Genomic DNA, 72,089 nt, shown 5'->3' on the forward strand with positions numbered 1-72,089 from the left:
GCGGGGACGGCACACCAGGTAAAATAGTGGCAGCTGGGGACTGAGTAACGAGGGGCCTCAGTGTCCACAAGCCTAAATGGCAACATTTCCAGTGCCAGCAATTTGGAAAGGTGCGCATTTAGTGCTATGGCCTGTGGGTGGGTGGCTGGGTATTTGCGCTTTCGTTCAAATGCCTGGGGTATGGACATCTGTACGCTGCGCTGGGACACAGTGGATGTGCTAGCTGATGGTGCTTGCAAAAGTCCAGGAGCAGAGCGGGAGGCATCCGGGCCTGCGTCTTTGACAGGGGATTGGCCAGCATGTAACACAGGGGAAGAGAAGGCAGTGGTGTGACCCTCAGACACAGATTGTGGACCCAGGCGTTCGGCCCACCTATTTGGGTACTTTGATGCCATGTGATGGATCATGCTGGTGGTGGTAAGGTTTCTAATGTTCACGCCCCTGCTCATTTTGGTACGGCACAGTTTGCAAATGGCAATTCTTTTATCGTCCGCACTTTCATCAAAAAAGCGACAGACTGCGGAACACCTACCATTTGGCAAGGGAGAATTCCGCAAGGGGGTGCTCCGGGGAACAGTTGGGGGCTTGTTCGGTGTAGCCTGCCTTTTCCCTTTTGCCACCCCTCTGCCTCTTCTAGCCTGTTGCGGTGCTGCGGATCCCTCCACCTCTGTATTGCTGTCCTCGCTCGGCTTGCCACCTTCCCAGGTTGGGTCAGTGATTTCATCATCCACCACCTCCTCTTCCACTTCCTCACTCTCGTCATCCTCCTGACTTGTTGATCTAACAACAACCTCACTTATTGACAATTGTGTCTCATCCTCATCATTAACCTCTTGAAACACTAATTGCGGTTGACTTATTGTCAACTGTGTCTCATCATCATCATCCACCTCGTGAAACATTAATTGCCGTTTACCACCGCCATCTTCTTCTGACTGTGGATGCTTAAGGCTGCGTTCACACGGGCGAGATTTCCGTGCGGGTGCAATGCGGTAGGTGAACGCATTGCACCCGCACTGAATCTGGACCCATTCATTTCAATGGGGCTGTTCAGATGAGCGATGATTTTCACGCATCACTTATGCGTTGCGTGAAAATCGCAGCATGCTCTATATTCTGCGTTTTTCACGCAACGCAGGCCCCATAGAAGTGAATGGGGTTGCGTGAAAATCGCATGCATCCGCAAGCAAGTGCGGATGCGGTGCGATTTTCACGCACGGTTGCTAGGTGACTGTCTATACACTGTATTATTTTCCCTTATAACATGGTTATGAGGGAAAATAATAGCATTCTGAATACAGAATGCTTAGTAGGTGATCAGTTGAGGGTTAAAAAAAATAATAAAAATTAACTCACCTTCTCCGTTTGTTCGCGTAAGTCCCGGTCTCTTCTTTACTTCTCAAAAGATGAACTATGGGCTAAAGGACCTTTGATGACGTAAGATCACATGCTCCAATCACATGGTCCATCACCGCGGTGATGGACCCTGTGATTGGAGCATGTGATCTGACGTCATCAAAGGTCCTTTAGCCCATAGTTCATCTTTTGAGAAGTAAAGAAGAGACCGGGACCTACGCGAACAAACGGAGAAGGTGAGTTAATTTTTTTTATTTTTTTTAACCCTCAACTGATCACCTACTAAGCATTCTGTATTCAGAATGCTATTATTTTCCCTCATAACCATGTTATAAGGGAAAATAATAACATCTACACAACACCGAACCCAAACCTGAACTTCTGTGAAGAAGTTCGGGTCTGGGTACCACAGTCGGTTTTTTATCACGCGCGTGCAAAACACATTGCACACGCACGATAAAAACTGAACATCGGAACGCAATCGCAGTCAAAACTGACTGCAATTGCATTCCTACTCGCGCGGGTTTGCCGCAACACACCGGGACGCATCCGGAACTAATCCGGACACGCTCGTGTGAACCCAGCCTAAGAGTTTGGGAATCAGGGCACAAGATCTCCTCATGTCCCTCTTCAAGCGGGCTTGGCGAGAGGCCCAAATTAAGGAATGGCGATGAAAAGAGCTCCTCGGAATATCTCACTGTGGGAATACTTGTTTGCAAAGACTCTCCATGGTGGGAGGAAGGGGGATCAGGGCGAGGATTCTGTTGACCAGACTCTTGGCTACTGAGACTGGACTTTGTTGAAGACAGGGTGGTGCTTAACCGACTGGAAGCATTATCTGCAATCCAACCGACCACCTGGTCGCAATGGTGTGACTTCAAGTGTGGTGTTCTGTGCCGCCCTGCAAACTGGAAAATTTTTAAATGGTCTCTTGGACCTGGAGCGTGTGTCTGCAACCTCTCTGATGATATAACTTATACTATAAATTAAACCTTTATTGAAATCCTTAGATTAAACATTTATATATTATATAATACTCTTAGGGACGAACATATAAAACTATCAGGTGTGGGTAGATTGCAGGGTAATCGTATCTACTGCTGATGTGTGTTATACATGTGCATTCATATATTCCCCCGGGGGGGGGGGGGGGGGCTGCACTCTAATGCTTTAATACTTTAATGTATGCCTCAATCTACCCTTCCTGCCTAAAAGCTATAGACCTGCCTCCCTACATGTTTCGCCGAGCGAGTCGGCTTCTTCAGGGGAAAACAGCACAGGTACTGAAAATTGGGGGCGGGGCTAGGGCATTTAAACCCTCGGATTGCTCAGCGATCATTTTGAACCAATCCCAACCCTTTTCTTATTCTTGTGTGCCCTGCAAACTGGGACATGAAGCTAGGTATCGTGGATGAGTGTGTTTCTTGTGCTCTGGCAGCAGGCACAGTTTCACCGCGGCCAGGGCCACGGCTTCTGCGTGCACAATCAGCAGCACAGCCACTTCCCCGTCCCTTACTGCTCGCCTTCTGCATATTAAATGGTATATATGCTTGCAAGTATGTCACACGTACAGTAGTGCAGGTTTTGAAAGTGTATGCGCAAATAAATTTGACTGAATGTCACAGAAATTTAGGATGCGTAAACATTATCCAGGAGATGTAGCACAGGTAATGTCGCTGCCACCAGCGGCGAAAAAATTACACTGAATGTCAGATATTTCGGATGCGCTAATGTTATACAGGAGATGTAGCGCAGGTAATGTCGCTGTCACCAGCGGCGAAAAAAATGACACTGAATGTCACTGATATTTCGGATGTGCTAACATACTAGAGATGTAGCGCAGGTAATGTCGCTGCAACCAGCAACGAAAAAATTTGACTGAATGTCACTTATATTTAGGATCGGCAAACATTATACAGGAGATGTGGCATAGGTAATGTCGCTGTCACCAGCAGCAAAAAAATTACACTGAATGTCACTGATATTTTTAGACTGCGCACACCTTACACAGGAGATGTAGTGCAGATAATGTCGCTGTCCCCAGCGGCGAAAAAAATGACACTAAATATCACTGATATTTCGGATGCACTAACGTTATACTGGAGATGTAGCCCAGGTAATGTCACTACAACCAGCAACGAAAAAATTTGACTGAATGTCACTGATATTTCGGATGCGCTAATGTTATACAGGAGATTTAGTGCAGGTAATGTCACTGCCACCAGCAGCTAAAAAATTACACTGAATGTCACTGATATTTCGGATGTGCTAACGTTATACTGGAGTTGTAGCGCAGGTAATGTTGCGGCGGTAATGCAGAGGCCAAACAATTTTGCGCAGGTTGCGCTAAAAATATATATTGCTGCCAGATACAACAATATTCCTTATGCCTCATGCACATGGCCGTTGTTTTGGTCCGCATCCGAGTCACAGTTTTGGCGGCTTGGATGCAGACCCATTCACTATAATGGAGCCGTGCTGTCCGCATCCGTTGTTCCGTTCCGTGGCCCTGCAAAAAAAAAATATGACATGTCCTATTCTTGTCCGCACTTTGCGGACAAGAATAGACAGTTATATTAAAGGCAGTCCGTGCCGTTCCGCAATTTGCGAAACGCGCACGGACGACCTCCGTGCTTTGCGGATCCGCGATTTGCGGACCGCAAAACACACCACTGTCGTGTGCATGTAGCTGTAGAAGGACTTTTGGGTCTCTACAATAGCACGCAATTTTGCGCAGGTTGCGCTAAAAATATATATTGCTGCCAGACACAACAATAGTCCTTAAAAGGACTTTTGGGTCTCTAACACCAACCCTGCCTAACAAAAAAATAAAATCAATAGAATCAATTCCCTACACTATCTGTCCCCTCTACAGCACAGCTCTCCCTGACTAACACTGAGCCGACCCACGTGTCATCTGGTGCTTTATAGCACCCGATGACACATTCCGGCCAGCCAATCACTGTAATGCCAGTAACCAACATGGCTACGGCATTACAGTGAGTGGCAGTACCTACCTGCACAAACGTGCAGGGAGGAGACTCGAGCATCGCGCTCAAGCACACAGGGTATTCGGACGAATAGTTAGTTTATAAAATGAGGATGCTTGGAGGAAATGTGTGTATGTGGGTAAGTAACTGGCTCAGTGATAGAAAACAGAGGATGGTTATTAATGATATATACTCAGATTGGGTCACTGTCACTAGTGGGGTACCTCAGGGGTCAGTATTGGGCCCTATTCTCTTGTATATAAAAGATCAATATACACACATGGACAAAATTGTTGTCCACGTGTGTATATTGATAGCATTCCTTAGATTTTTTTTGTGTCAGGACTCAGGAGCAATGATATTTTCTATATAGCAGAGGTCTTGCTAGATGCCCAGCACTAGGCTCACAAGTCCCACCAACCCCTCAGTCACTTACCTGTCAGAAGTGTATCAAAAATTGACAACTCATTACAGGTGAGTGCAAAGGCTAGGTTCTAACATTAGTTGACTTTCATTCTATTACTAAAACATAGAATAAATTTGTGCAAAAATTTTCACTTGCATAAAATAATATCAAGTAATTTAATTATTGTTTAAAAATACATATTGTGTGTATTACAGAAAATTGCAATGACAATAAACCTTAATTTATAGAAAAGGAGCCTGTTCAGAACAATTAGGTTGTGTGATTTTTATCACTTTTTTTCAGACTCTCAAGAGGAAATGTAAGAAATTTTCCAACTCAAAAGCTCATAGCAGAAACTAAAAAAACAACAAAACCAAATGTACACAATAAAAAAAAATTCCAGCCTTAGATTACACAATCCCTTCTTCTTTAAATATACAGCAACACAAATATATGTCAGATATAGTCCAGTAGCAGGCACAGGACACTTCTGCTTATTGTGGAGGAATTTATGTGACTAGTTCTTTATAAAAGGCATAGTTTCTGGCCCCAAAATGTGTGCGGTCCATTTATGTATTTCCTTAGAAACTCATTTGTATGGGTCACACATAGAGTTGGGCATTTTCTGTAGTCCTGGTGCCTGAAGGTCTGAATACTTCATGAGAGATATTCTTCTTTGATAGTCAGTGCTGTTGGTGATACCATGTTACTGTTGCTACTACTGCTACTGCAAATGCCTCCCATTCCTGCAGTGGTGCCAACAATAGGGGGAGTAGGTGTGGTGGTGGTGGCCTGTTGACTCTGCTGCTGCATCTTCTTCTTGTTTACTTTTCTTTCTTTTGCCCTTCGATTTTGGAACCAGATTTTTACCTGTAGAATAAGAAACATTCTTAATGTCAGTACAATTCTTATAAAACTATTGGCCCCAAATATGCTTCTTTCCATTTTCTTGAAACCACCCCACCACCACTCTGGATGTTGTTTCAAGTGAATGAGAACATTCTCATTTACATAAAGAGATCAAAAAGTTTTTGGGCTCATATCCAGCTAAAGCTGGCCAAACATATTCGGTTAATGTTGACCAAACCTCTAATATGTATGGGAGCTTTCTGACTTTTGTCCGACAGCAGGTGTTTGGGGGAGGTAAAGATTGGGCAGTTGTATTTCAACTGCTCAATCATTTTCTTCTTGGCGGGATAAGCCACCCCAAGAGGTATCTGGCAGTGGCTCTCTCCCTGTCTCCTTTCAGGACATACAGTATAAATGCTTGGCCGAAGAGGAAAGTGATCAGAAGAGATAGCTGTTGGTCAAAGGAGTGTTTTCATTTGACATGAACCTGTAGAAAGTAGCATAGGTTTTCATTTTACAATTACAATAAATGTACACAGGCCCTTAAGTAGCTTCAAAAATTAAACTGGAAAACACTATTTTTCACACATTTATCACGCCTCCACAGAATAGGTAATAAATGTATGATCACTGGGGATCTGATCGTTGAAATCCACAATGATCACAATAACAGGGGGCGCTCTGTGAACATAGAAGTGCTGCGCATGCATGACCACCACTCCATACACTTCTATATGACTGATGGAGATAGTCAAGCACTGAATTTGACAGCCCCATAAATGTGAATGGGCTGATGGTTGTACATGCACATCACTGCTCCACTCACCTCCTTACTTGTGATCTCAAAGGGTTCCCACAGTCATTTATTTATTACCTATCCTGTGTATAGGTAATAAATGTTGCTGATGGAAAAAACCCTCTTAAAATCTACATAATGGATCATATCCAGTTGCAAAAAAAACGAAGTGAACCCTTTAGAATTACCTGGATTTCGGCAGATTACTAATAAAATCTGGTTTGTTATATGTCACAATTATAGACTAGTACACTCTAGCTGAGCTAGTAACACACAAGCAGTTGTCGCATTCATGTTTTTTATTGAGCACATTGATTAAGCTTCCTTAGTGCATAGAGGTTCTGTCCATAAAATGGCCACTGATGGAGGATCATGTGACCAGACACATCACTCAGCCTTCTCTATTCACACACACTGAGCCTGCACTAAACGCCCAACAGTGCTGGTATAGATGGCAGGTGCAGTGTATTAGAATGGAGGAAACTGAGTGATTTGCTTGATCACATGGCATTCCTCAGCAGCCATTTTATGGACAGGACCTCTGTGTGGACAGCACTAAAGACTTTGCAAACAAGGAGGCATACCTTATGAAATATAGAAAGTGGTGCAGAATTTCAACCAAGGCTATAATACTAAGTTCCATATAATCATCTTACAAACACATTGGTCAACACAACAGTAACCAGAAAGTGGCCAACCCTATTAAGTAGATGAGCTCAGAAGTGTTGTCATCACAGGTGCTTCTAACCATTAAAAAAAAAGGCAAACAAAATCTCTTGGTTAGTGTGAACCATGCCTTGATGCAAATAGAAGACCTCTCAAGACAGGTTATAGAGACACATGAAGCTAACAAAGGCTACTAAGCATTGGCTGCCTCAGAGCTTCAAAACCTTGCTTTCATTGAGGGAACACTGAATACTAAGGGGTATCAAAACATTGTATAGGAAAATGTAAGGGCAGCAGACCATGATCTCAAGATTAAGAGACATTGGGTGATGCAATGAGAATAATCCAAAGCACACCAGAAAATCAACTAAAGAGTGTTTAAAAAAGTATATTTGTGTTTGGAATGGTCACATCCTGACCTTAACCCTATGGAGATCCTGTAGCATGACCTAAGAAATGTCACAAGGCATCCAAGAACTATTTATGACTGAAACACATTTGCTAGGAGGAATGGACCAAAATTACGCCTCCAGGTTGTACAAACCTTATCTGCAGCTATAGGAATATTTGGTGGAAGTGATTGGTGCTAAAGAAGACCTACAGGTCATTAAATCCAAGGGTTCACTTATATTTTCTGCTTGCACTGTGGCTGGTTACTATATGTGCTCAATGAAAGACATGAACAGTAAGGGCTGTTCCGCATACGGGCTGTATTTTTATTCTGTATACGGTCCGTAAACTGAATTATTCATTACAATGGGTCCGCAAAAGATCCGGACAGCACTCTGTGTGCTGTCCGCATCCATTGCTCCGTTCCATGGCCCCACAAAAATTATGAGGCGTGTCCTATTATTGTCCGTATTGCGGACAAGAATAGGCATTTCTATAATAGGCCTCCTGTTCCGTTCCGCAAATTGCGGAAGGCACAAGGGGCTGCATCCGTTTTTTGCGGATCCGCAATTTGTGGACCGCAAAAAAACGGCACGGTCGTGTGCATGAGCCCTAAAGCTGTTTGTGTATTTAGGTTAGTTAGATTGTGTTTGTCTATAATAGTGACTTAGATAACAATCAGACCACATTAAACTAGTGACCAATGCAGAAATCTGGGTAATTCCAAGGGGTTCACACACTATTTCTTGCTACTGTACACAGCCACATTAAAATCTGGACAGCCCACTTGAGAAGTTGCAAAATGTTTTTCATAAAGGCTATGGAGCAAATGGTTTACCTGTCGCTCTGTTAGTGACAGTGTGGCTGCCAACTCTGCCTTTCTGCGTATTGTAATGTAGCGACTGTAGTGAAATTCTTTCTCCAATTCAAGACGCTGATGATCTGTGTATACAACACGGTATTTGTCTTTTGTTCTTGTCTTACCTAAAAGAGAACAAGAGACATGTTACACAACAGTTCACCTAAAATTAAGTGATTGCCTACTTTTCACATCCCTTTTTGTTTGAATTGTTCCCTAAATATAAACTGGTTCAATTCCATTGCAGCACCACCATAATAACATTAGTGTTACATGGTGTTGGGTCCTGTAGGGCGAGAAATACTCTTTGTAGCCACCTTTGGAAGAGTTTTGCTCTGTTAGCTACAATGACACAAAAATATTGGCCTAGATTTACTAATCCTAACAATGGCTTAAGATTTATCACAGTGGCTTAGGCTGGATGATAAATGTGGTGCAGAGATAGACACTTTTGTCTGACTCTGTACCAACTATTGTTTGGACTACTTTCAGATTTCAGATTTTTACACCCGAATTGCACCAAAACTTTTGGTGCAAAATGGTGCATATTAGGCCCCTCCCCTTTCCACAGTGCTCTGCCCATTTGTACTAAGCTCTGCCCCTTCTCTGAACATGTTGGAAAAAAGTGTAGAATCTCTAGATGCGACAAATGGTGCCAATTTGTGCCATTTGGCACCACTTTTCTATACAGCTTTTTGGCGCAGATACATTAGTAAATCTGGGCCTTTGTGCCCTTTGTCTAATAGGAGTGATAAAAGAGTAGCCACCTCTCCTGACTCCCCCCATCCTCCTCACTGTTGTGTATGGAGAAACACAGCAGCCAGCCTTCAATCACTGTGAGGAGGATGAGGGTAGTCAGGGAGCACTGTTCCTCATCAGTGATGGCCAGTTTGCAGTGTTCGCCCGTGAACACATACGGGCTGCCATCTTGACTCACAAGTCCAGCGATGCACAGGTAAGCCCTTACCTGTGCCTGTGCTGGGAGCCGGTCTGAAACAAATGCGGTCACTGGGAGCAGGCAGTTCCGAGAACAGCCCGATGAAGGCCCCCGGCGGCTGTTCTCAGAACTGCCTGCTCCCGGTGACTGCATTTGTTTCAGACCAGCTCCCAGCACAGGCACAGGTAAGGGCTTACCTGTGCATCGCCGGACTAGTGAGTCAAGATGGTAGCCTGCATGTGTTCGCGGGCAAACACTGCGAACTGGCCATCACTGTTCCTCATGGCTACACTGGACTCATAAATTAAGGCTCTGATTTATCATGTCTTCCCTCCAGAATTATGGCTTCAATAAGTAGCAAAATGGGGCTTACAAATTTTGCGACTTTTCAAATTTTTAGGTATGGTAAGCTATGCTAATGAATTTCACTCCAGATTTATCATTCAGACTTTTTTTAAAAGTTGCAAAAAAAAGTCCCACTCTCACTCGAGCAGGAGGGTGGCGTAGGGACACAGGAGCAGCTTTTCTGGGCAGAAGTGTTAGGTTTACGGATAAGACAAATGTATCAAATAACATATGACATTTGATAAATCTGTCATAAAATACGCCAACACAGGTTCAACACAGTCTCTGTGTCTGGTATATTCTCTCATCAAACAGTATTTTTAGTGCCATTTTGGCTAAAACCTGTATCTGTACTTTGCAGCTTTTACAAAGGCACATACCTAAAGGACACACACCATATAATAATATATTAAAATATAACACATTATTAATAAATAGCTAAAACTGTAAGGATTATATAAAAGGTGACAGTCCTTTACACAGAGGGAGCCGCAAACAGTGGTAATAAAATTGTGAAAAATACACAAAGGGTGTACAATTCATAAAAAGAAACTACAACTAACAAGTGCAATGCTATGGTAGACATTATAATTAGGGATCAGCGAATACCATATTTTGAAATTCGTTTTCGGTTCTTGTTGTGGTATTTACTGAATTGCGTTATAGATTCCGTTACCATGGACCATAACGCAATGAATGCCTTCCGTTATTCATTCCGTCATAAGAGAAGTCTATGGCCTGCATAACGGATCCGTCTGGTTTCCTTTGTGCAGGCCATAGACTTCTATCATGACGGAATGCCACTAAGGCTGGGTTCAGACCTGAGCGTCTTTGATATGCGCGTTTAACGCGCGTTTTTGACGAGCGTTTTTTGCAATAGTAAACGCGCGTTTGACGCGCGTTTGTGTGATTGACTGCAATGTCCTATGGCCACAAACGCGCGTCAAAACGCCCCAAAGAAGCTCAAGTACTTGTTTGAGCGTAGGGCGTTTTACAGCGCGTTTTTCAGCGCTGTAAAACGCTCAAGTGAGAACCAGGGCCATAGGGAAGCATTGGTTTTCATGTGTTGAGCGTTTTACAGCGCGTTTGAACGCGCTGTAAAACGCTCAAGTGTAAACCCAGCCTAAAGGCATTCCGTTATGCATTCCATCATGGAATTGCGTTATGGTCCGTGTAATGGAATCTATAACTCAATTCAGTAAATACCACAACGCAAACTGAAAACGAATTTCAAAATATAAAAATTCACTCATCCCTAATTATAATGCTAATGATTATGAATCGCAGAAAATCCAACAGTGTTTGATTTTTGGTTGCAGGGCACAAGTTGCACGATAAAGTCGTGTCCCAGTGCGACTTGCCTGCTACTTTATTGTGATTTGGTTGTGTTTTTACAGCTCTAAAATAGGTATGGTGAGTTGCAGACAAGTGGCCAAATGTTTTTCTGAGACTTGCTGTCAAGCGACTGTAGCCCCAGCCTAAATTTGGAATCATCTGTCTGCCTCAAGCAAAGCAGGAACATTAGCATCTATTTTTTTGTCTTTTTTGACCTTTTAAGCGTTTATATGTGGGTTTTCATTTTTCCATAATGGGCCAATGTACAGGAAAAATTGTATTTGTCTTTCTGCCAAAGAAATGGCTGTTGTGTTATAACTATGTGGACAAGTATTAGGCCCCTTTCACACGGGTGAGAATTCTGTGAGGTGAACGCATTGCACCCGCACTGAATCCGGACCCATTCACTTCAATGGGCTGTTCAGATGAGCGGTGCTTTTCACACATCACTTGTGCGTTGCGTGAAAATCGCAGCATGTTCTATATTCAGCGTTTTTCACGCAACGCAGGCCCCATAGAAATGAATGGATCTGCGTGAAAATCGCAAGCAAGTGCGGATGCGGTGCGATTTTCACGCATGGTTGCTAGGGATTATAGGGATGAAAGCAACCCCGGACCCCATTAAAGTGTATTCGCTGTATTATTTTCCCTTATAACATGGTTATAAGGGAAAATAATAGCATTCTTAATACACAATTCTTACTAAAATGTGCATTGAGGGGTTAAAAAATAAAAATAAATTAACTCACCTCATCCACTTGATCGCACAGCTGGCATCGTCATCTTTCTTCTTCTTTCAGAACCTGCAAAAGGACCTTTGATGACGTAATCGCGCTCACCGCGTGGTGACGTCAGTGCAGGTCCTGCTGAATGAAGATGATGCCAGCTGCGCAATCAATTGGATAAGGTGCGTTAATTATTTAATTTTTTTAACCCCTCAATCCACATTTTAGTAAGCATTCTGTATTAGGAATGCTATTATTTTCCCTTATAACCATGTTATAAGGGAAAATATTAAAATGAATATAACACCTAACCTAAACCCGAACTACAGTGAAGAAATCCGGGTTCGGGTCTGGGTACCACATTCAGTTTTTTCTCACGCATGTGCAAAACACATTGCACTCAGGCAGAAAAAACTGAACATCGAAACGCAATTGCAGTCAAAACTGACTGCAATTGCTTGCCTATTCGCGCGGTTTTCCCGCAATGCACACGTGACGCATCCAGAGCAAATCCGGGACGCCCGTGTGAAAGAGGCCCAATTGCACCATGGTCAATATAACGTTTACATGTATAGTATAGTATTTTTTGCCTGACAGTCAAGGACATAGCTTGACTAGCTCCACCTTGTACTATATGTTATTGTGGCTGCATGGTTTATATTTGTTTACAAGGTTTTGATAAATGTTTTGCTTTCGTTTCCCACACACAAGAAGATTATAAGGCTGGTTTCACAGGGGCGTTGCGGGAAAAGGTGCGGTTGCGTTGCGGGAACATGCGCACATTGTAATGCGTTTTGCACTCGCGTGAGAAAAATCGCGCATGTTTGGTACCCGAACTTCTTCACAGAAGTTCGGGCTTGGGATCGGTGTTCTGTAGATTATATTATTTTCCCTTATAACATGGTTATAAGGGAAAATAATAGCATTCTGAATACAGAATGCATAGTACAATAGGGCTGGGGGGGTTAAAAAAATATATATATATAACTCACCTTAATCCACTTGTTTTCTGCAGCCCGGCATCTCCTTCTGTCTTTAACTGTGAGCAATAGGACCTTTTATGATGTCACTGCGTGCATCACATGATCCATCACCATGGTGATGGATCATGTGATGAGCGTAGTGACGTCGGTTGTCGGATATTTCATGTAAAATTATCTTCTGTGGCACGAACATCTGCAACCGACTGACTAACGGGAAAGAGTTAATAGGAGCCCTTGTTCCTGATAATTGATCAGTATAATCGAGCAGCAGATCAGCCCAGTGGTCTAAGACCAATTCTAAATAAGGCTACTTTCACACCTGCGTTCAGGTGTCCGCTCGTGAGCTCCGTTTGAAGGGGCTCACGAGCGGCCCCGAACGCATCCGTCTGGCCCTAATGCATTCTCAGTAGAGGCGGATCCGCTGAGAATGCATCCGCCTGCCAGCGCTCAGCCTCCGCTCCGCTCAGTGAGCGGACACCTGAACGCTGCTTGCAGCGTTCGGGTGTCCGCCTGGCCGTGCGGAGGCGAGCGGATCCGTCCAGACTTATAATGGAAGTCAATGGGGACGGATCCGCTTGAAGATGACACCATATGGCTCAATCTTCAAGCGGATCCGTCCCCCATTGACTTTCAATGTAAAGTCTGAACGGATCCGCTCAGGCTACTTTCAGACTTAGAAATTTTTCTAAGTTATAATGCAGACGGATCCGTTCTGAACGGATGCAAACGTCTACATTATAGGAGCGGATCCGTCTGATGAAACATGTGTGAAAGCAGCCTAAGTTGTGATAAACACGTTAAAAACATTTAGGGCTCATGCACACGACCGTATATATTTTGCGGTCCGCAAAAAACACGGATGCCGTCCTTGTGCATTCCGTATTTTGTTGAACGGAATATCTGGCCCCTAATAGAACAGTCCTATCCTTGTCCGTAATGCGGATAATAATAGGACATGTTCTATATTTTTGCAGAACGGACATACAGACATGCAGAAATGGAATGCACATGGAATAACGTAATTTTATTTTTTTTGAAGACCCATTGAAATGAATAGTTCCATATACGGTCCATAAAAAAACGTTCGTGTGCATGAGCCCTTATCCTGGGTCACAAGTGAGAAGAGCAGATCAGCCCATGCTCATTTGTCAGCTGATGGGCATCTTTCATCACGATGGAAGATGCCCGATTATCGGCAGTACATCTCCTTGTGCAATCAGGGATGTGCTGCTATGGTAGCAATCGTTCCTTGCGCTTTCAGTTTGCATCAGCCTGTGTAATGGGACCAGTGCAAATGAGCACCGATGGATGTGTTATCATCTACCAGTGCTCACACTGCCCCAACATCGGGCAGTGTAATACAGCCCTAAGAATCTACAGAGGTGGAAGTAAGGAATGGGGAATTTATTATTATTATGAGCTAGCAGAAAGATAATGCCATGAAGACAAGGGGACGTCAAGAAGTCCTTTCACGACTCCATCACGAGTGCATAAAAAAATAGTGAAGCATGCAGTGTTATTATTTTATAGTAAAGTGATGGACACCATGATGAATACCTGACAGACCCCATTATGAGTAAATGGGGTCCGTAGGGCGGAGGTGGTATCCAGGCTCAGACTGACCCACATGGGTACAGGTGAATCCCCCGGAGGGCCCCAGAGCAAGGTGGGCCCCTAGTCTCCCACCCCTGCACAGTGGCACATAACACAGTAGACTTACTGCACTACATACATATATTCAATGTACAGCACCTCAACCAGCCTATGTCCATATACACTGCTCAAAAAAATAAAGGGAACACTTAAACAACACAATGTAACTCCAAGTCAATCACACTTCTGTGAAATCAAACTGTCCACTTAGGAAGCAACACTGAGTGACAATCAATTTCACATGCTGTTGTGCAAATGGGATAGACAACAGGTGGAAATTATAGGCAATTAGCAAGACACCCCCAATAAAGGAGTGGTTCTGCAGGTGGTGACCACAGACCACTTCTTAGTTCCTATGCTTCCTGGCTGATGTTTTGGTCACTTTTGAATGCTGGCGGTGCTTTCACTCTAGTGGTAGCATGAGACGGAGTCTACAACCCACACAAGTGGCTCAGGTAGTGCAGCTTATCCAGGATGGCACATCAATGCGAGCTGTGGCAAGAAGGTTTGCTGTGTCTGTCAGCGTAGTGTCCAGAGCATGGAGGCGCTACCAGGAGACAGGCCAGTACATCAGGAGACGTGGAGGAGGCCATAGGAGGGCAACAACCCAGCAGCAGGACCGCTACCTCCGCCTTTGTGCAAGGAGGAACAGGAGGAGCACTACCAGAGCCCTGCAAAATGACATCCAGCAGGCCACAAATGTGCATGTGTCTGCTCAAACGGTCAGAAACAGACTCCATGAGGGTGATATGAGGGCCCGACGTCCACAGGTGGGGGTTGTGCTTACAGCCCAACACCGTGCAGGACGTTTGGCATTTGCCAGAGAACACCAAGATTGGCAAATTCACCACTGGCGCCCTGTGCTCTTCACAGATGAAAGCAGGTTCACACTGAGCACATGTGACAGACGTGACAGAGTCTTGAGACGCAGTGGAGAACGTTCTGCTGCCTGCAACATCCTCCAGCATGACCGGTTTGGCATTGGGTCAGTAATGGTGTGGGGTGGCATTTCTTTGGAGGGCCGCACAGCCCTCCATGTGCTCACCAGAGGTAGCCTGACTGCCATTAGGTACCGAGATGAGATCCTCAGACCCCTTGTGAGACCATATGCTGGTGCGGTTGGCCCTGGGTTCCTCCTAATGCAAGACAATGCTAGACCTCATGTGGCTGGAGTGTGTCAGCAGTTCCTGCAAGACGAAGGCATTGATGCTATGGACTGGCCCGCCCGTTCCCCAGACCTGAATCCAATTGAGCACATCTGGGACATCATGTCTCGCTCTATCCACCAACCACAGACCACAGACTGTCGCAGGAGTTGGCAGATGCTTTAGTCCAGGTCTCAGGAGAACGTCCGCCACCTCATCAGGAGCATGCACAGGGGTTGTAGGGAGGTCATACAGGCACGTGGAGGCCACACACACTACTGAGCCTCATTTTGACTTGTTTTAAGGACATTACATCAAAGTTGGATCAGCCTGTAGTGTGTTTTTCCACTTTAAAATTTGATTTCCATTTTTTTTTTTTTTTTTGAGTGATTTTGTTGTCGGCACATTCAACTATGTAAAGAACAAAGTATTTCAGAAGAATATTTAATTAATTCAGATCTAGGATGTGTTATTTTTGTGTTCCCTTTATTTTTTTGAGCAGGGTAGATTATTAAAGAAACTCCCCAGTTTATTAATATAGACATGATCAGAACTGAGACTTCTAGGTAGAGAGGAAAGCTGCCAGTGTCCTCTTTTCCCCAGGACCTACCTTCTCAAAGCTGCTGCAGGGACCCCAATATTCAATCATCTGGTAGCATCTTACTGCTGTGTGAGCAGGTAATATTTGAATATATCCATACGGTGGGCCCAAAATAAATTTTACTGGTGCGCCCTAGGCACCCCAGTCTGACACTGGTGGTACCATCATATGACAGATCCTGTTCCCTGTCATTTTCAGTTCTATGACGGAACACAACAACAGGTGTGAACCTAGTCTAAGATAGCCTGCCTAGTTTGCCAAGTTTAAAGACCACCTCTCAACAGGATCAACTCTCTAAAACCAGACATACTCTCCAGTAGGGATGATCCTCCTGAGTAAAATGTCACAAAATGGGATGTGGAATTTCAGAGAAACAAGACTTTTATTCTTTATGAAAATGAGGCTAAGGATACTTTCACACTAGCGTTTTTAATTCCGCTATTGAGATCCGTCATAGGAAATGAAATGCACCGAAATGTATTCTATTCTGTTTGGTTGCGCTACCATTGCAGACAGAATAACGCTGCAGGCAAGACTGCGGAGCAAGACGGATCCGACACACAATGTAAGTCAATGGGAACGGATCTGTTTACTCTGACACAAGAGAAAACGGATGCACCCCTCATTGACTTTTTAATGGAGTTCATAACAGATCCGTCATGGCTATAGAAGACATAATACAACCGGATCCGTTCATGACGGATGCATGCGGTTGTATTATTGTAACTGAAGCTTTTTTGCAGATCCATGACGGATCCGCAAAAAACACTAGTGTGAAAGTAGCCTAATGCAAATGAAAAACTGAGGAACTGAGCTGCAACAAGAGGTTAGGACCCCACCTCCTTTCACTGAACCCTCACATAAAAGTCGCTTTGGTATAACACAACAACACAGATCATTTTAGCAGGCTCAACCCTACCAGGCAGTATGCTTGATCGCAGGGGCGTAACTAGAGTTCTATGGGCCCATGGGCAAACTTTGAATTGGGCCCCCCCGCGAGCCTCCTTCCCCCCCACAAGCCTCTTCCCCTTCCCCTACCCCTAACCCCCCTCCATATGAAGCCATACATTAAAAAAAAATAGTCACTACAGTATTATTTTTTCATTTTTTTAAATGTATGACACACACTGGCTTCATATGAGGGATAGGGGGGAGATGAATGATGATCAGTGTGTCTGAATTCAGAAATAGGGGGCCTGCGCCGGCCATATGAGGGCAGCCAGGGGCAGCAAATAATGAGGGGGCAAAATGAAAATGAAATACTCTGTGGGCAAAAAATTTAAAATATATAGAGGGAGTGGGGGCAAAATGAAATATAGTGAGACTCTTACTATATTTCATTTTGCACCCGCCCTCTCCCTCTATACATAAAATTTTTTGCCCACAGAGTATTTCATTTTCATTTGCCCCCGGGCACCTCATTATTTGCTGCCCCTGGCTGCCCTATTATGGCCGGCGCGGGCCCTTCTGAATTCAGACACACTGCCTCACGGCATCACTGATCATCATTCATCTCCCCCCTCCGTATGAAGCTGAACGTTTTTTACATAAAATAAAAAAAAACTACCTACTCTTGTTTGTTCCGCTCTCCTCACTTGAGGGCTACGGCGGTCGGCGGGCTCGTCATTCCTGGCTGCTGTGATCCCGCGAGACCAGCTGCGGAGGTCACAGGTCTCGGGCTGACAAGTAAGCGCAGCACAGCCACACAAAATATAGGGAGGGCCCGCCGCACTTAATAAAAAAACACTTGCAGGGCCCACTTTACTTCAACTCTCCTGGGGGGCCCTGCGACCGCTGCGACCCCTATAGCTACGCTACTGGTTGATCATGTTCACTGGTGCTCTTTAAGAGATGACATTACCAGGTATCATCCATGAGGTGAGGTGAACACAGTGCCTCTGTTGCCACCCTTTTCTGACTGTAGGGGGCTGCATTTTGGTAGATATGCAGTCTGCCCTGCAGTTTCCCATCTTCAGTTTGGAAAGTTGGCAATTTCAGTTATTATGAAAAAATCTAGAAGTGCCCACACACAGTACTTCTAGATTTTCACAGGTACTTCTAGATTTTCACAGGTACGAAGGTCTTGATATCTGAAGAAATGATACAACCAAGAAGTTAGAAAGTTTACAACTTAAAGAGATTTTATAAGAGTTTCTTACTGATGACCTTTCCTCGGGATAGGTCATTAGTATCAGATCGGTGGGGGACAGACACCCAGGGCCCCCGCCGATCAACTGTTCGAGAAGGCAGTAGCACCGCAGCCTTCTTACAGCTTTTCCTGGCACAAGAGACGACACATTCCTCGGTCACATGGCCTAGGAGCAGCTCAGCCCCATTGAAGTGAATGAGAGAAAACAGCGGCGCTCACAGAATTGACAGTGCCTTCTGAAACAGCTGATTGGCGGAGGACCTGGATGAAGAACACCCACCAATCAGCTACTGAGATAATATCTCAGAAAACCCTTCTAAGCTGCCCATACACATTCAATAGCTGTTGTTCGGCCGACATCCATCTCTCCCGACTCCCTTCCCCATACACATTTGGCTCAGCCAAACATGTATATGAATTCTATGACGAGAGTTGAGAACTTCTGGAGGTGCCTTATCTCCAAAGAGAACAAAAGGATTGGACGTAAATATTCATTTAGCCTTTTCTCCCCAGACATCATCTGTCAGGGTAGAGTTGGGAGCTCCCCACACAAATTAGTGCATCCGATGAGCCTTCAGTTCTCAGCGGGTTTGGTCGGCAAAAGACTAATGTGTATGGCCAGCTTTAGTGACCTGATTTGGCTAGCTTGGATTTGCACACTCATACCTGAGGGTTAAAGAGGGTTAATTGTCACCCTTTAAGATCAAAGGACCATGTAAAGTTTGTCTAGCACTTAATTATTGATTTATTTCTCTGTCAACATATATTAGCTTACCCTTTTTAAACATGGAGGCCTGCTGTCTACATCCATATCTAAATCATTACATTTACTAAAATCAATAACTTAAGATCTGTCGCCCTGCCTGCAACACTTTGCTTCAATATCTTGGTTAAAGAGGACTTGTCAGTCACCACTCCTGTCTATTTTAGTAAATGATTGTATTCCACAAGAAATGACAATTCTGGAAAAGTTCTTCTTATGACTATGTTGTGCCATTCCTCTATTATTCCTGCTAGAAGTTCAAGGATAAAAGTACAGATGGTTGTTACCAGTTGGAGGTATGTCTCTGCATAGCCTGACACTGTCCAATCAGTTCTGCCATTGTCATACTGTGCCAGGACACAACCCCAACTGGTAACAGATGAACCTTTATTCATAAACTTCTAGCAGAAATAATAGAGGTAGAGCAAAACACAGAGTCATAAGAAAAGAATTATTACATGGGTAATGCAAGTAGCTACTAAAACAGGCATGTCATGAAAGGTGAGAAAGAAAGAAAGACAAAGGAAAGAAGTTAAGGAGGAATCTACCATCTTTGTTTTAAAGGAAATGTGTCACTTTGACTAGGTTATGCCATATGTACAATTCCAAATAAAAGCTGAACTATTGAGTGTCATTATTAGGGATGAGCGAATCGACTTCGGATGAAATGTTCAAAGCCGATTTGCATAAAACGTTGTTAGAATACTGTACTGAGCGAGCGCTCTGTACAGTATTAGAATGTATTGGCTCCGATGAGCCAAAGTTATTACTTTGCGAAGTCTCTCGAGACTTTGGGTAATAACTTTAGAAATTAATTTCTACTGTAAAAAAACGTTTTACCGAACTGGGGTTCGGTTCCAAGGTAGCATTCGGAACCAAAACCGAGTTAGGTAAAAGGTTTTTAACAGCAGAAATTAATTTCTAAAGTTATTACCCGAAGTCTCGAGAGACTTCGCAAAGGAATAACTTCGACTCATCGGAGCCAATACATTATAATACTGTACAGAGTGCTCGCTCCGTACAGTATTCTAACGAAGTTTTATGCGAATCTGACTTTGAATGTTTCATCCGAAGTCGATTCACTCATTCCTAAACATTATACCAAAAATCCCCCCAACCACCTTTCAGGTACTCTAACCATGGGGCTTGATGTGAATTCTAAGCTTGGGAAGGGCCCAGAGATTGGCATGGCCATCACCAGTCCTGACCTCAACCAGGAACCACTGGCCGACTGCATAATATTGCTGGAGGTACTACAGGGGCATTATTAATACTTAGGCAATATTGGGGTCAATATTATTAATGACGGCATTATAGGGGTCTTTATTACTGGGGGCATGATAGGGAGCATTATTACATTATTATATGAATCACCAAAGGGAGCATTATTATTACTGGGGCACTGTTTTTAATTCAATATAGTATATGGCGAGCCCAACGGGTACAGTCTTTAGTTGGCACCAGGATGACACTTTTGGAGCACCAGGATGGGGAGTTTGTGATGAGAAGGTGGGGAAGATGATTTTAAAATAAGAAATCTAAAATGTCTGTGTAACAAACTCTGCAGATATGAGATGTGGCTGAAAAAAGTCGTCATGGCAATCTGGACTGACAGAAATTTCTGATGGCAACCCTGTCATGTAAGGGCTTCTGAATGGCTGAAAGGGTTCACAGAAAGGAGAGGCCTAATTGTCAAGCTATTTCTCAATCACCTGACTTTCTCTCAGGTTGGCCATACACTTCAGATATCTGCTGGCCCAATGCTGATTTGGTCAACAACTATCACTTCCAGTCCCATCAAAGACATGCTCACTAGGCTTGGCCGAGCGTGAGTGTCTCATGACTGAGGAGGGAAAGAAAGCTGCTGCTAAATACCTCTAGCAGCAGCTTATCTCCCTGGAAAAGAAAAGGTTTGGTCAATTGAAAACCAACTGCTCTTACCATATCACTCCAGACATCTGCTGTTGGGAGAGAGCTGCAAGGCCCTCTTGGACATTAGATGATCAGCTGGACCATTTATTTATTGTGTATGGTCTGCTGTTGTATGGTTGGGCAGTCCACAGGTATGACCTGCAGCCTTCCTGTATTCTCAGCTTTTAGGCAGTGGTCCTCACTCCTCAGGACTAGCCAGTGAACATTTATAAGTGACTCACTGCTGTGAAACATTCTCTATGCATGTTCCCAGACAAGTCAAGACAACTATTTAATGGTAGCTAGCCAGAAGATACATGTAGATCCCCCATTCAGCAGGGATAAAGTAGAGGAGGCTTTGAAGGTGAAAGGATCACGTAAATTCCAGGGGTATTAACTTCTAGGGGTTAGATTTGATGACCAATGAAACATTGTGAGAAGATATCTTGAGCGTGGGGAAGGGAGGACAATTTAAAGGAAATGGGTCACCAAAAATTGTATCTGCCATTTAAAACCAGATAGTGGCACGTATCCTTTTTTTCTCATCTGTTTTTATTTTCTGATTGCAGATTTTTTTATTTTGTTTTCTGAACATGATTATGGAGGCGGCCATCTTGCCTGTCCTGTTCTTAACGGCATTTACACTACATTAATAAAATTGCTTTACGGCAGCCACATGGTCCATAGACACAATGGTCACGAGGGGACCTCATTGACTTCTATGGGAGAGTTTTCTAGGCATGTTCTGTGCCCTTGTACAAGGAAAGAATAGATAAGCTCTGACAATCAGCTATTGGGAACGGCAGATCCTAACTTACCTGTCATTTTAATCCTGCCTGTAAGGATATCATCTCTGTGCAAGGGTCCAGGTGAATCTGTTATATCTCCACCTATAACCAAAGTCCTGGTTTCTACATAGATCCTGATTATACCCGATTCCATGTACAAACACTGAGAGAGGAGGCGACCCCTTTGAGTCATTTTCCCATTAGTATCCATGTATGCCGTCTGTTTATTATCAGTGTTAACGAGTCACTTCATTTATATTCCTCTGATGTATAAAGATTTATAACCATCCATGTGATAAGCTTGGTATTAATTTCCTTTCCCAGCTGCAGACAACTGTCTAATCTTGGCAGCGTTCTGGAACCCACCATTATTGATTTCTACAGAAGTAATAATCAGCAGCACCTTAACCCTATCACTAATTATGTCAAGTAAGAACATTGAGAGATGGAGATAGTCTACAGTCTACTTTTTCTACAGGTTAATACCCTTCTTCTAAGTATTGCCACAACCAACCACTTCTCCGGACATATTTGTTTTAGAAACTTGCAATTCCCAGATAATAACCATTCTGGGGCATCTTTTGACATACAATAATGAGCCCTTTACACAGGTAGTGAATCCTAAAAATAATCGCTAACAAGCACTCATAGGAACATTTGTTAGCGATTATGTGGCGGTGTAAATGTACTGCCGATTACCAGATGATCCAATTATTTGTGCACACACAAAAATCATCATTTGTTGGCAGCGAATCGTACCATCTAGACATGTTAGTATGGGGACGGGCAATGGCATTAGTGATCACTCCTCCCCATACTCTGGAGGAGATCGCTGCATGTAAATGCCGCAGTCTCCTCCACCGGCGAGCAGCATATTGGCGGGAAGGAACGCTTCCTTCCAAATAATCTGCTGTTCTGTTGTCCCATGTCCCATAGACCTTGACTCTATGTTAATTTGCTCCTTAGTTATTGCTACCAGAAGTATGCCAATGAATCTGCAACTGGGTGCTACCTGTAGTGAGTGTTCTTGCACTGGCTGCACCAGTTGCACTGCTAGCACCACATTGCATATTCATTAATAAACATCTAGACGCAATAATTGAGGAACAGGACAACACAGGGCTATTTAAAAGTTGCTCCAGTATTGTTATAAAAATTATTTAATAAAGAAGACATGTCAGGAGGGATAACAGTTCCTCTTTATTGGGCATTTCCCTTCAATAGTTGTTGTCTGGCAGTTCCTCTCTACCTTCCCATACACATGCATGCTCAGTTTACCTGAGAATGCAGGTGTTCTGAATGGGGGTAATGGAATTGGCTGTTGCCAGACATCTCTAGCACTGGCTGATCCCCCCTGAGAAAAAAGGATCAGGATCAAGTATGATTCTTCAGACAAGGAATTGTACAGATTTAAGGCAGTTTTCTGGTTTACAAAATGTATGTTCAAATATTTTACTAGGGAATTGTGAAGTAATAGAGGAGGAGGGTCCTACATTTGGAAACCTTATCTATTAGTAAGAGTGAAGACAAGCTGGAGAGAGTAGCTCTCTTTCTCTGAAAGACTCAACGCATCCATGCTGTACATGCACAGTATGCTGATTTTGATGGGCACCATGTAATGCTTCTCTTCACCAGTAGCAGCTCTGTGTTGGAGTTAAAAACTTGCTGAGGATTCAGGTTAGAGCTGATTCTTTAAAGGGTTTCTACCACCTCATTTTGACCTAATTAGCCCTCAGACACTAGCGATCTGCTAGTGTCTGATCTACCTAACCATGCTATTCTCAGACCTGTGTGTGGATCCGTTTCACTAAAAAACAAACTTTTATTAATATGCTAATGAGCCTCTAGGTGCTATGGGGGCGTCTTTTCAGCACCTAGAGGCTCGGTCTACTCACATTGTATGCCGCCCCCGCTCGTCCGTTAAGCCCGCCCATCTCCTCTTGAATGCCATCCTCCATCTGAGCCAGCGGACGAATTCTCGGGCGTGCGTGTCTGTATTCAGCACAGGCGCAGTGAATGTCTGACCGCTCCCTGCACAGACATCTCCACTGCGCCTGCGCCGATGACCAAGATGTCTGTGCAGGCAGCGGTCAGACATTCACTGCGCCTGCGCCGAATACAGATGCGCACGGCGCAGGCGCGAGAATTCGTCCGCTGGCTCATATGGAGGATGGCATTCAAGAGGAGATGGGCGGGCTTAACGGACGAGCGGGGCGGCATACAATGTGAGTAGACCGAGCCTATAGGTGCTGAAAAGACGCCCCCATAGCACCTAGAGGCTCATTAGCATATTAATAAAAGTTCGTTTTTTAGTGAAACGGATCCACACACAGGTCTGAGAATAGCATTGTTAGGTAGATCAGACACTAGCAGATCGCTAGTGTCTGAGGGCTAATTAGGTCAAAATGAGGTGGTAGAAACCCCTTAAAGACTGTATGTAGACCTTGCACTTGGATGCAATGTGGCTCTTAGAGTGAAAATGTAGCTGTAGTGATGTGGAAATTTTGACACTAGTAATAAATTATGGGTGTATTATCAGAGGACAGGCTAATGTAGAAACATATCAGCACATTTTATTTCTTAAAGGTAGAGAAGTACGATATATGTCAAACATTCACTATAATATAAATGCTAAAAATGAAGAAAATGAGGTAATCAATTTTCACATACATAAATGGCAAACATCTTTGTGAATTGTATACTAGAGATATGAAAAACTGCAGTGTGATTTATTGATATATCTATAAGGCTTCCTGCACATGACCGTACCCGTATTTTGGTCAGTAAACCGCGGATCCGCAAAATATGGTTACCTTCCGTATACAAAACAGACCTATTCTATAATTTGGGGAACTACCACACGGAGCCGCAAAAATGTGGATGTGTGCTAGGCCCCATAGGAAAGAATGGGTCTGTGTGCCATCCACAAAAAATACGGATAGCACACTGAATAAAAATAAATTTGCGTGCATGAGCCTTAAGGCAGATTTAATAAGCGAGGCCTAATATTGACTCGTGGAAGGAAGTCCTTCTAGTATACCCCAATTTTTTTTGTCATCTGCCCTAACCCCGATTCAACGCTAAGGACTAGTTCACAGTTCTCTGATTTGGTCAGTGATTTCCATTAGTGGATGGAAGGAAGAACTCCTTTGCAGCAGTCACCTGCTCACTAGCAGAAGACACTGTTGCTATTACATGCAGCTATCTCCTCCACAGCATGGGGAGGAGCAATTGTTATACCATCACTCGTCCCTATGCTGTCCAGTTGTTTGCCGGCAGCAGATTGTGATTAGACACCACGATCTGCCACCGGCAAATCATAATTTTTAAATCTGTCAAAAGATTTGGATTGCCCGATGAACGAGCTCGTTCATCTGATAATCAGCGGCAGTATTACACTGCCAGATCAATGCTAACGACCGTTCATATAAAAGCTTGTTAGTGATACTGGCCCGACAATCGCCTGGTGTAATACAGGCTTTACACAAAACTGCTTTTTTTTAGCCTATGGAGGATAATCTGTAATGGAAATATGCAGTTAAAACTCTGATTTCTGCCATAGATTGGTAGGCAGATCCACGTTCATCTGTAGCTGTTCAGTGCTGTATGTATGTTATGGATTATGAAATCATGGTACTTATACTTATAGGCGATTTTTAAGGTGGAATTGGAAATATTCTAAAATATTACAAAATAAATTCCAAAAAATTTACAATTGTTTCCAAAAATTGTTCTACAATGGAGGATAAAAGACTCTTCTACACTTCCCGAGCTAATCTATTGATATGTTATATGGTCTTAGAAGAGTTTGCTGTTTTTCATCAAGAGGAAGTCTCGTAGCTTTGGCCAGTAAGATGGAGCTCTGTGGACTTTCTCATGCATTTTTTCTTATTCTGTATTTTCAATGACCAAGAAGAACCTTCTGAATTTAAAATGTTAGAATTGTGTCGAAGATCAAAGTGTCTTCCTCCTGTATCTCCACCCAGAACAACTCAAGACAAAGTCAGAGAACAATGGTATTTATGAAGAGTCCTGCACCTCTCCTCCCTCTTCCTGCATACAAGTCTCTCAAGGATCTCACTGTACTAGATTTGCATTAGAAAAACAAGGACTTGTGAAATTTTGATTTCTCTAAAGAGAACTGCTTTCAATTCAACTATTAGTGATGTACAGTTGGTCATACATGATGTAGTTTTTGATAATTTGACCGCATCAATAATGTGATTTAAAGTGAAGATATTCATGGAAAGTAGCAGACATCTGTGAAAATAATTCAAATAAATGATATATAAGAATATATATATATATATATATATATATATATAATGAATTCAGACAATCATCCAGAAAACAATGACACAATGTAAAAAATATATATATTTTTTAAATTACAAAAATCTAATTCTCTTTTGTAATAATAAAGTCACTATATATTCAAAGCTTAACAGAATTTTACATACAAGTACCTAGCGGACACTTGCCTGGATTTCCCCTCTGCAAACAGAGGATGCGCCAAAGTTATGTAGAGGTGCACGCCTCTTATAGATTTGCCATATCCTTCCGCTGGTCTTGCGGCAGATATAAATGTAGGGCAGCCTCGTAGCTGCCATAGATTTCTGTCTTTATTCATGCCAGAAAATTGGCGTGAATAAAGATAAATATGCCAGGCCTACTGTCCTTCCCTCACCACCCCACTTTTTTGCCACTTCTGAAAAGTGGTGTGAAGGGTGAAAAGTCATATTTTGTAACAAAAATAGTATGCAACAAAATCTAATGGTTTCCAACAACTGGAAATGTGTTCCATTCACTGAAACAGCTGTAAGGTTTATTTTTACTTTCACGTTTGCTTCAGTCCCAAATGTATAATAAGGACTAGAAAATGTACAGTATATATACACTAAAGTCCATAAAAGATATTTGAAACAGATTGGACATTCCACATTTGGAAAATCATTCTTACGTTTTGTCTATCCTTACGTTCCAGATGAAAAGATAGAACTCTAGATGGATGTGAGCAGGTCTTCTTGTCTATAATTTTTAGAGGCTTATTGTGGCCATACACATTAGTCTAAAATTGACATTTTTTATCAAAATGAACATTCATTGGGTGAAATGTAATAACTAGCAATCATTTTAGCTGACTGATGACAGACCATTATCATCTGAAAAGAAGTCCACCATGTTTAATATTTTCATCTGATAGATGAAAGATCTTTCATTCTAAGAAAGATTGTTCATGGACAAAAGTTCTTTCTTTGAAGAATGTTCCCAGAAAGATTTTTCATCTATCACTGGTTTCATTAAACATGTATGACCAGTTTGAACAACTGTAATGGCCAGTATGGACTAATGTGTATCGCCATTTCTGTGAAAAGAACATTCACTAGATGTTTGCTCGTCTAACTGCTTTTCAACCAGCAACCAACTTCTATCTAATATGTATGACATATATGTTCCCATTGAAATTTCACGATTATATATTTACATTTTTAAAAATACCCCCCAAAACTTGACACTTTATAAGATAAATTTAGCGTTTAAAGACCCTTAAAAGTAAAAGACAGAATTCACAAAGTCAAATTGATGGCTATACAGATTAGATATTTGTTAAGGGATCTTGTCGATTTCAGTTGGATCATGTATTTTGCCCATCCAGTATGTTCTGATGGGTTTTCAGCTAAAGTCAGACAGGGTGGATTTTTACCCACTTGAGCCTTTGTTTTTATCAAGAGATAAAAGTTATCCCTTTTGAAATGATATGAGTTCAAGCCTCATGTTTACGGTTAGACAGTTGAACTTAGCTGTTGGAGGAATTATCGGATATGTTATCATATATGTTTGTCCAGATTTATGCTGACCATGTATGTTGAAATATCTTACCATTCTGGTTGTAAAGGTATAAACTATTCAGTTTAGACTGACCAACTGAAAGAAAGTTTTTAGTTTTATTTTGTACATTTTATTTTAGTTACCAAAACTGAAACAAGTTAAAAAAAAAAGTAAAAGCTGTTTCTGACCTTGTTAGACACTACAAGGCTAATGCTAACAACCCACAAAGACAATAGGTCTGTTAAAATAACAGGGTTAAACTACTATCTTCTTTCAGATGCTACCCAGGCAGCCTTTGAACTGCAATTTGCAAAACTTGCTTATTTGGTTTTTCATGGGGACTTGCTTCCATTTTCTAAGGTTAAAAAAAAAAATCGGTCTTACCTTGTCCGTGCTCCTCACCCTTGCCTGGGATCAATACAAGATTTTCTATGAGACAACAGAAATTATATGTAATCACAAAATATTCCTGACAGCTAGGAATACGAATTCCAATGAGTATAAATGGAAAACCTATCTAAACTCATGATAGATAACAGTCTAATACATTAATACATTACAATCTGCACTTGTAGTGTGGCCACAAATAATGACAGTACATTTACAGTGTATTATTATGTGCATCATACATGAAGATTTTCAAAAGGATATTGGTCCTACCACATCAAACTAAATAAAATCTATCGAGCATCTTTTCCATTGTAGTTATATGTGAATTTATAGAAAATACAATTAGGGAAGACACCATAGAGAGCAAAGTACAAATGTATCTTACTACAAGGAAAAGTACCATATATTTCCGGTGAATATTATGAATATCCTAGAAATGTGTGTATTGGTTGGAAGCTCCAACTGTTATCTTGCTAATATAGTAGTAGACAATGGACTAACGATAATTATGGTCCTATACAAGACAACAACAATAGCCACTTAAGTTCATGCCAAAGGCTATAGCGACCACTTCAGTTTCTGAAAAATGGATGTGGGATCCAAAGGTTTATGGAGGACAAAAGTGATTTGAACATCATCGTTTTTATAGTAACTGAGCAAGTTATCATAAATGATTACAAGAACCTTAAAAGTCTATGAAGAAAAAGACAATAAAATATTATTTAATCTCCACCCTACCATGTGAGACACATTTGTAATGATAATATTGGTACTTAAAATAATTATCACCTATTGTTTTTCTATTGGTCATAAACAATTTATTTTGGTACCACCAAAATTTGTTAGGAGGTCATGAATAACTCTCAGAAAATACACGGTTCTTGGGCCAATATCATTATATCATTATATACTTGCAACTGCTAAACTTATGATTATTTTTGAACAGTCATCCAATGGAACAAAACACAATTTTTTCTCAATCCAACATAAAAAATATCAAAATGGGAGGCACATGGAGTTAGAGATGGTCCTCACACTGCACAAATTGGCCATGAGCTGTACTCTATATTGCAACATATATTGCTGTTCTCACAGCAATTTTTTTTTTAATGCATTGCCTTTCAGTATAAAATAATCCTTACTATCTATTTATGGATTAATCGATCAATCTGTCTGTCCATCCATCTATCCATCCATTTGTCTATCTATCTATCGCAATAATATATCTTATTTATATTGTCTATCTTAATAATTGTAAATCACTGTCTTCTTATTAAGATTGAAGTATTTGCTTTTACTATATTTACAGTAATATTATTGCATGGTTTCTTGCAGTGCAGTAATAAGCTTTAAAGTGTCCGCGTTTTAAACTTTACCAGCATGATTTATGATTGATGTTTAATGACCAATGACAATTTAATGGATTAAATGGTTTAAAGTATATACACCTTACAAGTGCCTTTTAAAAAAACCTAACCATATGAAATCACCAAAGCAAGGTAAATACTGTTATGCAGATCATGAGAGCGTAAGGTAAATTCTCATATCTTTATTATCAACAATATCTTAAACTGTGGGATCAAGTTTAAATGCTAAAGCTGGCCAAACACTTCGGACAGCTGTTCCCCTGACACCCCTATATGGAGACACGCTTGGCTTTGTCCTAAATGGAGGAACAGGAGTAAGCAATTGTTTCAGAAAAAAAATCTACAACCTGATCCTTTTTTGTTCCCCCAACATCTGCTGCCAGAAAAATCGCCCTCATGCACAGGTCGCACCTGAAGGGATTTTTCCAAGTAAAAATTATTTTTTAGCAAGTTCCCGCAGCATGGCCCCTGAGACAGAAGATTCATACTTACCTGCTCCCCGCTGATCCGGTCCTCCGCGTTGCTTCTGTTCTCTCCATGTTCCGGTCCCGGCACTGTTTACTTCCGGCTAAATATGAGCATAGTCACATGCACCGCTCCAGCCACTGACTGAATTCAGCTGTGACGTGCTGCTTGTGGTGGCAATCACCGTCAAGGCTAGTCATTGGCTAGAGCAGTGCATGTGACCTTGGCCATAGCCAGTCGAATGTAAACAGTGCCAGGACCTAAAAATGGAAAGAGTGGAGGCAGCGCGGACCACCAGAGTGGCATGGAGCAGAAGATTATGATGTTCTGTTATATGTTATATTGTAATACCGTAATTAATGTATTTTAAAAAATATATTATTACTACTACTAATATGCATATTAGCTAATCTTGTCTGTAAGAGCCCTTTTAACATGGGCCAATGATCTTTGTCCCCCATTCAGTTTGCATCAGGCCATGTAGAAACTACATTAATATATAGATTAATATATATATATTGTCGATTAGCTTAGGCTCAGGGCTGAAATTGCCACATGTAAAAGAACTCTAAGACTACCTACCGCAACTGTATTACTGAAAGGAGAAAAATAACCCCACTGAGTAACCACTGTTAACCCCCAGATGAAGGTACACCAAAACACGCATTGGGTTGGAGCCATTCCAAGCTGCGCACACCCTGGGTAATATTATTATATTGCTAGTTTAGTAATATCTTATCATTTGGGCTTGTGCTGCCTTTGACTAAGGGATATGCGATGTTGTTTCTGGTTTCCTTTGTTTTTATTTTGGGGCCTTATATATGCTGTAAGGGGACCCAGGGCTAACCTTTATACATCTGTGCCCAGTGGTCTACTATTTGTTTACTGACATTATCATTATTATAATTTTTGTATCTTTGGCCTCCCTGGCCATAGTAGTACATTTCATAGTTACCGATTTATTCCCATTAGATGTGTGTTACCAGAGATGTCTCCTTTTTGTCCTTCCTCTCATGATTGTCTTATTTCATGCATTGTATTTTTTTAACTATTTATGTCAGTAAAGATTCTTTAATTTTTTGGTATATTGTGGCTTAAATTTTTGTAGGTTAGGTTAATTTTCTGAGCCCTTGCCCGCTATTATATGGCTACCATGGTATTATGTAATAGGTGTTATCTTTAGAAATATTTGGGTATAATATGTACCATTGCTGTTTGGTTTCTATATGGTACTATTAATTATTATTATTAGTAGTAGTAGTAGCAGCAGCAGCAGCAGCAGCAGCAGCAGCAGCAGCAGCAGCAGCAGTAGTAGTAGTAGTAGAATGCTAGTCATCACAATTTAGAAACAATCCATGGTGGACTAATTAACAATAATAATAAAACTCTGATTTATGCCATGTTTTCTAAGGTCAAAAGGTTTTATGGTCCACCGTGATCTTTTCATATTGACTAAAATTGATGTAAAACATTAACATTTCATGACTCTCTAATATTTATTTTTGCTGTAATTTATCATTGCTTTTTTATATGCATATAAAATATTATAAATATTTGGTAAAATACAATGCTATCTTACCTTTCAGTGCTATTTTATTATCTGGTGTAAAAAAGAAAACACTGCATTTATGTAAAATATATATAATTTTTACATTATTCCTTATTTATGTAGAACAATGCTACTTTATCTTTGCTGCAATACAATTGATATGGTAAAAACCATTGTCATGAAAGTATGGACATTGTAGAACTGTTGACTCAGAAGTACCTGATTAGATTTTATACCAGGTTCTTCAAACAATTTAGCAGTAATTTATTTTTCTTTCCCTCATTAGTTTCATTCAATGGTAGAGACACAATACCTATTTGTTAGCTATAAATAATATTTACCACAAAACAAGAAAAAGATAAACTTATTAAAAAATAAACTTAATGTGATTCTGGAAATGCCCTTGTAATCCTGCCTTATAAATTAGATAGAGAGCTCAAAACAATAAAATGTAACTCTCATTTAATATATGTAGTAAAATACCAAAAATCACTAAAAGTACTTCATAGTAATAATACAAACAAATGAGGTTAATGCTTTGCAGGATATTAATGTGTATTAATGGGAACAAGCAGATGTACATTTCAAGTCTAAGGTGACTTTTTATAATTTTTACCATGCAATTAAAACCAACAACCTGAGCCAATTAAAAGGTCAAATATGCCTATTTTTAATATGCCAAAGCTGGTCATACACATTAAATTTTTCTCAGTGGATCCCCTGATTTCAGTGAGCTCCAGTATATAACTGGTTTGTATGGAAGCAACTATATTTTAGCCTGTCCAATCTTTTTTTTCCCAAGGAAATTAACCAGCACAGATGTGTCTGTTTTATCTCTTACCCAATACTACTGCCCATATGGCGCCCTTGTAACTTCTATAGCGGTCAGCCAAAAGCAATCTCCCAACTCCCTCGTACACGTACACACTAGGTTTTGCGTTTTTAGTGGGTAGAGTAGATTAAGCCGCTGCCAGTCACCTCTGGCGGTGGCTTACTCCCAGGAGAACAAAAGAATCTGACGTTGAAGTTCAATGCGCTTCATTCTTTTCTTGTCCGACATCTTCTGTCAGGAAAAAGTTGGGAACTCAACATACACATGCTGACAATACCCTGATGTGTATGGGGGATTTTTATTAAGAATCAAGCCCATTTTGCAGGTGTAGTATTGCTCATCACTGTGCAATACTTATTTTCCAAAGATGTGAAAACCACAGAATCTAAAGGTGACCACAGATACTAGTTAAATATCATAACTGACCATAGATATTATGTATATATTTATATATATAACAACTATTTTGTGTGAATAAAATAACCTTATTTTAGAAATGTTTGGAGGGTGCTGATGATTTTTATAAGTGGATCTGTGGTCAAGTGTGCTCATTCAGGGATCCTGTCATTTGTGCAGGCACCTAAATTATCATTTCTGGACAGCAGATTGTGCTGTCTAGACAGTATCACAATAGCAATCCCTGGTTCTCATACTGTGGAGGTGATCACTGCATATGAATGCAGCGCTTCATCCCCAATGCGCGAGCAGCTGACTGCCGGGAAAGAACACTTCCTTTTTGACAATCGGCGCGTTTAACCTGTGCTGCTGGATTTTTGCATGTGTGTATATATATATATATATATATATATATAGAGAGAGATGAAAGTTCCAGGCAGCACTCCTAGTAGTGAGTGTTTGGGTGCCAGCGGTGAAAGCACCTTACCAAGGTGTATAATGTAGAATAAAGAATGACACTGCGGCACATCCGTTTGGTGAAGAAAAGTGGGACCCTTTATTCACCTATGCAACGTTTCAATGCTTGAAAATGGTCCCAGTAAGCGGACCGAAACGTCGCATAGGTGAATAAAGGGTCCCACTTTTCTTCACCAAACGGATGTGCCGCGGTGTCATTCTTTATTATATATATATTTTTTATATAAAATGAGATAGATGGAATGTCATACTACATCCACTCAAGCCTTCCCTGTAAGCAAGAACTAGACCCAATAAAAAGCAGCTCTCCTTGTGGTAGACTCAGCTTGTTAATACATCAACTTTATTGCCCACATGCTTTAATGGGTGCTGTATAATGTACCAATTTCCCTGCAGTTAATACGCAACAAAAATGAAGATTTGACAGTTGATCTTTCAAAAACAGCTGATTTCAAGCTCTCCTGAAAGAGGGCTCTCAAAATAGCCTCAACATCAAAGAAACCTGCTTTGTGCTGAGGGCTTGTCCAAAAAGAACTACCCCTTTAAGATCTAGCACATATATTTCAACAAAAAAGACCACATATCATCATCAAATGACAGAAACTGATAGCGCCTAAGACACTCTTTTGACTATAATAGAATCTGTCAGGTTTTATTTAGAAAACCTGGCATTTTACTAGACAAAATAGAACTATATTTTTTACATAATTGCTGTTATAGTTACAACAGTATCCAGATAGAAAATAATGTAAGCGTTTACTCTATAGGAAGAGTAAACAGTCAGAACAAATATCAATCTACGTACTGTAGATGTTCTGTAAATTATGTCAATTTCAGATAAAACAGTATAATTTTTTCCAAAAAAGGTGCAAAAATTAGTCAAACATTCTAAATGAACTTCAAAACACTCATTAAAAATAATTCCCAAGCCAAAAATCTAACAAAAAATGTATAGTTTTTAAAACATAAAACCCATCGGTCACCCGACATTGATAACTGAACACGTTTCCTTCTATCTAGATAATCATGAATGCACTGTACTCACCATTACTGGGGTTACTTTGTGGAACTCCACTGCGCCTCATCCATTCATAAGGATTGCGCCTTTGTGCATTAGGGGACAAAGGAGGAGCACTGCTGCTCATAGATGGCGGTAAAAGTCCAGAGCCTGGTGGTTGAACAGGATTGAAATCAGGTGGGCTGAATCCAAGCTGTCCAGGGTTGGCAGAAGATGCTGTTGGTCCTGGTCCATAAGCATGCCAGTCATCTCTGCTAGAAGCATATGGGGAGCTCCAGGTGCCACCAGGCTGTCCATGATGTGGATCACTGTTAATCCCAGGGACGTGATGATAGCTGGCGAAATCCGAATACTGAGGAGGTGCAGGAACATAATTTTGGGGGCTGAGATTCAGACCAGGGTGCCTGACAGGGTTGGGGTACATATTGCTGTCCTTATCCAAAAGATAACCCACGTACATTTTCAAAGATTAGTCCAGTGCACATAATGTGCCTCCCAGCTGTGTCATGAGAGTTTTCTCAACTCTGCTCTACTTCTTCCTGGTTGACTGTTGTTCCCTTCACCTTCCTTGGCAGCTCCCTAGCAATCACTTTCATAAGCACCTCCCTGTCTAAACCCTTTTATTGGGCCAGTAGGCCTACGATTTGCATTGAAAGGCAGCTTTTGCATTTCAAAGAGACTCAAGTGCAAGAATCAAAGTGGAAGCCACTAGGTGAATTCAAATAGTACAAATTGCTTAACAGATAGCCCTGGTGTGTGAGTGTGTGTCTCCATGAAAAAAAAAAAAAATCATCCCAAGGACAATACTTCAAACTCAATTAACAAACCAAAGCACTTGGAATCCAAGTCAAACACTGAAAAGTTTTTACTATGTTAAACTTACAGACTTTCCAGGGTTCACCATGACAAGATAAGTCATACAGAAGAACAGGTGAACACTGCCCTTAAAATACCAACTCCACTCTCCAAAGGAAGTTGTTAATTGTGCATGGCAACTTCTGAAAAGTAATGCAGAATAAATGTTCTATCTTTTGTATTTCTTTACATCTTGAGTTGTTGATCTGAATTTTTTATCTTATCTTGCTCGTTTCAAATCACCTTTGTCTATTCAGTCTTACAATTGGATGTGTTTGTGGAGTGTGTGCTTTTCAGTACATACATGCCAGAATAGTGTTGTTTATGAGATGTGTCTCGCATTGAAGTGGTCAAAGGTTATGCTTATGTATGCACATTATTTCACATCGGAAACCTATGCGGCAGATTATATGAGGATAATCATAAACTATTCTTATTTAAAGAGGCTGTTCAGGGATCGAAAAAAAAAGGTTTACTTTTATTCCCGGAAACAGTTTTGTCGACGTTTGTTATATAGTGCAACTTTAACCGGGATAAGCTGCAATACCAGACCCAGCCCATGGATAAGAGTGGCAGAGTGCTGCTGTTTTTGGACCAGACCCTTTTTTCTAATCTCAGCTAGCCACTTTAAAGAATTTAACCATAGAAACCATAATTCATACCTAATATTTTACAAAATAAGACTTTATGTTGATTAATTGGATCCATTGCAAGAAATTAAGGAGAAGAACATGCCAATTTACAAGCAAATTTTTCAATGTTAGGTTACAATTGTGCAGATTAAAGGACTTTATGCACATTTGAGTATTATTAGCTAAATCCATGGTTTTCTGTAGAGCTGGCTGATGTGTACAGGGAACATACGACTATCAACAGATGATGTTGGAGGAAAGAAGGATCAGGAACATTGAATTTCAAGGCCAATCATTTTGTTCTCCCAGAAGATAAGCCTCCACCAGAAGTGTCTGGCAGCGGCTTTCTCCTCTCACCCTTTTGAAAACACATACACGTTGGCCAAGTAAAGGGGGCCAAACGACCTTGTTAAGTCACAGCTATTAAAGTTGTATTGGTGCCTTAAAGGGATTATAACATGATAGCTTTAAAAATGAAAATGAAATATCATAGAGTACATGACTCTTTCTAATGAATCCAGAGCTAACCTGTACCTCACATTGAACCAAAGTTCTCCCCATTCATTGCTCCAACTGTTCTGCTATATTTATTTCAGGTTAACAGCTCAGGAATATATCTTTTCTGCATCATCTCTATTACAACTCATGGGGTATATCCTTTTGGAAGTATCTATCTCTCCATCACTGCTCAGGGAGAGAGAGTAACTGCCACCGTGTCTAACAGAAGATTTAACCTGAGTGTGTGTGACCACCTCAGTGAGGCGGACTAGGAATAAAGAAAATAATAAACAGCAGGTGGCGCTATACAGATACATTATATTGAAAAGCTCAGTGGGTATACCACATTTTTAATTACATGCAATTGAAAAAGTATTCAGATCCAGGTGTTGGTTTGAAAAATGATGACTATTTTTAATAGCACCTTTAAGTATTTAGGGCAAAATCATTCAATACCAGTAAACAATTTTAGTTTACTCACAAATGAAAGGACATGAATGGCCTAGGAGGAAGTTGATAGTTACCACATATAGAAGAAGCTGGCTATTTTGCTTTCTCCATATAGGATCAATTGGCTTATACAGTTTCTTCTATTTCCCTTTAGCGATAGGAAGCAATCATACTAAATATGGCCTAACTGACAATTATTCTCACTGCACACCAGCAGCCCAAAAACATTTTTTTGGGTCCTTGAAAGTGAAACCCTGTAAAGCAGGCTGTGGCAGGGAACCTGCATTCTGAAAGGAATTATTCAAATTAGATCAGTGCATTGTTGGCTGAATCTGCCAAAAACAGGTAGGTTCATCCAACAGTCTTATGCGTATGGGGAGCTCTTCCCCGTCAATTGATGTCAGTTGAGAGAAGGATGATGCAAAATTAATATTTTTGCCCAGTCCTTTCGTTCTCCGGGGAGATAACGTGCCACAATAAATGTCTGGCAGCAGCTTTCTTTCCTTTCCTCATTGAACACTCATACACGTTCAGCCAAGCTGAATGTATGTGTGTTTCAGTGAGCCAGGAGGGAGTCAGGAGAGGTAGCTGTCAGATGAACAATCATTTCACCGACAGCTATTGAATGTGTATGTCCACCGATGCAAAAAAACGTGTTTAGAACTAATAACCGATTAACATAATGGATCTTTGTCAGCTGTAATGACTATACTCACACAAGTGGTAGTGGAGGAGTCCAGTCCATGTACCTTTGGTTCAGTCCAGTTCATGTGGTTCAGTCCAGTTCATGTACCTGTGGTTCAGTCCAGTTCATATAATTATGATTCAGTCATATGCATGTGGTTCAGTCCAGTTCATACACCTATGGTTAAATCAGGTATATGTGTTTATGTCCAATCCATATACAGTCCTGATCAAAAGTTTAAGACCCCTTGAAAAATGGCAAAAAATCATATTTTACATTGTTGGATCTTAACAAGGTTCCAAGTAGAGCTTCAACATGCAACAAGAAGAAATGAGAGTGAGACAAAACATTTTTTGAGCATTCAATTAATTGTAAATAACGATTAAACTGAAACAGGCTGTTTTTCAGCTGATCCAAAGTTTAGAACCACATGCCTTTCAAAGGCCAAATCTGTGCAAAGATGTGGATTCATTGTCATTTTCTGTCAGGTAGTCACACGTTGTGATGGCAAAGGCAAATAAACTCTCCCTTTTTGAACGTGGTCGGGTTGTTGAACTGCATAAGCAGGGTCTCTCACAGCGGGCCATCGCTGCTGAGGTAGAACGCAGTTTAAGACAGTCATTTGGAATTTCTTAAATGATCCTGAGGGTTATGGAACAAAAAAGTCAAGTGGAAGACCCCAAAAAATTTCATCAGCACTGAGCCAGAGGATCCAATTGGCTGTCCGTCAAGACACTGGACGATCCTCGACCCAAATTAAGGCCCTTACTGGTGCTGACTGCAGCCCCATAACCATCAGACGGCATCTGAGACTGAAGGGCTTCAAAACAAAAAACGTCTTCAAAGACCTCGTCTCCTTGAACGCCACAGAAATGCTCGTTTGGACTTTGCAAGAGAGCACCAAACATGGGACATTCAAAGGTGAAAGAAAGTTTTATTCTCTGATGAGAAAAAATTTAACCTTGATGGTCCTGATGGTTTCCAACGTTACTGGCATGACAAGCAGATCCCACCTGAGATGTTTTCTACGCGCCACAGTGGAGGGGGTGCCATAATGGTCTGGGGTGTTTTTTCCTTGAGTGGAACAATGAAGCTTCAGGAAGTGCAGAGGCGTCAAACGGCCGTTGGCTATGTTCAGATGTTGCAGAGAGCATTCCTCATGACTGAGGGCTTTCGTCTGTGTGGTAACGACTGTGTTTTTCAACAGGACAACGCTACAGTACACAATGCCCGCAGGACAAGGGACTTCTTCCAGGAGAATAACATCACTCTTTTGGCCCATCCTGCGTGTTCCCCTGATCTAAATCCAATTGAGAACCTTTGGGGATGGATGGCAAGTGAAGTTTCCAAAAATGGACAACAGTTCCAGACAGTAGATGGCCTTCGTGCGGCCGTCTTCACCACTTGGAGAAATGTTCCCACTCAGCTCAAGGAAACGCTTGCATCAAGCAGGCCGAAACTAATTTTTGAAGTGATAAACAATAACGGCGGAGCTACTCATTACTGAGTTCATGTTTGGAAGTTGGATTTCTGTTTTGGGGGGGGTTTCGTTTTTTTTTGGAGGTGTGGTCCTAAACTTTTGATCAGCTGAAAAACAGCCTGTTTCAGTTTATTCGTTGTTTTCATTAAATTGAATGCTCAAAAAAAGTTTTGTCTCACTCCCATTTCTTCTTGTTGCATGTTGAAGCTCTACAGTCGTGGCCAAAAGTTTTGAGAATTACATAAATATTGGAAATTGGAAAAGTTGCTGCTTAAGTTTTTATAATAGCAATTTGCATATACTCCAGAATGTTATGAAGCGTGATCAGATGAATTGCATAGTCCTTCTTTGCCATGAAAATTAACTTAATCCCAAAAAAAACTTTCCACTGCATTTCATTGCTGTCATTAACTCAGATGAGAATGTTGATGAGCACAAGGCTGGAGATCATTATGTCAGGCTGATTGGGTTAAAATGGAAGACTTGACATGTTAAAAGGAGGGTGATGCTTGAAATCATTGTTCTTCCATTGTTAACCATGGTGACCTGCAAAGAAACGCGTGCAGCCATCATTGCGTTGCATAAAAATGGCTTCACAGGCAAGGATATTGTGGCTACTAAGATTGCACCTCAATCAACAATTTATAGGATCATCAAGAACTTCAAGGAAAGAGGTTCAATTCTTGTTAAGAAGGCTTCAGGGCGTCCAAGAAAGTCCAGCAAGCGCCAGGATCGTCTCCTAAAGAGGATTCAGCTGTGGGATCGGAGTGCCACCAGTGCAGAGCTTGCTCAGGAATGGCAGCAGGCAGGTGTGAGCACATCTGCACGCACAGTGAGGTGAAGACTTTTGGAAGATGGCCTGGTGTCAAGAAGGGCAGAAAAGAAGCCACTTCTCTCCAAAAAAAACATCAGGGACAGATTGATCTTCTGCAGAAAGTATGGTGAATGGACTGCTGAGGACTGGGGCAAAGTCATATTCTCTGATGAAGCCTCTTTCCGATTGTTTGGGGCATCTGGAAAACGGCTTGTCCGGAGAAGAAAAGGTGAGCGCTACCATCAGTCCTGTGTCATGCCAACAGTAAAACATCCTGAGACCATTCATGTGTGGGGTTGCTTCTTATCCAAGGGAGTGGGCTCACTCACAATTTTGCCCAAAAACACAGCCATGAATAAAGAATGGTACCAAAACACCCTCCAACAGCAACTTCTTCCAACAATCCAACAACAGTTTGGTGAAGAACAATGCATTTTACTGCACGATGGAGCACCGTGCCATAAGGAAAAAGTGATAACTAAGTGGCTCGGGGACCAAAACGTTGACATTTTGGGTCCATGGCTTGGAAACTCCCCAGATCTTAATCCCATTGAGAACTTGGTCAATCCTCAAGAGGCGGGTGGACAAACAAAAACCCACTAATTCTGACAAACTCCAAGAAGTGATTATGAAAGAATGGGTTGCTATCAGTCAGGAATTGGCCCAGAAGTTGATTGAGAGCATGCCCAGTCAAATTGCAGAGGTCCTGAAAAAGAAGGGCCAACACTGCAAATACTGACTCTTTGCATAAATAGTGGGGTTGCGCGGAGACGCAAAAAAGGACCACAGAGAGGCGCCAGTATCCCTAGTGTCTAGGGTTATGATGGTGTAAAACCCAAAGGTAGAAGCTTATGTTTTTAGGTGATGTGCACACACTCACCGGATATTGTAGTTAGTTGGTATACGATAGGTAAATGGTAGTTAAAGTAAAATAAAATAAAAATAGCGATAATAGACAAATCTAAAATCAAGGTATAAAATCAAAATTTTAGTGACTCACTTCACCCAGGAGGGTAATGTGGGATAAAGCTCAAGACACCCACATCACACCTCCTGCGCCTGGATCGCCAGTAGAGTCTCAGAAACGAACAGTGATCACTCTGGGGTCCTTGTTCTTTCTTTTAGTCTTTAATTTCAAAGCCAGGGAGGGGGAGTGAGGAGCTCGACGCGTTTCGGGGCCTCTTAGTGGGTTCCCTTCATCAGGAGCATATAGCTGGACCATCGTTCTAAAGGTCCAGTGACTAACCCTCTTTTTTCTTCCCCTGTCTCTTTGCATAAATGTAATGTAATTGTCGATAAAAGCCTTTGAAACATATGAAGTGCTTGTAATTATATTCCACTACATCACAGAAACAACTGAAACAAAGATCTAAAAGCAGTTTAGCAGCAAACTTTGTGAAAACTAATATTTGTGTCATTCTCAAAACTTTTGGCCACGACTGTACTTGGAACCTTGTTAAGATCCAGCCATGCTAAATATGATTTTTTGCCATTTTTCAAGTGGTCTTAAACTTTTGATCAGAACTGTAACTATGGATCTGTTTAGTCCATATACCGGTGGTTCTACCCAGTCTATGCGCCGGTGGTTCTGCCCAGTCCATATACCTATGGTTCTACTCAGTTCATATGCCTGTGGTCTCGTCCAGTTCATGTACCTGTGGCTTTCTCCATCCAAATATCTCCAAGAGCAAGGATTTTTAATGACTTCTGGAGATATTGTTGGTGAAATTAACACCATCATTCCATCTTTTTGCACTTCTGGTCCTACCTTAAATTTTAGTGCTTAAATATGGCACATTATTAATCTCACAGCTGAGAAAAATTCTGTTTTCAATTCCTGTAAGAGCTTGTATTTTGCCATACACAGCCTGATTCTCGGTTATTAAACTGATTCCAGGTTCCTGAAAGGGAATCTATAACCATTTTTTGAAGCCCTAACTAAGCAAAGCATAAATTAGTGGTGACATATATCCTTATCAAAAATGCTGACCAAGCTGTATTGCACAGCTCCAGCAGATTCGTCCTGCATGAGATTCCCACTTCCTCACCTCCTGACGCTGATATGTATATGAATATATGTAAATCAATGTCAGTGTAGAAGAGGTTGAGAAAGCTGGGTCCTCATGAATATCAAGACTCATTGGCTTGCATTGTATATTGAACATCTTTAGTGCGGGAGTCTCTGTCCCATGAGACCTATATCAAAACTTGGACCCCGTGGTTCTCCTGGTGTGAAGCTACGAGGAGCAGGTCCCCAGCGTCTGGTACCCCTTAGTAGCGTACCCCCTACGGCACCTAATTACACCTGACTCTTTAAGGGTCCCTGCCCCCAAAACCCATTTCAGACTCCTACTCCTGTACCTTGTTTGCACGCTCTCAGCAGTCTCACCTTAAAGCAATATGTGATTATACCAATTTCACTCATCATGCCTTGTGATCCTCTGTTATACATGTTTTATGTATGTTCTACTTTGTATAAATTGGCATTAATGTACATTTATGATATGCTAATAATAAAGAAAGTTTTGAAAGAAAAGAACATCTTTAGTGCTGGAGTTGTACAATACAAGATTTTAGGAAAATGGCTGGTCAGTTAAAGAAAATGGCCCTGCTATTTTCTTAAGGGATCTGTCACTAGATTATGCTGCCCTTAGTTAGGACCGCAAAAACAGTGACAGATTCCCTTTACTGAGAACCTGTCACCACAAAATGCAAATCAATATGCAAGCAGCCTGTTATAGAACAGGAGTTGAGCAGATTGATAGTTTTGTGGGAAAATATTTGTAAAACTTATCTTTTATACATTTATATGTCTGCTATTTCTGATTTCATTTTTCATGGAGAGGTGTAATCAGCGACTGACAGCTATCTCTTAATATACATTTACACAGAGAATGCTGTCAATCACTGATAACAGATCCTCTGTGTACAACTACCAGTGACTGACAGCTATCTATGTATACACACTTACACAGAGAAAGCTATCAGTCACTGATAACACCTCCCCTGTGTACAACTGTCCGTGACTGACAGCTATCTATGTATACACACTTACACAGGGAATGTTATTAGTCACTGATAACACCTCACCTGTGTACAACTATCAGTGACTGACAGGTATATTTGTATACACACTTACACAGAGAATGCTATTAGTCACTGATAACACCTCACCTGTGTACAACTATCAGTGACTGACAGCTATCTCTGGACATACATTTACACAGAGAATGCTATCAATCACTGATAACACCTCACCCATGTGCAACTATAAGTGACCGACAGTTATCTCTGTATACACACTTAAACAGAGAATGCTAGCAATCACTGATGACATATCCCCCCATGTACAACTATCAGTGACTGACAGCTTCTCTGTATACACACTTACACAGATAATGCTATCAATCACTGATAACACCCCCCCATGTACAACTATGAGTAACTGACAGCTATCTCTGTGTACACATTTACATAGAGAATGCTATTAATCACTACACTGATAACATCTCTTCTGTGTACAACTGAAGTCAGAAACAACAGAGATTTAAAAGTATAAATTACACGTTTTGCGCAATCTTTACCCACAAAACTATTATTTATCTATCTTCTTAACTCCTTTTGCTCCATAGCATGCTGCCTGCAGGCATTTTGTCACGACAAGCCCTCTTTAACACGGCTCAAGCTTGACTAGTCCTCTATGGTAGGGTTGATTCAAAGATTCCCTATGTTACTAATAATTGTGCTACTAGGACATGAGCCAATATCACAAACTGAATAGCACTAGATACAAAGAGATACAAAGAGATGAGTAGCTGTAGGGAGTGTAGAAGTAGAGGTCACACTCGACCCTGTTGCTTGGGGGTAGCAGGGGTTACTACTCTTCTGTCAAGAAGACTTCATGATTATAAAGACACATAGTATTTCGAAACCCTATTCATCTTTTGCACTGGGTCTCAGAAACTTGCAGTAAAGGTCTGTTTGCACGGACAGATGGCCTGCTCATAAACATGCACCAATGATTGATACTCATTTAGTGCTTTGGGTTGAATAATCGCTAGTATGATTGTTCTTCTTCATCTCTGTACAGTTTGCAAAATGTTGACAGCACATCCCCACTTACAAGAAAGGGAAGTGTTGCTGACATGATTTTTATGACCACATAGAAGACATGATCAATAGCGAACAAGTGTTTTCTTATGCTAGTTTGTCAATTGATCACAGGACATGCTTACATGCATATTCATTTGGCCAATCTTCAGCCCATATAAATGGAAAATACAGTATGCTCAATGGAGCCATCTGAATCTGGGGTCCAGTAGATATCTGACCACCTAGCTGAAGGAACACAAAGGTAGATAGATCTTGTCTTATTTGGTCAGCCCAGGCCCGGCGCTATAATAAGGCAGACCAAGCGGTTGCCTTAGGGCGCAGAGACGGGGGGACAGAAAAATGAAACTTTTTTTAAATACCCTGTATTTTCCGCCCCATAAGACACAGTTTTTTCCCCCCCAAAGTGGGGGGAAAATGCTCCTGCGTCTTATGGGGCAAATACTAATGAAGCGCTTCCATCCTTCATTAGTACCGGAGGACCGGGAAGAGGTGAAGGAGCTGTACTCACCGCTTCCTGGTCCTCCGCTTGGCTGTCTGCTGTGCAGGGCTACGCACCATGTGACCTCACTGTGCGCAGCCTTCACAGCTGACAGCCGAGAACCAGGAAGAAGAGAGAGAGTGCTGGTGGTGAGGAGTGGTGGCATCCAGGAACAGGAGAGGTAAGTTATTTTTATTTTTTTGCACTGATGGCTGACATGGGGTCATGATGGCTGACATGGGGGCATGATGGCTGACATGGGGGGTTAATGGCTGACATGGGGGCTGATGGCTGACATGGGGGGGTGATGGCTGACATGGGGGCATGATGGCTGACATGGGAGCATGATGGCTGACAATGGGGGCTGATGGCTGACATGGGGGGCTGATAGAAGGGAGCTTATGGCTGACATGGGGGGTTGATGGCTGACATGGGGGAATGATGGCTGACATGGGTGCTGATGGATGGGCCCTGATGGCTGACATGGGGGCATGATGGCTGACATGGGGGGCTGATGTATGGGGTCTGATGGCTGACATGGGGGCTGATCTGAGGCATTGGGGGTCTGATCTGAGGTCTGATTAACATTGGGGGTCTGATTGGGGCTGTGAGCTGAGGTCTGATTAACATTGGGGGTCTGACCTGAGGTGTAATGGGAAATATTTTTTTCTTATTATCCTCCTCTAAAACCTGGGTGCGTCTTATGGGCCGGTGCGTCTTAGAGGGAGAAAAATACAGTCCTCAAATCAGCAATTGTCTGAAGCATAGAGAAGATACCAGGACCACACAGAGGAGAAACCAGCTGCTGCAGACGGGACCAGGGCCAGGTGAGCTGTGAGGGGGGTGTGGGGGGGGGGGTGGCAAGATGTAGCTTTGCTTGTGTTGGCAAAAATCCTTGCACCGGCCCTGGGTCAGCCACATTTGGTCAGATTGGAGAATTATTTAGTCATCTGCAGCAAGATTTCCCAATGACTGCTTAGATTTATGTAACACTTGACAGTCCAAAGTACAATTTTATGTGCATGATGTAGAAGAAAACTGCAAATGTGCACAAGTAAAGAGAGTGAATACAGAGCAATAAAATCAACCTCTCTCTGGTATACCATAAGGATGCATTTATTTCTTGAGGGTTCTTCTAAGCAAGATATTTCAAAATGTTTAAAATCACAGCATTTCAAAAGTCCCATGTAAATTGTGGTATGTTCAATGCGAGGCTTTGGCTCCATACTAAAGCCTTTTTAATAAAAATTACTGTACTTATAGCTATACTGAAAATTTATATAAAAATGGACTAAACTGAATTTTTTTTATTCTGGAAAACAATCCAGCAGGTCCAAACGTGACACCTACCAAAACCACGTGGCTTGTAACCTGGCAGCTCGTTGATATATGGCCCTCATTATAGCATGCTTATTGAGCCGCGTAGCATAAAATGGCGCCATGAAGTGTGTAAATTGACCATAAACATTCTAAGTAAAGACAAGGCCCATTAAGTTATTATCAAAAATCTGTGAAAAGACTTAACTACAACATTTTATGGAAATTACGTGTTGATTAGAGTCTGTCTACCACAAATGGTTCTGTTCTAAGAAACTGTGCAAATACTGAATGTTGAAGGAAGCTTTAGTGCAGAATCACTGACCTTTAAATTATAATAGACCATAATGACCAAAATACTGCACTGGTGATTCACCCATGCAACTAAAATAAGACAAGAGGTATAAGTAAAAAGAAAAAATAAACATTAGAGTTAGTAAAATTAAACACTCCAATTATATTATCCCTCTGGTAAAAGACACCTGAGGAAACATTGTCAGAAAGATTTTTAAGATTGTAGTTTTAAAGAAGATCTATTAGACGAAACTTAAAGAGGTTGTTCCGCAAAACATATTCTACAGTTTTCAAACCAGCATCTGAATCTGAATCCTTTTGTAATTGCATGCAATTAATAATTTTGTATAGCCAGTGAGCTATTCAATAAAATGTATCTCTATAGTGCCACCTGCTCTTTGTTCTTATTCTTATTTCTTTGACCTGCTCACTGAGATGGCCGCACATGCTCAGTTTCATCCTTCAACTGCCTCCTGATTTGTGATAGGGAGAGCATGGACACGCCCCCTGAGCTGCAGCAGAATAAACACTCCCCTTGATCTGTCAGCTTTATATAAATATAGCAGTGTAATGAATGGGAAGATCTCTGGATCCATGTGAGGTACAGGGCTGGTTCTAGCTTTGTTAGAAAGATATTTCGATGTATATGAGGTCTGATTTTTATTTTTACATTAATCAAGGGATAACCCCTTAAAAAAGGCTCATTAGTGTATATTACACATTTGAATGTCTTTTAAAGAGTTTACTTTAATGCTGAGAATTGATCATTTGAAATTATAGGCCCAAAGCCAGAGGCTGCACGACTGAGAGATGCCCATGACATGTCCCATTGTTGTCATGGAGATGTTGTGTGCATCCAAATCAACAGATACATTTATGTCTACACACAGGCTTTCCAATCATCCAGAAATTTCCAGATAGTTTATGAAAATAGGGGACATTTTTCAAGTTTCCATGAAAATAAAATAGTTGTGTCTGTGATTTTTATTTTTTTTAGACTAGTGCTACTTGAACAGATCACTGTGATTTGTAATCATCATTTACAGTTCAGAGAAAAGACTGGTAATGAGTTTATATCAGTTTATTGACTTATACTGTAGACATCTATTATATATTTTCTTTAACATTCATTATGGTTTACCAGTTAGTCTATACCCAAAAATCAAGAACACCCAACTTTTTTGTAAGTTGTTCAGAATTAAAATTCAGCTTGTCAACTCAACATACTGTATGCATGCATAACTACTAGTGTTGTGTGCTTGAGTAGAGCACTTTGCGATGCTCAGGTGTTCTACCGAGCACAATGGAAGTCAATGGGAGAACCCCAGACACCCCCTGCTCTGAAGAGGGGAAGGTGTCGGGATTCTAGTTCGGCTTAGGAGTCCCTGCTCTGACTCCATATATAGCTATATCCATATATGGAGTCAGTGCTTGTGAACACCCCAGTGTATTTGAATCTAATTTCTGAAAAGTATCTGCTGATATTTGAACTCCCAAGCTTGTACATTAGAGGCAATGACCTTATACACTCATCGATAAAGCTGAATGCTAGAATGTGTTACAAAAACCTCATAGTAGTTTCTGATTTAGTGATTATTCCTATTCAGTAGAAGACTTATTTTATATTTCTGTGCAGGTTAACATGTAGCTGTATAGTGTAGTGGTTAATGTCCTTGCCTCTTGTGTACAAGCTTGGGAGTTTGAATCCCAGCAGAAACATTTCAGAAATAGAGATTAAATTTATATATTATTATTTTTTTTAGTAATTGTAAAAAATGTATGTCACAAAATAAATGTGTAATTACTAATATATATATATATATATATATATATATCTATATATATCTATCTATCTATCTATATATATATATATATATATATATATATATATACACAGTACAGACCAAAAGTTTGGACACACCTTCTCATTCAAAGAGTTTTCTTTATTTTCATGACTATGAAGGCATCAAAACTATGAATTAACACATGTGGAATTATCTACATAACAAACAAGTGTGAAACAACTGAAAATATGTCATATTCTAGGTTCTTCAAAGTAGCCACCTTTTGCTTTGATTACTGCTTTGCACACTCTTGTTATTCTCTTGATGAGCTTCAAGAGGTAGTCCCCTGAAATGGTTTTCACTTCACAGGTGTGCCCTGTCAGGTTTAATAAGTGGGATTTCTTGCCTTATAAATGGGGTTGGGACCATCAGTTGCATTGAGGAGAAGTCAGGTGGATACACAGCTGATAGTCCTACTGAATAGACTGTTAGAATTTGTATTATGGCAATAAAAAAGCAGCTAAGTAAAGAAAAACGAGTGGCCATCATTACTTTAAGAAATGAAGGTCAGTCAGTCAGCTGAAAAATTGGGAAAACTTTGAAAGTAAGGGTTATTTGACCATGAAGGAGAGTGATGGGGTGCTGCGCCAGATGACCTGGCCTCCACAGTCACCGGACCTGAACCCAATCGAGATGGTTTGGGGTGAGCTGGATCGCAGAGTGAAGGCAAAAGGGCCAACAAGTGCTAAGCATCTCTGGGAACTTCTTCAAGACTGTTGGAAGACCATTTCAGGGGACTACCTCTTGAAGCTCATCAAGAGAATGCCAAGAGTGTGCAAAGCAGTAATCAAAGCAAAAGGTGGCTACTTTGAAGAACCTAGAATATGACATATTTTCAGTTGTTTCACACTTGTTTGTTATGTAGATAATTCCACATGTGTTAATTCATAGTTTTGATGCCTTCATAGTCATGAAAATAAAGAAAACTCTTTGAATGAGAAGGCGTGTCCAAACTTTTGGTTTGTACTGTATATATATAAAAATATTTTTTTCTGCCAGGATTTGAACTCCCAACCTTGTACATTAGAGGCAAGGACACTAACCACTACACTATACAGCTATATGACAACCTGCACAGAAATAGGAAATAAGTATTTTGCTGAATAGGAATACTCACTAAATCAGAAACTACTATGAGGTTTTTCTGACACAGTTTAGCCTTCAGCTTTATAAATGAGTGGATAAGGTCCTTGCCTCTAATGTAACAAGCTTGGGAGTTTGGAACCTGGCAGAAACTTTTCAGAAATAGATGCTAAATTACATTTAAATACACTGACTTGAGCATTGCGCTCGAGCACACGCGGTGTTGGGCTGAACTCCGCGATGCTTGAACCGAACTGGTGTTCGGCCGAGCATGATCGCTCAACACTAATAACTACCAAAAGCCCAAGAAGAATATTGATGATGATTTGGATTTAAACATCTGTGAGAACCATACACAGGACAGAACTCAACATCAATAGCTCCTAGGACCCTGGGTTTGTAAATTCAAACAATCATATCTCAGCATGGAAGTGCTGTTTTTTTACATATTAGTGTAACCTAAAAAGGCCTTTATCAGTAAACTATAAAATATTTAGGCACTGTAATAAATATAACGATACTGCGCTCTGGGACTTTAAGTATATTGAAATTAATGCAGGGATATCACAGATTATTACAATTCAGCACATGAGTATACACTGTTATACAAGTCTTTATCTGGCTATGCCAGTATACCTGTAGTATGAACTCCTGTCTGTATGTTGATCCTCCTGCTTGTGGTTCTGTATTTGGTGCGCTGGTGCGGCTTTCTGAAAATCGGAGATTGCCGATTGAGTGATTGTTGCTCACCGAAATTAGTTTTAGTCTAAACCTCTACTGATTGCAGCATCGCGTCACCGGCCGGGACGTGAAGCTACACACTGACTTGCACGCTGACCTGCACGCCGACTCATACGAAACCTGAACCACCTCATTTCCCGGACTCCAGCATCGAGGATTCAGTGAGCAACAATCACTCAATCGGCAATCTCCGATTTTCAGAAAGCCGCACCAGCGCACCAAATACAGAACCACAAGCAGGAGGATCAACATACAGACAGGAGTTTATACTACAGGTATACTGGCATAGCCAGATAAAGACTTGTATAACAGTGTATACTCATGTGCTGAATTGTAATAATCTGTGATATCCCTGCATTAATTTCAATATACTTAAAGTCCCAGAGCGCAGTATCGTTATATTTATTACAGTGCCTTCCTTTATGCGGCAGACTTTGCGGTTCTGCTGCGATACCGCTGCCACCACCTAGTACATCCACGGAGCGCCTTTGAAGCGTTATTTAAATTGTATAAAATATTTAGCATTAGCTATCTCTCCATGCAGATCAATGTCCCAAGTCAGAATTTTTATGTCATTGCTGATTATTGCAATTATTAAACCAGAAAGTATGATAATCTGTCATTTGTTTCCAGCACAAAACTGTAAATATAATATAAAATTGTATAAGTATAATATAAAATTCTATAAGATCAAAGGTTGAAAATGGAGTGGAGAGGAGTTACAAAATTCTTCTGCCTCCCGCAGATTTCCTGTTAACATGCATTGCTATTTTAAATATTTTTCTATGGCTATAACTGTAATTACTTTTATGTTCATAGAGAAAAAAGAAATAAATGATCCATGTGATCCGCTACCAAATTTTTCTATTTCTACGTTGAAAAGGGGCTATAACAAAAGCCTTCTATTCTGGAGGACTCTGTATGTCTGTGCATTACTACGGGTCATACTACACTGCCTGGTGTTCATGGAGGATCTCCAATAACTAATAAACTCATCAATTGGCATTGGTTTGAATAGGCTTATTACACTGGTCGATATAAAATATATGGGGGAGGTTTGCTACCACAATCATTCTACCCCATTCAGCAGTACAATGAGTTTAAAACAATGGATTTGCATGTATTATAAAAATTCCATCAAATGGCTGTGTTACACTGACCGATGATCTGGCTGTGTAACACTGCTGCTGATTACTCTATGAATGAGTAATCAAGATTTTGGCAAACAATGATTCAGTATAGGGACGAGCGATGGCATTAGCCATCACTCTTTCTCATACTGTGGAGGAGATTGCTACATGAAAATGCAGAAGTCTTCTCCACTGACGAGAATTCTTCCCTCCTGAAAATCGCCTGGCTCATTGCGTAATATAATGCAGCCCTAAGGCAATTTTACACAGGCCGATGATCAGCCAAACAACTGTTCCAAAGAACGACTATCTCAGTCATTGCCCAAGGTAAACAGGGCAGCGATCAGCAAACACTCATTTGTTGGCTGATCGCATCTTTTACACGGCCACAAAAATTATCATTTGTTGACAGCAGAAGGCCCTGTCTAAATAGAGGATATGCTGCCAAAATAGCATTTAGGGTATGGAAAGTGGAAGCATAATGAATACTGATCTGCATATTGTCCATTGGCGCTCATTATGGGCAGAAAATCTATATCAGTTGTTACTTGTCTTGGTGAGACCTGCAATATGAAAAATAATTTGTACATTGTCATTAATAAATAAAGGCACATTTAGATAATTACCGGGAAGGAACCGTTTCTTTCTGAAAATTGCCTTTTCACCAGTGGATTTAAAGAGCTGCATTACATACAGCAATCCCCTCCACTGTATGGGGACTAGTGATGGCTACTGCAATGTCGTCCTTCACACAGCACAATCTCAGAAACGATGATTTAATGTGCTGCATGAAAGATTATTTCATCCGATGAACAAGCGTTTTGCTGGTTCATCCGGTGCTCGGCGGCATATTTACATGGGCTTATTATCAGTAACATATATTCGTTGTCACTTTTGTTCCCGATAATCGGCCAGACAAATCTGCCGTCAAATAACACAATATTATTATTATTAGTAGTAGTAGTAGTAGTAGCAATATTAGTATTAGTAGTCATAATACTAGTATTAGCATTAGTAGTAATAGTAGTAGTCATAATACAAGTATAAGTAGTGGTAGTAATAGTAGTAGTACTAATACTAGTATTAGTAGTAGTATTTTTACAATATTCAGTTTCAGCTGCTTCTTGACGTTAAAGCAATATTTCTATGAGTTTTGTCCAATTCAGCGACGTGCTGTATTATTATGATCATTATGTACAGTTCATTATAGCCCTTGCTTATTTGTCGTTTCCGCTTCTGTGACATAAAGATCAGAATCAAATGCATAAACTGCCATAATTACTGACTATAACCATAAATATAACACCAGCTATTTGTTTTAATCAATACAATTGCTGCAATATACAAGTTGACTTCAGATACAGGGATAATTGCTCACAGATTTATGGTGATGAAGTTACTAAAAGAAGGTGATTCCTTAATTGATGGCTGCACTCTGTTTACTACTATCAGACGTTGTAAGGTGGTTATTAAAATTGTTTGTTTGTAGGTGATGGTTAATACTATTTTTTATTGCTACTATAGGTAATACCTTCACAGCAAGAAAATCTACAGTAAAAGTACAGAGGAATACAAATACTATAACCAGCAATATAAATCCAACATCGAAACCTATATATAAATAACAGTTTTAGGCTACTTTCACATTAGCGGCAGCCTTCTCCGGCAGGGTGTTCTGGCGGGTGAACAGCCTGTCAGATCCGTGCTGCTGCTTGCATAGCTGCCGCACGTGACATGTAGTAGTTTTATTCCGGCCGCCTCTTGGCAAGTTTGCAGTGCTGTGGCCGGACCTCCGGACCGCCCCCATTATAAACAATGGAGCCGATGCGGACTTCCGGCAGCACGCGTGCACTGGCAGCAGCACGGATCTGGCAGGCTGTTCATCCGCCGGGACAGCCTGCCTTAGAGGGCTGCCGCTAGTGTGAAAGCAGCCTTATATGGCTATGACCTATTGACTGCAAGTCATGCTGGAACCTTCAAGTTATGCAGAGCCATAATATGTCACCCAAATAATCTTCGGGGCCTTGCTGTGCCCAGTGTGCCTGCAATTGCATAGAAATCTGTGCCACATTCCATCAGATGATACATTATGGAAGCATTACTGATATGTTCCACTGATGTGGCCTTATCTCAAAATACTGTATTTCTGCAAGGATAAGGCAGTTATAGGGGTTTACCTACAACAAAGGGGCCATTTTTTCAGCTCTTTCCCCATGTTAAGTAGATTGGAACTTCCTGATTTTAATATTGTCCCGCACTGGGTGTTATTACAACAAGAGCAGCCAGGAATGCTTATAGACCAGTCAAGATGTCATTTTCAGGTTTTGCGGAACCTTGTAGTGCTCCAGCTTCTGGATAGATAGAGGAAGGGTTAGTCAGATGACGATAGCGTGAGTGATGTGGTAATCTGTAGAACCAAGAGCAATATTTAATCATGATCCATAAAATCTATAAATAACATCAGGGAAATTCCAGGAAAGAAATCTCTCGTAATGTTCAGATTGCTTAAAATGATTTACACGGGACTGTAAATCGCATGCCACAGTTGTGCTGAAAAGCCCTAGCCGGCCGGGACTGTGGTGCAGCATTGTGTTGGTGGCACAGTAGCACGATACATGACATGTCAGCGAACAAACGTTGCAGTTGAAGTTAACCTTTATACAACCAGCAGTCACTGTAATTATATGTACGACATGTGTCACTGTTACTGAAAAGTAGACCAAGCTTTTCATGCTCATGCCAGGGGTATTCGATTCTCAAATGACCTAAGTCCAAGTCATCTAGATCTTTTTCGCAATTCAACAGAAGTCAATGTGATGTCCTGTGAACATAGTGTGAATTTCATAGTTGTGCATTGCATATCACTATAGTGCAAACTAGTGCAGTGTAGCCCAAGTCTATAAAGAGGAAAAAATATAATTAAAATTATATGAAAGTTGCACAAATTGGAGCAATGGCACCTGTGGTGATCAGGCAGAACATAACTCCACCAACACTTTTCCTGACACTTGGGAAGTAACACAAAAATGGGTATGTGGCTTACAAATCACATCTTGCTACATAGCTGTACATTATTCATCAAACTTTCCGTAGTCACATAGCATAACGTATTATATCGCCTACAATAGGCATCCGTATTTTCACATTTTTTCTGTACATGGATGTCATACACATAGCTTAATGTCCAGCTAAACAATTGCCACCTCGGGTGGCTGGTAACAGTATTAGTCCATATTTTCAGTCAGTCAGAAGATCTACTAGAAGGGTCTAAGAACTTCACTTTGAAGGTCCCATTGTTTCCTTCTTGGAGATTACAATACATTTTCAGTTCTGATTTGCAACAGAACATCAGTATTGATAACATTGTGCATCACTAAATGCATTTACAAGGTCAGCTAAGAGAATTCTTTATTTAATTAGAGTTAAATAATTGAGCTGGACCCATGTATTGTTCAGGCAAGTGATTGCACATACTGATCTGAGACTGAAATATTAAGAGATGGGTCTGCCATGTGCCAGGTGACACATTATTGTCCATCCTGTTCTTCTGGCCTATACACCCCACCTCCACCTTTCTCTTGTCAAGATTCCCTGCCCCCTCCCTCCAGCCCTGTTTCACGTTCATAGACTATCAGGCTCCTAGATATCTGAATCTAGACATGCAGACAAAGAGGTCCAGCCATTATTCCTTTAGGACATCCTTTCATCCCGGTTCCACATCACACCTCAGTCTTGGGAGCAGCTTGTCTGCTATTGTTCCAGGGTTTTCAGGAACTGGGAGAGTCAAATAATAAAAACAAAGACCCAGCTGCTTTTCTCCAAATCATAAAATGCTAAATATTTCCCAACCCCTCTTTTCTCCCACCATTCAGGGTTTTCCTTGCAAATGTTTCTATTTTAAAGAACAGTACCAATCTTTAGTAAATCTAAAGGTCCCCATACAGATTTGTATATTATCAGATGTCTTCCCCAAAACAGTGGGTTCATCCGACAGTCCAATGTGTATGGGGAGCTCCAAACTCGTCCTCCAACAGATGATAGCAGAGGAGAAAAGAACTGGATGAAATTAGTATTTTTAACCTTTTCTTCTCTCACCAGAAGTGCTTTGCTTTCTCCTCTCTCCCAATTGACAATACATACGCACTAGGCCAAACTTAGTATGCATATTTATAGGAGAGTTGGGAGGGAGTCAGGAGAGATAGCATCATTGACATTTGTACAATTTGGAGCTTCTATAAAGTCATAACACAACCTTGTACATAAGCTCCAACATGAAGTCACTGTGATATACTGTACATAAAATGAAATTATATTGATCAGAAATGTTGGAGAATTTTAGCAAAAAATAATAAATATATAGAATAATAATAAAAATATAAAAATACACCCAGGTTATATAAGGAGAACCTTTTCTGGCTAGAAATGTGTTAGGGACAGAAAGAAAATGAATCAACAGAGACCTTAGTGAATGCTCTAGAGTGCCTTAGTGGCATATTTTTATCAGTCAATAGACTGGTCAAAGTATCAAAGTGTAAAAAGAAAGTCGTTTAACCATTTCCTCCTCGATGTGACACATCAAGTCACAAAAAAAAAAATCCATATATATGAGACTGTTTGATAAAAAAGACAAGAATAAATGTAAAAAGAATTAGAAACCATAGTCAGCTTTATTTAAATAAATAATAGATAATTGCTTAAATGCCCATAATTTTATTTTAATTTAGCTGCTTCTTAAATTGTTGAATGCAAAATAATGGTTTATGAAAATGCATGAAATAGCTTAGAAATATCAAGTAAAAACCTATATAAGAGAGATATAAAAAGTGTAGCATTTGGAGATATACTGGTATATTAAATTAGCCTTATTTTACCTTTTATATGTGAATTGTCAAAAAATCTTGATCAGTGAAAACACTTCATGGATTAGAAAGGATCTGCTCTGCTGTTTTCAAATTTCCACATAATAAAGTATTAGGCTACTTTCACACTAGCGTTTTTTGCGGATCTGTCATGGATCTGCAATAACGCTTCCCTTTTCCCTTACAATAATACAACCACATGCATCCATCATGAACGGATCCGGTTGTATTATGTCTTATATAGCCATGACAGATCCGTCATGGACACCATTGAAAGTCACTGGGGGACGGATCCGTTTTCTATTGTTTCAGAGAAAACGGATCTGTCCCCATTGACTTACATTGTGTGTCAGGACGGATCCGTCTTGCTCCGCACCACATCACGTACAGAAAAACGCTGCTTGCAACGTTTTCTGTCCGCGATGGGAGCGCAACCAAACGGAACGGAATGCATTTTGGTGCATTCCGTTTTGTTCAGTTCAGTTTTATCCCCATTGACAATGAATGAGGACAAAACTGAAGCGTTTTCCCTCCACTATTGAGATCCTATGACGGATCTCAATAGCAGAATTGAAAACTCTAGTGTGAAATTAGTGTTTCTATATTCATTATCATTTCATATCAATCATGCCTAAATCCCTTAGAACATATTCATGTGTAGCCTGTGCCATGTCACATGGAGTCCCTACGGTTAGTGATTACATTTGGTACTCTATTCTCAGGAGACAAGCCACTGTCAGAGATGTCAGGCAGCAACTGTCTCCTCTCTTGCCATTGAAAATACATGCATGCTTGGCCGAACCAAGCACACATGTGTATACAGGAGTTGGGAGGAGAGCTATTGAAGTGTAAGGGCACCTTAAAACAGAATGTTAAATTAATCTATCCAACTGGGGTGAGTAGGGTGAGAAGATAATCTTTCCAATAAAAATTGGCTATAGGGGATCATTTATCTGGCATGTCCAATGATAGACACTGTTGGGCATCTCTGTGACAGATTCTCTAAAAAACCCTCTCTATATAGTCTTATAGTCTACCAGTGCAGTATATATCACAATAAGACTAGACTGAAGACCATGTGTCATAGGAATATAACACATAAGAATACGCTTGGCTGTGTATATCCCAATTCATCCAAGGCATGGAAGGCTGCAAAAATGTTAGCTATTTATATAGATGGATGTTGATGGATGTTGGATGTTGAATGTAGATGAGACCCTCTGCATCTCAACCAGCCCATGTCCATATAAAAACTAGGTGGATTATTGTCACACTACATTCTGTGTCAGAGATTAGAGATCTGGGAGACTGGCTGCACGTGGGGTTAACTGACAGTCTCTTGATTCTCACTGTTGTTGTTTCATAATGACCACACCTCTTGTCAGGTGCAGCTGGTGGTCATTACTGCATTCCCTATTTAGTTTGGTCTCACACTTCAATCCATGCTGTTGATATTCTCTGCTTGGATTTGGAAGAGTTGGTGTGTGGACCTTCCTATGTTTCTGCTCATCCATTTTTTATAAGATAAGTTTTACTGCTCTTTGTATTTGGTTTTTCCTTTGTGATTGTTGTTACTAGGCTTTAGGAAGAGGCTGGTTCATTCACCTGGGAAGGAACCAGTTGTCTCATTCCCTGTCACAACCTTAGGGAATTTCAGGTCTCCTAAAGTTTAGGTTCCGGCTTATGTATCTTCCCACCATCAGGGTCTATACATACTGACAGGAGTCAGGGGGGCCAGGTTTAGGGATTTCTTAGCGGCGTCCATTTCCCTCTACCTTGCCTTGAGGCCTAGTTCTTTGTATTTTCCCTTCTGTGTGTTCTGGTGATTCCCCTCCCCATTACGTGTTACATTATCAACCGCCCAAAACCGTCATTTTGTTTGTGTCAGTACTGCGATGGATACTGTTTCTGCACTAGTCGATCTTATGCAGGGACTGTCTTTGGAGGTGGCTGATCTTCACAAGGCCGTCTCACAATTTCAAAGTCCACAAGTGGCAGGTTCCGGCAGCGAGAACTAGGCCTGCTCTGAACCTAAGGTCGCTCTCCCGGATAGGTTTTCCGACGGGAGTGACAACTTTATTCGGTTCAGGGATTCGTGCAAACTATATTTTAGACTACGTCCTAACTCTTCTGGGGACGAGAGTCAAAGAGTGGGGATTATTATTTCATTACTGAAAGGTGACACTCAGTCTTGGGCTTTCTCTTTGCCAACCAGATGACAATCCCTCCGGTCAGTAGGGATTATCTACGATGACCCAGACCGGGTCTCCCTGGCCGAGACTAAGTTGCATGGTTCACGCCAGGGAGAGCGTTCTGCAGAGTTCTATTGCTCTGAATTTAGGAGATGGGCAACTGATACTGAGTGGAATGACCCAGTCCTCCGTAGTCAATTCTGTCAAGGTTTATCCAAGAACCTGAAGGACGCGTTGGCATTTCACGAATATCCAGAGTCATGGGAGGCGGCCATGTCTCTGGCTGTACGTATTGATAGACGCCTGAGGGAGAGATCTAAGTTTCCTCTCGCTCGGGACGCACTATCATATGGGGATGCGGTCTCTTCCAACACTTTGGGTAGGGAGGCACTTGAGCTCATGTCTGATGATGAGCCAATGCAGTTGCGAGAGGTCACTCCTGGACCTGGTGATAGGAACTTAAGGGCTAAGAAAAGACTCTGCTTTTGATGTGGTTAAGGGGGACATTTTAGTAACATAGTAACATAGTATATAAGGCCGAAAAAAGACATTTGTCTATCCAGTTCGGCCTGTTATCCTGCAAGTTTTGTTAACGTATGTCCTTATGTTAAACATCAAGGTGAAAAAGAAAGAAAAAAGACAAATGTGTTTAGTCCTCTTCTCACTCTTGTTAGTGTGGGTGGGGAATCTGAGAATGTACTCTTTTCATTTACCGGTAGTACCTGATTTCTCCTGCCTGCCAAGGTGGCGCTAGACTCCAAAACTGTGGGAATTTAAGTATTTATTGACAGTGGGGAAGGGGTTAACTTAGTGGATGGCTAGTTTGTCCGTATGCATGGTTTGTCAACAAGCGCATTAGACAAAAATATTTCGGTGTTTGCGATTGATTCCGCTCCACTCTCACAAAAGTGTTTGTCACAAATGGTGTAGGACATTCGCCTAAAGGTGGTATATTCTCATCAAGAATCTATTTTGTGTTTTGTGCTGGAGGGTCTGCCTGCTCCTCTGGTGCTAGGTTTGCCGTGGTTAACCAGGCATAACCCTACCATCGATTGGCAAGCAAGACAGATTTCTGAGGTCGCTTTCTTTCTGAGGTCGCTAGTGTTCTAAACACTAAAATAATACCTTCTTTTATTTCAGATTTTGTTGATGTATTCTCCGAAAGTGGAGTCCAGGAGTTGCCTCCACATCAGCAGTATGATTGCCCCATCAACCTTATTCCTGGAGCTAGGTTGCCCAAGTCTCGGTTATATAATCTTTCTAAACCCAAATGAGTAGCCATGCGAGAGTATACCACCGAGAGTTTGGCTAAAGGTCATATTAGTCCATCCAAATCCCCAGTGGATGCAGGGTTCTTCTTTGTTAAGAAAAAGGACAGAACTCTTAGGCCATGTTTGGACTTCCGTGAGCTTACCCGTATTACTGTCCGTGATCCCTATCCCCTTCCTTTGACCCCAGATTTACCGTATTTTTCACCCTATAAGATGCACCGGCACATAAGACGCACCTAGGTTTTAGAGGAGGACAATAAGAAAAAAATTTTTTTTAACCAAAAGGTTTGCTTTTGGTGGGTTTTGAACTAATGGTGGTCTATGGATGACACTATTATGGGGGGATCTGTGGATGACACTGCTATGGGGGATCTGTGGATGGCACTGTTATGAGGAATCTGTGGATGACACTGTTAAGGGGGATCTGTGGATGGCACTGTTATGGGGATCTGTGGATGGCACTGTTATGGGGGGATCTGTGGATGACACTGTTATGGGGGGATCTGTGGATGACACTGTTATGGGGGGATCTGTGGATGACAGTGTTATTGGGGGGATCTGTGGATGACACTGTTATTGGGGGGATCTGTGGATGACACTGTTATTGGGGGGATCTGTGGATTACACTGCTATGGGGGGATCTGTGGATGACACATATATAGCATCTTATGCTATATATGTGTCATCCACAGATTCCCCCCCCATAACAGTGTCCCTGTGTAAAATAGTGAATGACCCCCTAATACAGGGGGGTGGGGGCCGGCATCTGATGTTGTAATGGCACCGGTGCAGTCACTGTATTCTATTACACTGGGCCCCGCTCACTGTAGTATTAATAGGTAACGTGTAGGCATGGGAGCTGTTTTAATCTATAGTAATTCTCTGCAGCATAGAGAAATCCATGTAGTATGGTACTCACTTGAAACTCCTGTAGGCAGGCTGGACGGGCGGCGGCAGCGTAACGTCATTCACTATGTCACGCGCCTTCTCCTCCCGCTTTATGAATGAAGCAGGCGCTTGACGTAGTGAGTGACGTTACGCTGACGCGGCCTGCCTACAGGAGTTTCAAGTGAGTACTGTACTTCATGGATTTCTCTATGCAGAGGATTACTATAGTAAACAGCGCCCATGCCTACACATTACCTATTAATACTACAGTAAGAGGGGCCCGGTGTAATAGAATAAAGTGACTGCAACGGCCCCCGCTGCCATTACAACACCAGATGCCGACCCCCACCCCTACTCTCTCCCTGTTGATACACCGCCGGCTGCGCTGTGCAGCATCGCGGTCAGCGATGTATCAGTGTAAATGGCAGTATTTGCCCCATAAGATGCACTGCCATTGTCCCCCCACTAAGGATCAGGGAGGGGGACGAATGGAAAACAGCCTTTAATACCCCTGAAGGTCATTTCGAGAATTTTGTCATGCCTTTTGGGTTGACCAATGCTCCTGCAGTTTTTCAACATTTCATCAATGACATCTTTCATCATCTGGTGGGCAGGTTTGTGGTGTTGTATCTAGATGATATTCTAATTTATTCCCCTGACATGAAGACGCATCAGGATCACGTGAGACAGGTTTTACAGATGCTAAGGGTAAATAAATTGTATGCTAAGATGGAGAAGTGTGTATTTGCGGACCTAGAAGTGCAATTCCTGGGTTACCTACTCTCTTCTTTGGGTTTTTGTATGGATCCGTAAAAAGTCTGTGCTGTTGTGGACTGGGATCGACCCGAAAATCTGAAAGCTCTTATGTGATTTTTGGGGTTCACCACTATCATAAATTTATCTTGAATTACTCGACTGTTGTTAAACCATTAACTGATATGACTAAGAAAGGTGCGGATTTCTCAGTCTGGTCTGATCAGTCATTACATGCCTTTTCAGCGGTAAAGGAATGTTTTGCTTCGGCTCCTATACTGGTGCAACCTGATGTGTCACAGCCATCCATTGTGGAAGTTGACGCATCTGAGGTGGGGGTTGGAGCAGTCTTGTTGTAGGGGCCTTCTCATAGCAAATGGCGCCCATGTGCTTTTTTCTCTAATAAACTCTCTACTGCCGAAAGAAATTATGATGTAGGTAATAGAGAGCTGCTGGCCATCAAGTTGGCTTTTGAGGAATGGCGTCAATGGTTGGAAGGAGCGATTCATCCCATCACAGTAATTACTGATCACAAAAATCTGGCTTATCTGGAGTCGGCTAAATGTCTGAACCCAAGGCAGGCCAGATGGTCGCTGTATTTTACAAGATTTAATTTCGTTGTCACCTATTGCCCTGGGGCTAAGAACGTCAAAGCGGATGCTTTGTCGCGTAGCTTTCCCTGGAGGGATGATTCGGAGGATGTTAGCTGATGGGGTGGTTGTATCCGCTCCTTATCCTGAACTTGAGGCAGAGGTGTTGGAGGCCCAGGGAGAAGCACCTGATTCCTGTCCACCAGGGAAGTTGCTTGTTCCTTCAGAACTATGGCACAAGGCGTTTGAGGAACATCACAGTACTGTTCTTACGGGACACCCTGGGAGCAGATCCACGATTGATCTCATTTCCCAGAGATTCTGGTGGCCAGGGTTGTGTAAATGTGTTGAGGGTTATGTGTCAGCTTGTGAGACTTGTGTGCCAAGGTGACACATACTCGGCCTTCAGGGTCTCTACTTCACTTGTCTATCCCGTCCCGACCATGGACTAATTTGTCCGTGGACTTTATCACAGATTTGCCTAATTCCTCAGGGAAAACTGTGATTCTAGTGGTTGTTGATCGTTTCAGCAACATGTGCACTTTATACCATATCAGGTCTACCTAATGCTAAAACTCTCGCACAAGTGTTTGTCGATAACATTGTGAAACTACACGGTATCCCCTCTGATGTGGTGTCTGATAGGGGGACTCAGTTTGTTTTTAGATTCTGGAAGGCGTTCTGTACTCGCCTGGGAGTTCAGTTGTCCTTCTCTTCAGCCTTTCATCCTCAGTCGAACGGACAGACTGAACGCACTAACCAGAATCTGGAGACTTATTTGAGATGTTTTGTCTCAGAGAATCAGGAGGAGTGGTCTTCTTTTTTGTCTTTGGCCGAGTTCTCCATAAATAATCGTAGGCAGAAGTCTACTGATAAGTCGCCATTTTTTGGGGTATATGGGTTCCATCCGCAGTTTGGCACATTTTATGGTTCTGAGACTTTTGGTATACCTGAAGAGGAAAGATGTTCCTCTTCTTTGTCATCTATTTAGTGGAAAATTCTAAATAATCTGAAAAAGATGGGCAAAATGTATAAACGAATGGCTGACAAGAGACGTATGAGTGGTCCGGACCTGAGAGTGGGTGATTCTGTGTAGCTGTCCACAAGAAACATTAAGTTGAATGTACCTTCTTGGAAGTTGGGCTCAAGGTTTATTGGTCCATATAAGATCTCTGCCATTTTTAACCTGGTAGCCTGTCGCAGGCTTTAAAGTTTCATAATGTTTTCCACAAATCATTACTGAAGAGATATGTCGAACCTGCTGAACCGTCCTCCCTCCCACCCCCTCCTTTCATGTTGGACAGTAATCTGGAATTTCAAACTGCCAACATAGTTGACTCCCAAATTCTCCATAGATCCCTCCAGTATCTTGTTCACTGGAAGGGTTACGGTCCAGAGGAGAGAATGTGGGTTCCAGCGGCCGACGTTAATGCCAGTCGCCTTGTGAAAGCCTTTCACAGGGCTAATCTGGATAAGGTCGGCCCTGGGTGTCCAAAGGTCACACATAGAAGGAAGGGTACAGTCACGGTACCTCCCGTGTCAGAGGTTAGAAGATCTGGGAGAATGGCTGCACGTAGGGTTAACTGACAGTCTCTTGATTCTCACTGTTGTTGTTTCGTAATGACCACACCTCTTGTCAGGTGCAGCTGGTGGTCATTACTGCATTCCCTATTTAGTTTGGTCTCACACTTCAATCCATGCGGTTGATATTCTCTGCTTAGATTTGGAAGAATTGGTGTGTGGACATTCCTATGTTCCTTCTCATCCATTTTCTATAAAATAAGTTGTACTGATCTGTGTATTTGGTTTTTCCCTTGTGCTTGTTGTCACTAGGCCTCAGGGAAATGCTGGTTTATTCACCTGGGAAGGAACTAGTTGTCTCATTCCCTGTCACTATCTTAGGGCATTTAAGGGCTCCTAGGGTTTAGGTTCCGGCGTATGTATCTTTCCACCTTCAAGGTCTATAAATACTGACAGGAGTCAGGGGCGCCAGGTTTAGGGGTTTCTTAGGAGGCGTCCGTTCCCTTCTACCTTGCCTTGAGGCCTAGTTCTTTGTCTTTTCCCTTCTATTGTTTCCCCTCCCCATTAAGTGTGACAATTATTTAGCCAGTATCCTCTTTTCCTAAGCACCTGCCTTCTCGAAGTCGCTGCAAGGACCTTCGTAATCAATCATTTTGTAGCGCTGTGCTGTCTGCAACTCTGTGAGCAGGTAACATTTTCATGTAGCTATATCGTGGGCCCCCAGAATGAATTTTACTGGTGGGTCCTAGGCACCCAGTTCAACACTGCTTGGTAGGTTAGAAAAAGGGTATATTCTATTTGCCTTTAAAAATTCAGAAGATGTACTGTATATATGTGTTTATCATATATAGAGGTGTGACTTAACGCTCCTGTACCTCAATGCAAAAGCAGTAAATGGGCTCATAACCTATTATATTCTATTTATAATACAGTTATCTTACTATATGGCAGAGGGACTTTGTGCCCCCTAGGGTATTAAGGCAGGGCTGCACCTTCTATTTTGCACCACCTATAGTTATGACATATATGCACATATTGTGAATAAAGTTTGTGAATAAACTATAGTCAAGTAATCTAGGACAATTTGCAAAGCCCGTTATTGCTAATACTATTAGTTGTATTTAAATTGTTTTATTGCTTTTAAATAAATATATATATATATATATATATATATATATATATAAGATGAAAAAGGGCAGCACTCCACTGGATAAAAATAAAACAAACTTTATTTACCCATAAGGCTGTAGCGACGTTTCGGCTCTTACACAGGAGCCTTCCTCTACTTGAGGAAGGCTCCTGTGTAAGAGCCGAAACGTCGCTACAGCCTTATGGGTAAATAAAGTTTGTTTTATTTTTATCCAGTGGAGTGCTGCCCTTTTTCATCTTATACAATTCGTTGGATTGGCTTTTATCCACATTGGGCCTGTGCACCCTTTTTTCTAAATTTCATTGTGACGGTGCTGCCATCCCCTTTTTTCTTTTTTATATATATATATATATATATATGCATCCACAAGAGGAATTTAGCTAATTGGTTTTGAATTCATAAATTGCGTCATATATTTCTGCAAATTATGTGAGAATAAATGAAAATCCAAAAGGAGAAATACTATTCTCTATATTCCAACAATAGAAATTTCCCTTTATCTTTATTTATAAGATAACTAGCATCATAAAGAGAAGACAGAATGAGAAAGCGGGTAAAGCAGGTATATTCTAGTGTGGGAATAGCTATAGGGGTGGGTGGTTTTAGGATGTGGCAGGTGGGTCTGTTTGAAGTGGACAATTTACATTAATGAGCCTCATCAACCTCTGTGTGACCTTCAATAAAGATATTGGCCAGGAAGAGTCGGACAAGCAGTCTGCTCAGTTTTCAATGGTCTTCAGGGAGGAAAAGGTCTTGCTTGTATCTTCTGGTTAGTAACAAAAGAACATACAAACACACACAAACAAACAAGAAAAAAGAACCATAAATGGGAAGTAAGAGCTGTTGTTTGGTTGTTTTCAGTATCTTTTTAAGTGTTAACTAGATCCATGACATTAGGCTAACATGTTACTATGTGGACAAGCTACATTACAAATGATCTGATTCACCAGGTGCTCAGCAACTGGATCCTACTTTTGAGTTAAATAATTACACAAGATATATGTATGATATTGATATGTAGAATCATACTGGCTTCCTAGTGTTGACATCAGTAAAAGAGGAGCAAGGCCCAATAGGTTGGGGACCTAGACCATCCCTATGTGTTCAAGACAGGCAAGAAGCAGTTATTGTATAAATTAACAGTGAAAAAACTGTGTCTCTCCTTCTTTCAAGTATTGGAGAACTTACAAACTTAAGGCCCTATTACACCTGAAAATAATCATGAAGATCATCACTAACAAACGTTCGTATGAACATTTGTTAGCGATGATCTGGCAGTGACATTATGTATAGGAAGGAGAGATCGCTGCATGTAATAGTAGTGGTCTCCTCAGATAGCGAGCAGAAGAATGGCGGAAAGGAACGCTGTCCTTTCGTCAATCGCCTGCTTCATCCTTCCTGCTGCATGTGTAATAGGATTCTTAGACAAAAAAGGATGTGGGAAGCAATAGAAAACGAATAGAGATAACATGAGCAAGCAGAAGCTGTGGTTTAATAGCTAGTGAAGGCCAATGACCATTTCCAGGTGTTTCTTCCTGTCTATGAAGGACCGTATTCATTATGTTGAGTTGACTGTTGAAGAAAAGATGTGTGTGTGTGTGAGAGACAATGTAGCCATAAAGATTGAATTGATAATTGTTATTCTTCTTGTTTTCTTCATTTTTTTTATTGCTTCTCATACAAGAGCCCAGTCAGAAAACATTTGGTGTTCAATATTTGCTCTTGAAGACAATGATTGGAGAGGAAGTTTTTGGCTAAAGGGCCCTTTATGGGCTGACACAGCAGACAATATCTGGAAGGCATGCTGTATGGGGATGAGAGATGGCTGCTGAGAAAAAAAAAAATCATTGTTTCTGGGCAGCAGATCGCTGTTTACACAGCATGATCTGCTGCCCAGAAACAATTTAGGTATCTGCACCCATGCACATCAGATACCTGGCAACTGAATGCTCCTGACTCCCCACCCCCATACACATGTCCACTTAGCTGAACATGCATGAGTTTTATGGGGAAAGGGTCGATAGCTGCTGCTAGAATCCTCTGCCATGGCCTATCTCAGTGACATTTCTAGGGTCTCAAAAGATCTGGTGCCAAGCCCCAGTGCATATGTGCCACATTCTCAATCCAACTGACCTTCCCTCATGCCCTAGTGCTAAAGACATATTTTACTTTCTGGATGAACATTAAATTCAGTGCTACTAAAATTACAGTAGTTTACAGCACTACATATCTATTACATCCAGTATTATCTCCTCTGATTCTATACATTCTCTTTTCACATCTTCTCTATTGAGCCCAGACTGCAATGATTACTTCTTTCAGCCACTCATATCTGCAGAGTATGTCACACAGACATCTTAGGTTCCTCACTTTTCCATCATTCTCCTAATACTGTGCTTTGTAATGCTCTCAAATTCCCCAAATAGAATACTGCAGAAATAATTGTGTAAAAGAGATAGTCCCCAATAGAAATTGTACTTCCAAAAGTCCCACAAGCAGTAATACATTTTCCTCAGATAGTGCCCCCCACAGTGACCTCAATAGCAATAATACTCCCCAACAGTGATAATGCCCCCATTAGTAGTGGTGCCTTCTATATTGTGCCCATTAACAATAATGCCCCTTAGTACCCCAGTAATAATAATACCCCCATAGTGTCCATGGTACAAATAATTTTCCCCATAGTGCTTCAGTAGTAATCATCCTAACATAGTGCCCTAGTAGTAATAAAGTCTCTAATAGTGCCCCCAGTAATGATAAAACCTCCATAGTGCCGAAGTACTAATAAAGCATCTTTGTCCCCAGTAGTGATAAAGCCCCCCCATAGTGCCCTCAGAAGTAATAACGACCTCTACAGTGCACTAAGTAGTTAATAATAAGGCCCCATTAATATTAGGGCACCAAGTAGTTATATGCCCCCCTGTAGTGCCAATAGTAGCAATAAGAGCCCCATATAGAGTCCCCAGTATTGATAAGGCACCTTTATAGTGACCATAGTAGTAATAAGGCCCTCTGTAGTAGCCACAGTAGTAATAAGCCCCTATAAAGCTCCAGCACTAATAGTATCCATCGATAGTGTGCCAATAATATTAAGGCCCCACTGTAGTGCCCCCAGTAGTAATTGGATCCCCTGTAGTGCTCCTAGTAATAATGATGGCCTATGAGAGTGAATGGTGTGGACTAAAGCCATTGGATCACGTGTCCTGCTCTAGCATTCAACTACATCTCTGTCCTGAGGACAGTGATACAGTTGTCTGTCGGACGCTATTTTTGTTGCCCTGGGCAAAACATCCAGGACGCAAACCTTGGATGTTTTGACCTATCAATGCGCCTGGCTTGCTCCCCAAAAGTAAAAGAATCAGAATCCAACAGCTCAATCCTGATGTCTCCCAAAATCTGCTATTGAGGGAGAACAGGACCTTATACACTATGTATTAGAGCTCTCTGTTGTGCTGGTTTTCCATAATCTGGACAGATTTTTTAGCTTTTGAATGTAAATGATGAATGCTTCCATTCACTGACTGTAAGCAAAACATTTTTGTAAATCTCTTTCAACAAAAAGGGTTTGTAAAAGAGGATATTCCCTTTAAAGATATATATTTAGTGTAAAATGTCAGCGACATTACTTTGTCAATGACATAACTTCTAGGTAAGGGACACATGGATTTCTCAAATGTAAAAATGAACATAATGATCTTAAGAATTAATCAGCTAAGCTGCTAAAGTCCATGTTTTTCACAAACAATAGTTTTCCCCCAGACGTGTAGACATTTAGTGATGTCAAGCCAATTTGTTCAGCCAGTCCCTTGGTGGTTGTATCCTCATGAAGTCTATGGTTAAATATCTTATCTAATCTTATGTAAAGCAATGACATACCCCCTATGGCTTTTTGGACCAGTAGCCCATTGTATATCACAGCATGGGGCAACAGCAACAGCAACAAGCAGCTCCAGTGTGGTAATCTCACTAATCCATGTAATGCAGCCAACATACAGTTAGACAACCATTAATTTAATTTCAATATACAATCTGTGCTAAAGACCTGTGAGATTTTGTGGGGAGGAGGGGGCACTTAATTAGTATAAAGCTGGCCTTTCAGCTGACATCTACACCTTCTGAGCCCTTCAGCCCCTCAGTCAAAGCAGGCATGCATTGCTTCTTGGCCTTTATGGCTAAGATCATGTGTAGTATCTGTTCTTCAGTTTCAGTCGAGCTACGCTCCTGGACTGTACTCCATCCATGGGGAGGGTTGAATACCCAACCTATCCTATGTGATGTTGAGCGGAACAAATAACCACACAGTAACCCTGGGTTTACGGACCATGGGTGGCACAGGACGCCTATGCGATGTGACCTCTGAGCTCTGCTGGATCGAAGCCATGAGGCTGGGTTGTGTTGAAAGCCTAAAGTGCATAGTGCCCCAGGAGTGGTGACCTGGGGTGCCTAAACTCCCTGGATGACCGAGGGTGTCCGGGCCACTGAGTGATGGCACATTTGCACGACACTTTCTTTCTCACTTTTTAGCGCACACACCTCTCTTTGCTCGGCTTCGGCCTTCACAAGATGAGGAATTTTTATAGTTGCGGCCTAATGTCCGGGCCATAACTGGCACGCATTCACTTATTTATTTTTGTGTTTTCACTGTGTGCACTTTACACGTTTGTTTGTCACTGGATTTCGAAGGTTGCAACGCCCTTATGGGCAACCCACCTTGAGGTCTACGGGGGGTGTGTGTGGCCATATTGGTTCCTAACCCCCCTGCAAATCCCCTTGGGCTCTCCCTCCGGGGAGAGTCCAGACCTTGTTGAAGATCCTGGCTGACGTCCTGTTTGGCAGCCGAGGTGAAAGCCGGGAGCATAGATGGGTGTACCCTCGGCTTCGGCTGAGGGTTGCCACTTGACCCAGTCCCTTGCAGGAGCCATAGGCCCGGAGGGATAGGGAATGGTTTGTGGGGGGCCCTTCTCCTGTTGGAAAGGGCCTTCGATAGACCGCAACCCAGTGCACGTTTTTGTGTGGCACGCTGCACGATTTTGTTGCACGGGTGAAGAAAGCACGCTCTTCGGGCTTTTAAAAAAAAAATCTGTTCTTATTGATTCATGGTAGACAGATGTAGAACAGAGAACCACACGGCACCCCTAGGGTGTATGGCCTGGTACCTACCAGTGCTAGGTGACCAAGGGCTCTGCTGGATCTAAGCCAGGGGCTGAGATGTTTGAAAGCCCGAGGTGTAGAAGTGCCCCAGGAGTGGTGACCCTGGGGTGCCTGAACTCATTGGGCTGGGAGCCCACTGAGTGACGGCATATTTGCATGCACTTTACTTTCTCAAATTTTTCAGCGCACACACCTCTATTCTTTGCATGGCCGTCAGGCCTGGCATAAGGAGGAAGAATTTTTATAATTCCGGCTGGATGTCCAGGCGGAGCTTCAGCATACATTCACAATTTATTTAACTTTTTTGTTCACTGTGTGTTCACTTTCCACGTTTGTTTTGTCACAAGGATTTCTTGGGTTGCGGCGCCCTTACGGGTACCCCCCTATAGGTCATGGAGGGGGGGTGTCCATCTTGGTTCCGCAGACCCCTGCAAATCCCCTTGGGCTCTCCCTCCAGGGAGAGCCCATACCTAGAAGTCAAGCTTCGTGCCGGGAAGAAATTTTTTATTCCCCTAAAGTGGAGAAAATTGGCTTCTACCTCACAGGGTTTTTTTGCCTTCCTCTGGATCAACTTGCAGGATAACAGGCCGAACTGGATGGACAAATGTCTTTTTTCGGCCTTATGTACTATGTTACTATGTTACTATGTTACCCTAGGTGGCAGCCTAGGTGAAGGCCGGAGCACAGATTTGGCGTACTCTTGGATTCGGCTGAGGGTTGCCTGGTCTTACACCCGGCTTCATAAATTCTGAATAAACCATGGCACTCTAAGTTCTGTTGTATGAACTTCTTATTTTATTTTGTTGTCATTTTTTAAACCATTCAAAAGAAGTAATGTTTAGTCATTGGCCAATGTTTCATTCCAGCCTGGACCTTGATCACAGCCTGGTATAGATATAGACAAGAGTACAAATCATAAGCAAAGGTTTTTTTCTAAAGACATATGGAATGTATTACAATAGATTATGCAGAATGTTATATGATGCCATGGCGGAGAGAGTAACATGATCGTATACAGAAAAAATGTTATTATTGCAGAGAGGTACTACAATGGTAATAGCAAATATTAGAATGTCCCAGGGTGGTAGACAGGAGGCCATCTTAGGGTGAGGTAATATGGACCGTGAGGAGCCCTGTGGATTTGAAATAGACATGGTCCATCCAACAACAAAAAAAGAAATAAAAAATAAAAATTGAAAAGTAAAATTAATCCCTATATGTAGCAAATGAGTTAATTAACAGTGAGTCGGATCTCTATGTATTTAGTTATTCCTTGTGATAGCTGTTCTCTTGAAAGGATAAGTATAATATATATAGCAATACACATATATCCAATGGTTTTCTATAAGCTTTTCCATAAGCATTTGTACTTTTATGACAATGATTCCCTAAATAAGGTAATATGTCTGTGTAGGCACTATGTATGTGGATTTAAGATAATTGTATTAGGAAGCAGAGTACAGTGTGAGAAGAGATATGTCGGACACTGGGAGGTAATTGAAATGTCAATCATGGAGAGAGCGCAACAGAATACAGGAGAGAGCAATAGAATATAATGTAATATATAAGGGCGCCGATTTGGGGCAAATGCGAGTAGCAAGTTGTGGTTGTAGATCCCTAGGTGGTCAGTGGGTACATAAAGGCGTAGATTTCCGATAAAATATCTGTAGTGTTAGTCTGAGTAACAAAAAATGGTTATTTGTAGATAAATTGGTGGTCAGTGAGTACATACCTTAGACATTTGTGGAAGGAGGCATGCAGGATGGCATTTGGACGCCATTGCCCTGCTTGGGATTAAAAGGACTAGTGGTTTGGCGCACACCGCCTGGCGTCTGACGCTTCGGCTGGGGGTTGCCTATTTGTCTCGGTATCTTTTAGGAGCCTTCTGGCCCGGAGGGACTGGTAAGGTTTATGGTGGGCCCTTCTCTTACGGAGAGGGCCTGCGATAGACTGTAACTATGTGCGCGTTTTGGTGTGGCACGCTGCACGATTTTGTTGCACGGGTGTAGAAAGCACGCTCGTTAGGCTATAAAAAAAAATGCATGCATTCTGGCAGGGGAGATACCATGATCACTAAGGTGGTCATGGTGCTTCCAGGCTAAGGTAGCTTCTTGGTCTTATGGCTTAGATCTCGTGGAGTATCTATGCTTATCAGTGGTATGTCCAGACAACTGAAATGGAGCAGAGAAATACATGGAGGTTAACCCAGATGTGTAAGTCAGTGGCTGAAAGATTGGCTTCGATTGGCTCTGGATCGAAGCCATGAACCGAGATGTTTGAAAGCCTAAGGTGCAGAAATGCCCCAGGAGTTATGACCCTTGGGTGCATAAACTCACTGAGAGGGGGAGCCCACTGATTGATGGCACATTTTCACGCACTTCTCTTTCTCACATTTTGAGCACACTCACTCTCTTTGCCCAGGCCTTCTTTCACTTTCCACGTTTGTTTGTCACAAGGACTTCAAGGGTTGTGGCATCCTTACGGCCTACCCATCTGAGATCTAGGAAGGGGGGTCTGGTTGCTCACACCCCTGTAAACTCCTTGGCATCTTCCTACAGGGAGAAGCTAGACCTCATTTGTGGCTCTTGGCCATCAGTTTCTATGAGGAGGTAAGTTCTAAACTTGACAGCGGCGAATCAATGGATGTCGTATATCTGGACTTCTCCAAAGCATTTGACACTGTACCACATAAAAGGTTAGTATATAAAATGAGAATGCTCGGACTGGGAGAAAACATCTGTAAGTGGGTAAGTAACTGGCTCAATGATAGAAAACAGAGGGTGGTTATTAACGGTACACACTCAGATTGGGTCACTGTCACTAGTGGGGTACCTCAGGGGTCAGTATTGGGCCCTATTCTCTTCAATATATTTATTAATGATCTCGTAGAAGGCTTGCATAGTAAATTATCAATTTTCGCAGATGACACTAAACTGTGTAAAGTAATTTATACTGAAGAGGACAGTATACTACTACAGAGGGATCTGGATAGACTGGAGGCTGTGGCAGATGAGGTTTAACACTGACACATGTAAAGTTATGCACATGGGAAGGAATAATGCAAGTCACCCGTACATACTAAATGATAAAACACTCGGCAACACTGACATGGAAAAGGATCTAGGAATTCTAATAAACAGCAAACTAAGCTGCAAAAACCAGTGTCAGGCAGCTGCTGCCAAGGCCAATAAGATAATGGGTATCATAGATGCCCGTGATAAGAACATAGTCCTACCACTTTACAAATCGCTAGTCAGACCACACATGGAGTACTGTGTACAGTTCTGGGCTCCTGTAAACAAGGCAGACATAGCAGAGCTGGAGAGGGTC

General features: G+C 41.6%; 1 protein-coding gene and 1 pseudogene across 1 annotated transcript; one reads left to right on the forward strand and one right to left on the reverse strand.

Moving 5' to 3' along the window:
- Window positions 1-5,148: 5,148 nt before the first annotated feature.
- Window positions 5,149-34,430, reverse strand: CDX1 (caudal type homeobox 1). The gene is made up of 3 exons (XM_040440714.1): window positions 33,998-34,430; window positions 8,292-8,437; window positions 5,149-5,622 (listed from the first exon to the last, which is right to left on the reverse strand). The coding sequence occupies exons 1-3, from the start codon at window positions 34,428-34,430 to the stop codon at window positions 5,410-5,412; spliced, it is 792 nt and encodes a 263-aa protein (XP_040296648.1). The 3' UTR covers window positions 5,149-5,409.
- Window positions 34,431-67,759: 33,329 nt separating this feature from the next.
- Window positions 67,760-67,874, forward strand: LOC120987347 (annotated as a pseudogene).
- The last annotated feature ends 4,215 nt before the right edge of the window (window positions 67,875-72,089 follow it).

This window comes from Bufo bufo, chromosome 1 (assembly GCF_905171765.1).
Source record: "Bufo bufo chromosome 1, aBufBuf1.1, whole genome shotgun sequence".
NCBI classification, from domain to species: Eukaryota; Metazoa; Chordata; class Amphibia; order Anura; family Bufonidae; genus Bufo; species Bufo bufo.

Excerpts from the sequence above, each read along its gene's own strand:
- CDX1 (XM_040440714.1), bottom strand. The coding sequence starts at position 34,430 with ATGTACGTGGGTTATCTTTTGGATAAGGACAGCAATATGTACCCCAAC. Across the intron at positions 8,438-33,997 it reads ACAAAGTAACCCCAGTAATG|GTAAGACAAGAACAAAAGAC; the intron begins GTGAGTACAGTG and ends GTTCTCTTTTAG. Across the intron at positions 5,623-8,291 it reads TGTCACTAACAGAGCGACAG|GTAAAAATCTGGTTCCAAAA; the intron begins GTAAACCATTTG and ends CTTATTCTACAG.